Here is a 72,089-nt window from a genome sequence, read left to right as displayed (position 1 = left end):
AATATATGAATGTGTTTATGCATCATAAATATATGCTACCTCATTAGATGCAAGTTGGGAATGTGCTTGGGCCACACTGAAACAGTTGCTTAATCATCATCATCATCATCATCATCATCATCATCATCATCATCATCATCATCATTTATTTGTTATTGCAACTTTTTCACATTCCACTGAAATGTGTCCCCTGGCTTTAACCCATTCCTTTACGGAGCAGTGGGCCGCCACTATGCGGCACCTAGAGAGCAATCCCGAGTGAAGGGTCTTGCTCAGGGACCCAGAGAGGCAGTCGGTGGGATTTTGAACTTGAAGCCTTCCCAGAATGCAAGCACCATGCTCTAACCACTAGGCCAACACGCCCCATAAACATTAACTAGTAAATTAGTAAAGTTTATTTGTTTACCACATTTTGCAGGAATAAAATTACATCATGCTTAAGATAAACATTGTAAAGACGATTAACATCACTTATCTGGGATTGGCTTGTGTGAGTAGTAGCTCTAGGAGGGAAACCCAGACATCCCAGAATATATGTAGGAATATCTGCATAGATATGTGTTGGACATGCATGCATATTTTTATTTTAACGTAAAACAAAGAGCTGTGGTGATGGTATTCAGTGGCACACCAAAGGGCCTGGCTTTGAGTTCATGTCTTAGAAGCTGACTGCCACAAATCTTGGTATTAAAATGGACGATAGATTTATGTTGGACAGCGGCTGTCGCCAAGTCCATCCGACAAACATGTCATGATCCACTGGTGTTACGTTTTGTTTTTCATCTATGTTTTCATTTTGATATCCTTCTTGTTAGACTTTGCCTTATTTAGTTCTCTTCTGTGTTCAAACTGCTGTGCCGATTTCGGCCAGCCTTTAACTCCGATGTCATTACGTGACGGAAACGCACATGGATGACGCTAGTCAAATCCGGACCTACAGCCTTCTGAAAATGACCTACAAAGTGTGCGCTCTCATCTCTCTGAACATTTTTGTTAATTTCCGTGAGGTGGGCTGTGCTTATGCGTCATGTTACGCAAAAGATTGTGGGATTCCTTATAGCTCCTTAGTGCCAGTAAGGGACATCGCAAGGTTCCTAAGCTAAAGTAGCTGACGCACTTCCCCTTTGGCTAAAGAGTTCTTACCCAAAATAAGTATTTGGATAGAGCCTTGGAGACAGTAGTCTCCATGCCTTTGTGACAGCACGGTTGGAATGACAAGTTTCAGCAAATTTTGCCAGTTCTGAGTTCACTTCAAGGGCTGCCCATGCATTCAACGATCCGTTTTAACAATCTTTTTGTGTGTGTTTAAGTCTTTAAATGACTTTGCCCTGCTCTACATTGCTTACCTTTTACAACCCTATAGGAGCCACCTCATTCTCTTGGGTTGGGCCCACATTTTGCTCTCGTCAGTTCTGAAAACCAAGCGCCAGCTCAGACGGGGCCGGGCCTTGTCTGTAGCAGGTCCTAAATCCTGGAATTATCTGCCTCCGTACATAAGACAGTCATCCTCCATGGTCGTTTTTAAATCTCTTTAAAAAAAACAGATCTTTTCTCTTGGGCTTTTAATAGCAGGGCGTTGCTTTTATGTTATGTCAATTGGAAATCCATGTAATGTCTTATATTATTAGCTTTGAATTTCACTGGTTCTTTGATGATATTTATATATTACTTTTATCTGTACAGCACTTGTTTGCAGGTGTGTAAACAGAAGGCCATGGGATTTCAAATTAGTAATCTGTGATATTTCAATTCCCTTAAACATGTCATGAAATGGAGGTCAATTTCTTTTATCCACTGGCCTCTAGAGTGGACAAGGACCTAAATGTATCTTATCATCAGCCATGGTAAGCAGAGTGGTCAAGATGAATAAAATCTCTGATGCATACTTTCAGGGAACAGCGACAAAAAGGGGCACCTTGTTGTCACCAAGTCTTCATAACAACATGAAAGAAAACAAAAAGCTATATTTTTGCAGACTACCATCACAAACATAAGGAAAACAGTGCTCAGGTTTTTGACAACACTCTGGATGAGTCTTGTGTGAACAATAACTAATATTTGACAAAATACCTCATGTGCACTTTTAAGTAAGGCGGCGGGTGTGTGATAGTGTGGGCCTGTTTATGTTCCAAAAGTCTTTGAAACCTTGTAAGAATAACACAGCCGAACTGCTAAATGGGCTCCATATGCTGTACACCGGAGAATATTTAGAAGTTCACAGTGACTGAAAAGCCAGAACAGACTTGGTCTAATGGTGAGCTCCAGAAATCTCTTCCTTTTTATGATCTGAAAAACATGAGGATAGTCAAAATATTAGCTATTGAAGTCAAGTGGACTCTTAAACTTTGATATACATCTTCATGAAAAAGCCTTTCCTTTTTCCAAATTACTATTGACCGAGTGCAACAAAACTTTAGGTTCTTCCGCTCGATTCTTTTCCCATTTCCTAAGGAGAGGAAAAAACTGTTACTTTTGCTTGTCTGTTAGCATCAAATGTGATGGTTTTGAGGGTTTATATCTGAGAAAAATCCCTGTGTACCACACATAGCTCTTTGTTACAACGACATAAGAGAAAGCTAATTTAATTAATTAATTTTTTTGCACCTTCTGGTTTAAGCAGATGTTGCTTCGCACCTGTTCCTGGTTCTAAATTACTCACTTCAGTTTACACAAGGGTTTTCAAAGTACTCCCCAAAGTATTTATTTTTATCTTTTGAGCTGATAACATCTGGACCAGATTTTGACATGGATTTACCAGGACAGTGGCCCATAACCCAGATATTTCAGGGCCCGAAAAAGGTGATGTAATGAATTGATATTTTTCCACTCATAACTGTATTATTTACTTTTTTTTGTATCCCGTGGGGTTTCAAGCCAACTTAAATTTGTAAAAACTGTACCAAACTTCTGATGAAATATGTGGTAAGAAGGGTGAGAAGTTCAGTTTTAAAGAGAGACAAGTTCAAATGCTGATCAGTCAAATCTGGCAAGTCATTCACATTAGGCAAACAACTTCCAGCTTAAAAAAAGGAGAAATGAAAAGGGCAGATGACTTGTCAAAACCTGGCGTTGCGAGACAGCCTTACTTCTTTGTGGCATAAGGGCACAGTTAGATCAGGCCAGACTCAGAATATGAGGCATATGATGTGTTTATCGTGCACACAAAAGCTTATTGTTGCCGCGATTATCCATTTACAGCCCGAGGCCAAATGGGTCGCAAGCATGTCTCCGTCAGCCGCAGCTGCAGTGTGAAAAGTTCAGATCTAAAGCTGGTATTTAAACAATTTCCAGCCTATCTTTGGCTCAATTCAATTTACAAATTAAAACCAATCTACAATAAGTAAAACGCTAAATTCCTTATGATTAAAACACATCTTTCAGTTCGGCCAGGGGCCTCGACGTTTCCCGTTGGCTTCCTTCACGCCAAGTGTAAATGATGCTATATAAGGCCGTTGGGAGCCGGCCATGTCCATTGTTATGCTTGGCAAGAAACTAGAGAGGTCCGGTTGTGGTTGGTGTTTGTGTGTCAGAGGACGCTGAACAGAGAAGTCAGTCAGAGAGGCTCAGGAACCATGTGAAGAGCAACTGATGTACACTTGAACCAGAGGCGTTCTCATGCTGAACTGTCACACACTCTCATGACACAGCGCGACTCACAACATCATGGGTGTAGGACTGCAACCGGTAAACACACTCACTCTGCATTTTTGAATTAAAAACGGTTTAATCGACATATTTATCAAACAACTTTTAAAAACACGTCGGACCCATTCACTTTTGGGATTTCGCTGAACTCTCGCCCACCGAATCGCACACATCGGTGCTCCTCGTTTATTTCCATAACTCGAGTTGCGACTGCACATTCCCTTACTTTGCAATGAAAACGTATATTTACAGGATAACGTTCTTATCTGTGGTAGGGTTTTAGAGCAGACCTCCAGCGATGTCGAAACAGAAGACAATCTTGCATCATACAGTCATATGTCAGTGTTTCATGCAACTGTGATGTTCACATTTCCCCCCCCCCCGTTCCAGTGAGTAATAGATTTATAAAACAAACACCTATCGTTTTTTTTTTTTTTCACCGTATCGTTTTTCAGTATTAGCTGGATATTGTTTCCAGCGACTGCCGACTTTCTTGTCATAAACAATAACCTAATGCATGTCTGCTTAAATAATGTATGTTTAAGTAGTTAGGAATAGTCAGTATCTTACTGGCAGCTGACAGCAGGCAGACTGTAGAACTGAAAACAAACCATGTTGCAGTTTATTTAACAGCTACTCAGAACCGACCTATTTAAGGATGGAGTTTCAGCCGTCTAAACCGGCAGTTTTGGTCAGATCCCAGTTTTTTTTAAGCATATTTATGCTCTAATTAGAGATTAAAAAACTGTTGATTTTGTCTTTGTTGTAATTGTGTCCCCGTTTAACTGACTTGGGAGAGATGTATGTAAACCCAACTACTGCATAATTTTCCTCCACCGTTAAACTGTGGCTCTGAAGCTGAAAGATTTTGGGAACCACACCCGGTAAGATGGCCGGTCGTTGTTGCATCCCTTTCCCGTTTTGTACTTCTGCTGCTTTGCACTCGACTTTTTCAGCTGTCTACCAATGGATGCTTGGTCACAACTAAGTGTCAGTTCTCACCTGCTTTGACAACTAATGATTTAAAGTAACTTTCAGTAATAAAATTAGGTTTCTTGATGCTCATAAATGTTATCTGCCATTAGAAGGTCAGGTTGGTTTGATCAGATTTCATAATTTCCCATATTTCACATACATCACCCAAAATCAAATGAAAACAAGATGACAAACTTTTCTGAAAGTAATAAACTGTTAATTAAACCATATATTAAATCTTATTTTTCAAAACGTTTGACTAGCCAGAGAAAGAAACTGATGAGTCAATGGTCAGCTACACTGATAAGTGACGTTTTGTCCATGGGAACGAAATGGAACAAGAAAGGGACGAAACAGAAACACACAGGTATCAAATGGAGCTGTGATTTGGCGATGAGTGGACCAGGAGCCCGGTAAGACAGCCCCAGACAATCCCAACTAAACAAAACAAACTTCCTGGATGTTTTAAGGATGCAAATGTTAAAACGCTGAGCAACGGGTAAAGCTCGCCGGATGTGCTACAGGTGTGTTCCCCTTTCTGGCGCCACATCATGCCCGAGTTGCAGTGCGACGCCTTTTCCTCGTTGGGCCCTGCCGGTCCTTCCGTTTCCAGCGGTCCAGTCACATATCCACAAACACCATAAAGCACCAGCCGAGCCCCCCCACCAGAAACATGGTGATGTGCATGCTGTAGATGATCAGGTCGTTGAGCACGCTAAAGTCCAGCCGCCGGTGGCCCAGCAGCAGAAGGATGACGGAGAGCTTGTACTGCAGCCGGAGGAGGACGCGCACGCTGACGTACTGCAGGAAGAAGAGGGCCGAGAGCAGCACCCAGAGCAGGGAGGTCAGCAGACTGCAGCCGAAGTAGAGGAGGAAGCGCAGGAAGCTGTACATGCAGCGGGAGCGCAGGTAGAGGTCAAAGTTGTTGTACTTGGTGCGCACCAGCTTGTTGGTGTGCGCCGAGCCGCAAGCAGAGTGCATGCAGGTGGTGTGGGGGCCATGGAAGCTGCGCACCCGCCGTGGGATGGGGATCACAGGCATGGGTGGGCTCCTGGAGCCCAGGACGGTTGCACAGGAGTGGCAGGCGGGATACACACGCACACTGGCTGTTTGCAGAATACAGGAGCTGAGGAATGGGATTTTCAGATTTCCTTCATAATATGCAGGGATAGTCTGCAAAACAACAACAACAACAAAAGAAAAGCACATTATCACATACTCCTGTTATTATTAGAGGCTCTACGTGGTTCTGCAAGCGCAAAAACATCACAACGTGCAAAACTTTTTACGCAAAAAGGCAAATGTATGCGAGCAACGCATATACCTAGGTGCCGGTTACTTTGTCAAAACAAATCACAGCTGCGACAGCTCTGCGCACCGAGCGCAAAAGATGCTAGAATGCACACAGGGTCGTACATGGAAGCGGCGCGTCTTCATCCACAGCAGGGCTCTTGCTCCGCCGCTCGTCTGGAGGGCTGCGTCACGATTTGAGGAGCCGAGCGGAACCCTGGCCGAACGTGCATGATGTCGGCTGCTTTTCACACCGTGATTCAGTTTTTTTTTTCTGCTTCTGTTTATGGATGCGGGCTTAGGCCAGCGAAAAATTTTGAGCCGGTGCGGTCGCAAAATAAACGAGTCATCGTGCTGTGACGTCAGCGGGGCAGTTAAAGGGACAGTGCACAATATCGACGCGCTGTTGATGCGCTCGAAACGAGCAAACGACCAAGTCAACTGCATGACGGGATAAATGAACGAATGCATACAAAAAAAAAATGTTGGTTATCCACAAAAACACATGAGGCTCACCTCCTGCACCACCAGTCACCACCATCCGCATACATCTCTCTCAATCTGTCTATTTCCATCTTATAACTATCTAGATATCTTATAAAATGTATGTATGTATGTATGTATGTATGTATGTATGTATGTATGTATGTATGTATGTATGTATGTATGTATGTATGTATGTATGTATGTATGTATGTATGCAATAAATGTATGTATGAAATGAATACATGCATGCGCTTATCACACATAAATACATCCAGATGTTTTATTAGATGTAAGCCAGGACTCTGGTTGGGTTGGACTCTGCACATAAATGATTAAAGTTTACTTTCATAGCAACTTTCACAGAGAAAAATCACAATGTGCTTGAGAAAGGTAGCATAAACATTAAAACATAATTAATAACTGTGCATCTCTCTGTCTGTCTGTCTGTCTGTCTGTCTGTCTGTCTGTCTGTCTGTCTGTCTGTCTGTCTGTCTGTCGGAGATGAGGGCTTTACAGTGAATGGGACTGTGTGACTTTCAGTTTCGACTTTAGGAACAGAGAAATAAAAGATAAATCATCTGAGTTTAGAGCTGTTCTTGGGGCCATTGTCGTAGGCTTCAGTAACTGAAAACTATATTTCAGTTCTACAGCTTGATAGTTTTCATTTACTTGCTTCTTTATTATGCCTCAATAACTATATATATAACTAACAAGGGAGATTTGCAATTTAGATAAAGGATAAATTGGATGTGCAATGTCACAAAACGTACAGTGCAACAGAAAGTTACATCAATGTATTTCCCCCTCCTTGTAGGCATTTAGGGCAATCCAAAGTCTTAAGGACCGCCTGACTGGTCTTGACCAAAATTAATTTAGATTTTTTAATGTAGATCATTGTCTTGTTGGAACATCCAACTGTGTCCAAGTTTTAACCATCTAGACGCTGATTAGAGATGAGGTGAAATAAATTGAACCGGTCCCTATTCTTATTTGATTTAGTTTGTGCATGGCAGAACTGCCACCAGCAACTAATCAGCCCATCAGTGAGATGCTTGCCAGTTGGTAATGTGTTGTTCAGGTTGAAAGCCTGGTCTCAGCTCCTTCAAGCATTCTCATTTTCATTGAGGCCAAACAGCTACATTTTTATCTGGTCTGACCACAATATGTTTGTCCTGAAGGCATTCCATTTGTTTATATGGACAGCTGCTAGTTTCAGTAGAGCCCTCCATCTTGGAGTGGGTACTTCTTTTTTTTTGGGTAAGCATCTTCTCAGTCTATGAAAATGTGGGACTTACTTTACTGTGAACAGGGATTCTAGTTTTCCAGTTCATGGCAGGCTTAGGCCACGAGGGTTTCTGGACCATCTCCGGTCATTCTTACTGATTTTCTTACATCTGAAAACTTGGATGCAATTGGATGCTATAGCAGGGATTGGATCAGGGATTTGTTTTTATGCCCAGTTTTTGTTTTTAAATTCATTCAAGTTTTCTTTCTTGTGTGATCCTTTTAAACTGGAAAAAAAAAAGAGTGGCTCAAATAAAGGAAAAAAAAAACAACAACCCAGAATCACAGCCATGATTAGTGTATGTAAATTATTGACAGTCACTACACATGCATACTTGTTGAGGTCTGAGATAAGCAAATGCAAGTTCCTTGTCAAGATTTAGAGGTTAACACACAGCAAAGATATTACCTCAATTATGTACATCTTTAGACTTCACGTGTTGTAAAAAAAAAAACATTATTTAAAGTGGTACATATACAGATGGACGGCCATTTCATAAATGATCCGTGCCGTGGTGCTTAACCCTGTTACATTAGGCAGTGTCTTCTTCTTTTTTTAACCCGCTTCAACTGAAATAAATAGGGGTGACAAAATAAAACACACTCCAGTGCAATAAAAGGACTCATTGCAGCACTGCTTTGATTTAAGTGAACCAGTAAAACGGAGTCCTGCGACCATGCTTGCAGCCACTTCCAAAGAGAAGACGTTGCAGAGGGCATGCGTGAATCAGTATCCGTGTGTCTGTAAACCGAACACAAGGTTGCACAAAAGTGTGGACTCGTGCACGCCCTCATACTGTTAGTGTGCTTCAGTCTGTATATCACGTAACCTCCACTGGACCGATTTATGAGCTGGAAGAAGGATTACATCTCCGCTGGCTGTCAGCGAGCCCAGATGGCAGCAGGTGACCATAAGTCAAAGTAAATGCACACACTAAAAAAAAAAAGAAAAAAAAAAAAGAAAAAAAGTTTATTGCGGTTGTTAATAGTGTGCTGGGTCACATTGGCGAGAATTTAAAGGTGTATTATGCAAAATTAGAAAAACAAACCTCTGAATGTTTAATCAAACACGCATAAAGGTGTCACTGAGGCTGCACACATTAATCCATGTTTGCTTCATTAATGTAATTTGCTCCATGATAATTTGAGTCAAGTCAGCTCGGATCATTCAATTCGGATAGCCGTATTTATTAGGATTAGGTATTTTATAATGTTATTTTATTATTTATTTTTTTTACTGAACTCATGTCCAAGAGCTGCAGTTTCTTTCTGAAATTGAATGCATTAAAAACGTAAATGAACAGTACATTTTTTAAATTCTCCAACGAGGATACAGGGTTCACAGTTTCATACAGATAAATCTGTAAACACCCATTCATACATTGCTCACTCTTGAATCAACACTTGAAACATTAACCACCCTGGAAATTTGATTTTCCTGCTTGTCTGCTTGTGCATGTGTGTTTTCAACCAGAACTGCTGTGTATCGTATTACATCTCGTGTAATACGATACACCTGGGGCCTTTAAACTTCATTAGCACCTCCAGATCTAGATCCAATGTTGTAATGCAGATCTTAAGAATAAACATCCTCTTTGAGTGTGTATTCTTCTTTTTTCAAACACAACTTTGTGTTTGTTAGTTCTGTCCATTACCAAGAAAACCAAACGATATATTGTTACCAGGTCACGGGTTCAGATGTGGGTCCATACTCAGTTGATAGCTTCACCTCCCACACCCACAAAGCAAATCACCTGTCCCATCACAATCCAAAAGTACTCTGTTGGATCGAGATCTGGTAACCGCCGAGGTTACTGGAGCAGTCTGAACTCATTTACATGTTCAAGAAACCAGTTTGATATGATTTCATTTTTGCGACATTTTGCGTTATCTTGCTGGAAGTAGTTATCAAAATGAATACTTTGTGGCCATAAAGGGTCGGACATGGTCAACAACAATGTGCAGGTAGGCTGTGGCATTTAAGTGATGCTTAGTTTGGGAAAGTATCAGGAAAATATTCCACACACCCTTACTCCACCAGTGGTCTAAATTTTTAATAAAGGGCAGGCCTGATCCATTCTTTGTTTGTTGTTTGTGTTGAATTATGATTCTACCATCTGAATATTGCAGAAGATAAATAAACGTCTTTCCAATCTCTCATCGTCCAATTTTGGCGAGCCTTTGTGAACTGGTGCCTCAGTTCTCTGTTCTTGGTTGACAGGAGGGACACCTAAGCGTGGCGTTCTGCAGCTGTAGCCAGTGTGCTTCAAGGTTTGATGTGTTTTCAAAGACGGTTGGGTAAACCTCGGTTGCAATAAGGGGTTATTGTCTCTATTTTTTTTTTTTTGTATCTTCTTTTTTGTCCATTTCTCCACTTATCTCTGAAATCCGAAAAGGGTTTCATCCACAAAACTGCTGCTCACTGGATACTTTCTCTTTTGGGACCACTCTCTGTAAGCCCAAGAGATGAGTCCTGAAAAACTCAAGCCAGCCTGTTTGATGCCAATTGGCCATCTTCACAACCTTTAGACTCCTAAATGCCCAGAGTTACTGTTAGGTTATTTGAGGTAACAAGCAATGGTTTACAAATAACAAAGTACAAGATGCTTGTCCCTTTGTCATTAAGTTTGAGTGTATAGTTTTTCAGTGTTGGCTGGATATTGTTGGCTGGATATTGGATATTGATCTGTTCTAATCTTGACATAAAGCATGAAAAAAAAAACATTCTGAGGCTGAAAATTTGCATTGTTTAACTTGAGTTTGACTTCATACAGAGCTTAAAATGCACTTTTGAATGTAATATTTTAGAAAATGTTGCTTGCTCAAAGTTAATCTGATCTTTAGATAAAGAAGTTACTGAATGCTTGTTCAGAAAACTTAGACTGAGACAGAACTAAGCACATGGTGGTGACTGGTGGTGCAGGAGGTGACTGGCGAAGTTACAAGGTCACTTTAAATCTTCTGTCAGGATTTCTGTCTATTCTTGTGAAATAATATTTATATTTTTCCTGAAACATTGATTATTTTCATGAACATTTCCACCAATGTGCTTGTTTATTGGGGTAAAGGCTGTCCTCCTCTGTCTAGAGTAGAAACACGTGTAGAAATTTTTTTTTTAAACACTAGAGGGAGCTGTTTGTTCAGGTTTAACTACAGACAGCAGCACTCTTTTTATCCAGTGAAGAGCAACTCATCCAAGAGCAAGGAACCAAGTGTTATATATAGGCACCTTTGAACAAACTTCAGCTTCCACATCATTTCCCACTTTGAAATATGAACAGATTCGGCGCCATAACTGCTGCAAATGGCCCTAAATGGTGCCAAAATCTGCTCAGCAGCATCCCCACCCTGCATCAGGTTAATAACTGCTTTAAAGCTGAGGAAGCTCCTCTTGTCTGCTGCCATTACTGAGAAAAACGATGTCAATAAAGTGGATGCTGGTGATTTAGGCTTGATTTAGATCTTATAAAAGATGTTTACAGGTTATAATCACGCATCATCCCCACAGAATTTCATCGTATTTTTCTCTTGCACAACAGAACATAAAAAAAAGCTGCTTTAAGTTCTTCGAGCTAGATTATATTATTCTTTGTCAAGTTTTATTTTTATTTTTTTCAGCCAGCATAGCCCAATGAGTTTTCTAGAGTGAGCAAGATTAAAAAGGCAACAAGTCAAAGTCCTCTTTCACGCCTTCAGATGTACTTGGGCTCAATCAATTATTTCATTAACTAAGTAGAGGTAACAGCCAATAGTTGAGCTCAAACAAATTAAATCAATTAGTCGGGCTAATAAGATGAGGGGGGCTTTAATTAGTTAAAGTTTAATCAAAGCTGTGTCACTAAGCAGATCGGTGGAGCTCCCACACAAAGTTAAGTTGGGATTGCCAGACTAAACTTTCAACACAAATACACTTTGCAAACGTAGGTGTGCAGCAAGCTTGATGTGCTAATATGTGACATTTATTTGTGCAAAAGGAATCCTTGTTTCTGGAGAATGCTTATTTTTTTTTTCTGTTAAAACGATTGTTTAGGTTAAAACAAATTAAAGACTTAGGTGAACAAAAGCTGAAGTCTAAGACAAAAGAAAACAGGTATCTAATTAAACTAATTGTGTTTAACTTCAAGTTTCTTTTATGCTCTCTATTTGCACATTCACCAATTTGGGAAAGAGCCACAGACCCATTCAAGTGCTGTCGCCCTTCTTCAGTGCTTTTCTCCTCTCCCTTTCATCATCTCTTGTGCTTATGTGTCCCTTGGGTGCACACATCTGTGTGTCTGTTTCATAATCCCGTCAGCCATCTGCTGTCATTAAAACCCAGCTACTGTTTCACAGCAGTAGATTTATCGCTCCAGATGTTGCTTTGAACTATTGTATCTCAAAGTTTTGGCTGGATGCTTTGTGAGGCCTCTGCAATTTGCCAAACATGTTAAATGCGAGCTAGAAAAACAAGATGGGGTAGGATAGCGTTTTTTTCCCCCCCTAAAATAAGAAAAAAAACTACATTTACGAAATTTGATTATTTAAGTAGATTGCAAGCTACTTTTCAAGTTCAAATTAATTAATGAAAGAGTTTTGATGCCTTAAAACTTTCGTTTTGACTTGTGTGGGTCTGCTTGTTCTCCTCTGTACCCAATTGGGCCTGGCTGTTAATTCCTGGCATAAGGAACCAAGGGTGGATTATGGGCTCATAGGGAAACATCTGTATGGGAAAGGGAGAGCTATGAACCCTGGACCTAGGAAAGGACAACGGCTTATCGGGGACCAGCAGCAGAGGTGATGTTGCTGGATAACAGATGGGGTTTTCCTCATGTTTTTTTTAATATGAAATAACAGAAATATCAGATACAACGTATGCATGACAGCAAATGCACAGTTACCGATGTAAATTTCCAAGATTGCGGAATATAATTAATCGTGTTTCATTATTAGTTTTTCTTAACTTATTCCAAACAATCCAAAATGCAAATAGTATATCATGTATTAAAGTAGTCGTTTACTCAACTTTACTGACCTATCTATTTCTAACTTTGTCTACGAAACAACTGAGGGATAAGCCCTAGGTTTTGTGTTTTGCATGTTTTGCATATTGATCTGTTTCTGGCTGGTGGCGATGCATGGGACATTAATATGCACATGATTTAGAGGGCAGGGGAGATGAAGTGTGAGGGTGTGTGTGCGCGGGGAGGGCGGGATTAGGTTTGCTTCAGGAAGGAGGAGGTTTTACATCAACAATCCCTGATTTACGTTGGCGAACAGATGGCAGGGAAATTGCTCTGTTTGAAAAAGAAGCGCAGTTTATTTCTGTTGATTTTTTTTCTCTCTCTTGAAATTAACAGAAAGAAGCAATAAAATACTGCAGAAGGATCCATGACCATGGTGATGTTAACGTGGAATTAAGGGTAGGGTGGACAACAATGTTGTATCGTGAAAACAGAAATGGGTTGGAGCTTTATTACATGAGAGGTGCAGCCACATTGCTGACAGATGGTTCAGTAATACAGAAGCAAATATTTGTGATCTTTAAGCCCTGTAGGCAGAGCTGAAAAAAAAAATCCCGTTATTGGCTCAGAAACCTTTCTGAAATCCATTATTACATTATTTACAATGGTGCCGCGTCCTTAAACAAGAGGGAAAATTCTGTAACATGAGGAAGTTGTAAACAGCAAAAAGTGTGCCACCTCCTGTCTAACCTAAAGCGATTAAACTTCTCAGTTGCACAGATCTTATTAAGGCTGGATCCTTTTTCATCCCTTGACCCTCATTCTTCCCTTTAACTATATGGCGCTCGGCGGAGTTGGGGAAGAGTATTACCAGATCTTAAAATAAGCGCCCTTTAAAACTAAAAGTTAGTAATTGTGCTTGATAATACAATAAATTCACATTGACATATTTTTGATGATAGTTTCTGGTATTTGTTCAAAGTGTTACATTATATTGTTCTTGGTATGTCTATCAATTATTACCAGCATATAATACCAAATCAATATCAAATTTATTGATTAAAATATTTAATGTCACTGCAGCAATTATAACATGCTAGTAATTGGTTGTTTGATATTATTTGTGAAAAGCAACAAAACAAAAACAGAAAGAGAGAAAAAAGAAATAAAAAGAAATAAAGAAAAATCGAAAGGAAACAGTGAGTAAAATAGGAATGAAAAAATTAACAGCACTCCTCTGTTTAACATGCCTTGTATTTGATGTGTTCTGGATGTTTTGTTGAATTAGCAAAACCAAAAACTACTTTAATGTCAAGTTTGATGGATTACATTTCATAGCAAGAAATTAAAGTATGAAAAGGTAACAAAGTGAAAAATTATTAAAACAAAATGTTGATGCAACATGATCCACAGGCCTTTGATTGACACTTTGGTTCCGTATTTGAATCATTTTTGATTATTTTTTGGTTTCTTTCTCTCCCAGTGTTCCATACATAGTTTTGAAATACGTTGTTATTTTTTTGTGTTTAGTTTTTTTCCCCTGTGGATTGTTAAGTCAGGATTACATTTATGGGTAAGTTAGATCTATACCTGCATGCACCTGTGTTCATTCCTGTGTTTAATCAGTCATTTTCCCTCAGCTCCTCTGCTCAGGTCTCGACCCTGCTGCTCTGCATTGTGCTGATCAGTCTCACCTGGTTATCATGTCATTGATCACTTCCGAAACAATTAAAAGTCAGTCAGCTTGTCAGTTTCATTTGTTGTTTGTTGCCAGCCAAGGTCTTTTGTTTATCTTCCTGGTGCTTTTGTTTTTTTGTTTGATCCTAGCAGATGTTCTCCAGTTCCTCTTGTGCCTGTTCCTATAAAATAAATAGCCGTACAATGAGAACAGCACATGGACAGAATAATAGGCAGTCAAAAGAATCCAGATCAGAACAACGGAACATTGGGCACAGCAATGGAGAGCATAAAAACGATGGTAGAAACCAGTAATAAGTGATGAAAACCAGTGAGCTTAAATACAGAGGGGCGTGTGGAGAGAGGTGAGGCAATCAGGTGGAGGCTGGGAACATTTTATTCTAATAAAGACAGACGAGCTGAGGGGATGAGTATAATGAACAGGAACTGAACAGAGAAAAACACATTTAAGAAATCTAACAGAAATAATATAAAATTTACAAAGAACACAAGAATGAACTAAGAACCTAATTGACAAATGTAGTAACTAAAATGGCAGCAACCAGAAAACAGAAAACCTATGACGAAACAGAAACAAAAAGAAACCCTAAACTCAAACACCTAATGATCACGACAGCCTATGTTTTATAATATTAAACTGTGTAATTGATCATAGTCAAATTGCAGAGTGATTTTTAGCATTTTTAGTCAATTTCTTAAGCTCTTCTGGTCAAACAGTAGACATTCATCTTTTTTTGCTAATATGTGAGGGGATTCAAATATAAAACCTAGCAGACTCCAGTTAAAGTAAGTGATACAAACTAGTTTAGAGCTAAATCACATATACTGGTTCAGTTATTTTTCTTATCTTTAGTTTTGAGGCAATACTTTAAATGTTTAAATGAAGTACAGGTCTGAAAACAGCTCAAGTTAAAGTTTATTAACCTATAGTACACATTTATTTTGCCTTGTTCTGCAAGTCTCCTTTGAACAATTCATGTTTTGCTGGAGAACATGTGATGTGATATTTGTCATGCATTTCTTCTTTGCATATTGAGTCTTAAGGAAGACATTTTCATGTCAACATTTCAGTACAGCAGACAAAACTAGCCAGTTGATTAAAGAGATAATTTTTTTTTACACATTTGGGCATGACCCAGATGTGTCAACTATATTTAACACAGCTGCCAAGGAACAGCTGACTGTATGGAATACCAGCCCTTATGTAAACTCGTGTCAATTAGGAATCCATATACTATCATTATATTGAACAATTGGAAACATGATACAGTGACCACTCACTGGATCAGATCAATGCTGCTGCCACTTCCAGTAAATGCTCATAGCCACACCCAGTTCAACATTTTTACTATACAATTGATTTATGGAGATTTGGGCTGCACAGACATATTGATTCAAATCGTGCAGCTTGGACGGAATATGGTGATTCTGCATTTTTTGTGATTTGTATGTACACGTGGACCTGAATGCAGACAGTGCATTTTATACAAATCCGAGAATTACCAATGGAAAGAAAGACACACACTTAACCCTTTTTAAAACGAAGAAAGATAACGGTCAAGACTAATGAGAGTTCGGCAGTTATGAGGCTGCCAATAAGGAGACATTTACATTGGTTAGAAACTTGGGTAGTGTCTGTTTGCGAATGACTTTATGAACACAGAGTGGTGTAATTGAAAGGATCCTAGCAAAAATAAAGCTCAGGCCACCGACAGGCATTAGCCTGATTGGCCTGAGAGGTCAGCAGAGGTCAATTGATGGGTCGGTCATGTTGTCGATTTGATGACCTAACCACGCTGGCTTGGCCATCAGAGGGCTGGATGCTGGACACACTCATTCTCCCTCCCTTCAGATGAGTTATTGTGCATGCCAAGAATACGATACATTAACACAGAAAAATCTATCAGATCACTTACACTGATTTACGTCTGGACTGCACTGCCCCGTCAAACCCTCTTGACCAGCCCATGTGAACATTTTAATGCCAGAAGATTTATGCTGCAAATGACTTCTGTGTGGTAAAATATGACGGCGTGCTGAATAATTCAAAATTTCCAACTCAACTCAGTCTCTAGGTTTTCCCTGTGACCTTTTCTGTTACTTTATTTAAAACAAATGATCCTTGCTCCATACTGTTGTGTTTACTTCTCCCCTTGTGTTGAAAAGACAGACCTACTTGTGAGTTGAACCAAAATTATGTCGTCCATAGAAAGGTTGAGATAAAGGCATTGGTTTTCTGGACCAGTCACCTAATTCTGTAACAAAGAGCCCGATGAGCTGTGTATTCTTACCTGAGTCCCATTAATGATACATAAAATACAAATCTACCCCTGCTCCCATTTGAGTCATCTAAAGAGAGATACCACCACATTTTTGATAGGATCCCAGCATCAAAAGGGGAAGAGGTCAGTTGTCTTCGTGTACAGTGAGGAGGGTGGTAAAGGCGGCAGAACAATCTCCAAAGCTCACCGCACAAAGACTTGCACCTTGGGATTTGTTGATGATTCACCTGACTCCATCACTGACAAAAATACGTACACGCCTTGTTGATGCCGCCGCCATATTGGAAGCCGAATATGGTGGAGTGATTCAGAGAAGATGCCTCATTCAAGTGCAGCATGGATTTGTGCCAACCAATTCACAGTACAAATAAGATCTAATGTTATCACCTTTCACAGGTAAGAATGAAGATATACTTGTATACTTGTATATAGATATATATATACTTGTATCTATTCATTATACATCATTATAACATCGTATAAACGTATCTGGGCTCCATTGCCTTTACTTGGTTTCTTTTTGCGTGCACGCGCATTATCATACTTCCCGTCACGTGGTCTTGTTGTGGTAAATATACAAAAAAGCACTTTGTTTACTAATAAATAGAGAAAACACAAAGTGTAAAACACAGAAATAAAATATAATGACCTAACAAGGCACAATAACTTAATCAGAAAACCTTTATATGCAATCATAGTGAGCTACTGCCATACAAATTCACAAAGTCATATTACTTGACTTGGCCCCTTTAGGAAATTTGATTCAGGAAGGACACATTTTAAAGACATCTTAAAGACTGCAGTTAGAGACCTAAAGGGTAAGCCAAAGAGTGGAGAGCATTAAAATGTTCAAACTTAAAATTGTTGAATGATCAGGAATCCTGGAGACAGGAGATTACTGCTGTTGATTGGTGTTTATAGGATTTCCAACATGTCTAGCTTTCATAGACCTTAAAGGTAGAGTATTCATTTGATTTTAACTCCATTTGCAATATTTTACATTTCCCCCTGACTCGTTGCCATGAAAGATAAACAGCAGTGCTTGCTTCCAAACAGGAAAACACAAACAAGAGGATCCAGTGAAACAAAAATCAGGTTGAGGATATCAGTCTTCTTGGTTTTTACAATAGGTGTGTGGATCAAATGTCCAGCTTCACACTCTACGTCAGCCCACCCCCTTAGGTTTGCAGGTTTGCGGTTACCTCAGACTCCTCCAATATTAAACACAGACATCTTTTATTTGCTACTGGTTCCTATCTTACATACAAGCAAACACACACTTCTGTTTACGGGTGTGGCGTGCATGTGTGGATGTGCATGAGCTAAAGAAATGGAGCAGAGCATACATCACAGCTGCTTTGACATTTTCCACTCATGTTTCTGTGCTCACTAGTACAGAGACCACCATTGTCAAGGTTCAATGACATCTATATAAATGCAGATTGTGGAAGAACCACAGTACTGGTACTACATAAAACAGACCTCCATTCTATTACAGTGCCTAGAAAACTGGGTTTGCCTTTGTTATACAGCACTTGACCGGTTTAAATCACAAGAAATCACATGTGGGGTTCCCCAAGAGTCTATCTTGGGGCCCTTTCTATTCAATATCTACATGCTCCCTCTAGCTCAGATCATTAACAAAAAACAGCAGTTACCATAACTATACAGACGACACACAGCTCTACATCACAATGACATCAGGTGACTATGCTTGTAAATGCTTACAAGAAATGTAACACATGCATGAATGTGTGAAAATTGTCTTCAGTTGACTGAAAATAAAACTGAAGTAACAATTTCTGGACCAATAGAGGAGTGATCAAAAGTTAGCACACAGCTTATGTGGGTGGTTACTAGTTGATTCAGCTAAAAACCACCAATCAGCTCCGAAATCTGGGTGTAGTAATGGACTCAGACCTGAACCTCCAAAAGCATCTAAAGACAGTTACAAGGTTGGCTTTCCATCACCTGTAGAACATTTCCAGGATTAAAGGACTAATGTCTCAGCATGATCTTGGAAAACTAATCCATGCATTTATATTTAGTCAAATTGATTACTGCAACGGTGTTTTCACAGGTCTGCCTAAAAAGTGGATCAGACAGCTGCAGCTGATCCAGAACGCTGCTGCCCGCGTCCTCACTAAGACTAAGAAAGTAGAGCACATAACCCCAGTTCTAAAGTCATTACACTGGCTCCCTGTATCTCAGAGAATAGATTTTAAAATACTTCTGTTAGTTTATAAATCCCTAAATGGCTTAGCACCTAAATACATCACAGACTTGTTATCAGTGTATCAACCCTCCAGACCCCTAAGGTCTCCTGGCTCTACATACCCAAAACTAGAACCAAACACAGAGAAGTCAACTCAAGTCAAGTTTATTTGTATAGCACATTTCAGCAGCAAGGTGGTTCAAAGTGATCATAAAAACAAAAACAGAAAAGGCACAAACACATTGAAACATGCACTGGCTGTGAGACCAGTAACAAACATTAAATTGTATTCAGTGAGAACATTTAAACACATCAAATATGTTGGTCAATGGTCCTGTTATTATGGGCCCAAAGCAACTCTGAACAGGTGGGTTTCCAGTCTTGATTTAAAGAAGCAGCATTTAGTTTTTAGGCTCCATTTATCTGGAACAAACTCCAAGAAGACTGCAAAAGTGCCGAAACCACGAGTTCCTTTAAAACAAGGGTAAAAACCTATTTGTTTAGTTCCTCTGCGATGTACTTTCCTCGGTATGTTTTCTTTTCTCATGTTCCGTTCATGTACAGCAGTATGAATGGTCTCGTTACTGAAATGTGCCATATAGACAAACTTGCTTTGCCTTGCCATACAAAGTGTCTAGACTGTATATACAGCTGCAAGTCTGTTGAGGTTTGTCTCTAACAAGATTTGCCCTCTTTATGGGGTGACAGTTTACATCATTTTTCAGTAACAGACTCAAATTGTATTACGCAGGTCTTTGGCTTTGACTGGGTCAATGAACACTTAAAAATGTTTTGTTTCCAACACTTTCTCGTTGTACGTTTAGGGTCATTGTCATGCTGCAAAGTGAATCTCGTTAGCCTCAAGTTTTTTTGCAGCCCTCATATGTTTTTTTTTTAACAGGATTGCCCTGTATTTACGCAGCTTTCAATATGTCTCAAACGCCGGATTTTGGAGCTGAGAGGGATGACACACCTGACATGAGATGCTGGAATATGCTAAATAGCTAGAGCTAGCTATTTTCATGGCATTCTGTGTGTCCGGCAGCCTTATTAGATCAGGAGCTTCAGCTCCCCTGGTGGGAATACCGACTTCATGGGGCGATCATGTTGATTTTCTTACTGGGAATAATCTTTCTTCAGAGCACAAAAAGAATAGACCATCCATCTTCTATCAACTATGGTTAGCTTTTTTATCCCTGCTGAAGAAATGCCTTCTCACTGCATGATACTGCCACCATCATGTTTCACAGTGGTTACGGTCTGTTTAGGGTTTAGCAGTGTCAGTCCACCACAAAGAGTGTCTTGCGCGTAGGCCGAAAAGTTGAAATTTTGTCTGATCTGACCAGAGCACCTTTTATTTATTTATTTTTTGTCCCCTATATGACTTGTGGCAAATGGGACGTCTTATTGGCTTATTTGCTAGTCATTCTTGCATCAATGCCAGATTCGTGGAGTGCATGACTTAAAAGTTTTAATGGATTTTAAAGACGATTGGGATCTTTGAAGCTCCTTTTCATGCCCGGGCTAGTCGTTTAGGTGGATGTTTCGGTAGGCTTCCTCATGTGCTCTGCAATATCCATTTTTGGATGATAGATTGAACAGTGCTGTGCGTGACATGTTGATCAGTCTGATGTGTTCCTTGGTCACGGTGCTGGTTATTTTTTAATGCTCTCTAACAATCCTTTTATGTATAGTTTGATTCTATTTACTCTTATTAAATTGGCTCCACTGGGCTTTAATTACAGATGACAGATTAAAAGGGGGGCTACAAAACACTTTGAACACTATTCCTATTTTTATGTGCATTACATTCTATAAAAAGATTTACTTCTGTTTCATAATTGAGCACGACTTTGTGTTAGTGTATCATCTAGAATCCCACATAAAATACATGCTATGCCATCACACACTATGGAAATTGAAAATATTTTTTGAGGTACAAAATTGTTGCTTTTGATACACATAGTTGTTATTCATTCTTTGTACTATGAGAGGTAAAACAGTTGAATATATTACTGAGAATTTTCTTGTTTGGAAACTGCTTGCCACATTCACCATCATATTCTGCTTCCATGTTGCAATGGTTTTTATCATTCAGTACGTATTGATGAGTACAATTTCAACACTCGTGGCTCAAACAGGTGATAAAATATGGGTTTGTCATTCAAGACATGATGGTCACCAGCATGACATTTTGTAAGGATATGATTCCCTGTGAGCTGCTGCACTGTTTGCGGTAGCTTTTCTTCCCCAGGTGGGGTTTTGTCTCAGTCAGCTTGGTACAAAGAGCGTTTAGCCTCCTCCTGAATAATCCAGTGAGAGCTGTCCGAGCAGATGGGGACCCAGGGTTCGAAACCTGAGAGTGACATCTGACACAGCCCCACACAGAGAGCGGACTTTAGGACTCGGTGACTTCAGCTAGCTGGTGGTGGTGATGATGTGGCATCTGGGCATGTCTTCTAACCCCCCGCTCTCTTTCCTCTCATCCTGTGATCTTTCGTTGAGGCTTAAATATGGTGGGGTGATTAGTGGCCGGAGAGGACATTTGCCCTCGCCATGCTTTAAAAGTAGAGTCCAATAGCTTTTGGTGTTGGTTCGGATTTGCTCCAGTTGCTCTATTACAGTATTTTGCAAAAGTATTCATATCCCTTCCACTTTGATGTATCTTTTGTTACATTAACGTGAGAGACCCACATAAAGTAGCAAGTAAATTATGAGCGTTTTTTTTAATTTTTATTTTTACACATAAACATCTTAACTGTGCAGCACAAAACGTGAAAATGGAAAAAGGTTGGCAAGATGACAAACCCTCCAAAACAGTGGCACCAATGGATGAACCATACAAACAAAAGAAGTCTCATTTGCTGCTTTCCACAAGATAGACACAGTACAAAGCAGACATGCAGAAAAACGTGCTCAGATAAGACCAAAATAAAAAAAATTCAGCTTGCAGGTAAATCACTATTTGTGTAAGAACTCTGTGGCCAACGCTAAAATAAACAGCCTCACAGTAAGATATAGTCGTGGGGGCATAATGTTGTGACTATGGCTATCTTCATCAGGCACAGGGAAACTGGTTGGAGCTGGTGTGACGTTCAATGCACCTTGATACAACGCAATCCTGAAAGAAAACCTCTTACACTTGCAAAAACAACTGAGATCCTAAACATACAGCCAGAGCTACATCTGAAATGTTTCAGTCAAAGCTAATTCATATGTTGAAATGACCTAGTCAAAGTTCAGAGAGAAATCTGATTAAGAATCTGTTCCATAAGTTGAAATGTGCGGTTCAAATACTAAAATCCTTCTGAACTTGAGCTATTTTGAAAAGATGGTTTGGCAATGTTTAGGAACGTGTAAAGCTGGTAGAATTATTGCTACTCCAAAATACTTGCAGGTATAATAACACTGAAAGGTCACTCGAAAAAGTATACTTAGAGGGTAAGAACGTATGTGCACAGTACCGTTCAATACAGTTTAATATTTTTTTTAAATGATAAATACACATACCATATTCTTACCCTCCCTCATCAGTTTTCTTTTTCCGTTTAACTTTTTGTTCTTTCAGGGAAAATCCCAATAAAATCCATTGAAGCTTGTGGTTGTAATACAAAGAAACAGTGACTGAGAAAAGTATTCATATCCCTTTTTGTTAAAAATAAGTTTTTAAAACACATTCTAGCAAAGCTTTATTATCATAAAGTGATTAACAAAGATCTTGTAGCTTACCAAAGGCCCCCCCCATCAGAAGTAGACTACAATTTTTTCCCGCACGCCAGCAGTCAAGCCTTTGCTGTCACCGTACTGTATATATGCCGGTAACCTCTGCGAGTCGCCCTGAATGTGGTGCTCAGTAACTTATTGCCCTGTCCCTAACCTTTCTGGGTAGAGAGAGCATCCATCATGGTAAAGTGCGATCCATTGCGGCCCACCTTCAGGGCTGAGCCAGCATGTGTGTTTGTGTGTGCGTGCTGGCAGGACTTATGAGCTGTCAACACTAAGTGCAGAGCCTTGCTGGAAGCCGACTACCGCCGGATGACTGACAGGGACGCTGCGCCGTAATGTTCTCTGCGCGTGTGTCTATGCGTTTGTGTGCTCCTCGTGCGTAATTGTGCACATTACACTTTCCCACAGCATACCTGCGATTGCAATGATGGAGTCGTTTTTATGTTTTCGCATGCCGCTCTTCACGTGGACGTGGTTACTATTTGTCATTATGATGATGATCACTGTCACCTGCCGCTGTGACTGTTGCATATTAAACACGCCCTCTTTGCCTTAATGATGGCTCTGTGCATCACTTCTTCTCTTTACATTTTAACAGGCTTCTGTATTTTCTCATATCTTATACCCATAAGCACACGAATATCCTATACTTGGCAACATCAAAGGCCACAAAGAAATGCTATTTTGATGTTAGGAAATCGCCTCAGTGATGTTCTTATTTTTAACAAGGCTCCTCCTCCTTTATTTACCAGATTTCCTTCAGTTTTTACTCACCTTCAGATATTCTCATCTCTCATCAGCCACCCCCCCCCCACCCCCCAAAGCACCATCACTTTAGCGCCAACCCTCTCCATCCCTGCCACCCCTCCTTTTTCCCATCAGCACCCGGGAACTGATGAATGCGTGGCCTCCTATTGATCGCGATGGGTGATGGATGATGGCTGGGAGATGAGTGATGGGGTGCAGGCAAAGGTGCCAATAAGGGGGCAGCCGGAGGGTGGGGTCTCCCCTACTGGTGCTAATGGGAGAAGACTAGGAGAGACGGCCGCTGTGGCAGCCGCCAGACCCCGCCTGCTCAACCCCAACCGTTTGAGCTGCACTGTTTAAGCCCTGCTTTGCATTTTCTTTCCATTCACACTTGCGCACTTGATAGTCCAGGTCGCCCCTTTTCTGTTCTTATTTTTTTTTGTAGGGGGGGGGGGGGGGGCTCTTGGATTTCATCTGTCTGCATTTCACGCAACCGTAAGAGGTTGCAGTGGTTGCTGTAAGGGGAGGAAAAGAAAAGGAAAAATTTAAGGCCTAAGGTTTGCATGTGTGTGGGTGGATGGAGGGTGGGAGGGAGGCGGGGAGGAGAGCGCAAGTGGTGGTTAGCACGAAAAGATGATGGATGATGGGGCAGGAGGAGAAGACTGCTTCTTAGCTCCAAATTGATATCCCGGCAAATGTTTTTGTCTGCTGTGAAAAATGGTGCCGCAAAACTCTCATCTCGGCTACTCCCCGGTCCTCCCCTCCGCCTTCCCCTTCTCTCGTCCCCTCTTCCAGCTCCTCTCTCTGCCCCAGAATCGTGCTCTGCAATCCATTTCCTGCACCGCAACCTTTTCCTTCTCGCACCCCCCCAGTTCTCTGACAGGACCTGATCACGACTTCATCCTCCTGGCTCTCTGCTCACTTTGAACGGGCTACCTGACTTTCACAGTTTCCATAGAAACCTCCTCTGGATTACAGCTCGACCGTTGCTCATCCTTCATCGCATTCTTTGCCTTCGCTTCTCCTGGCAAAGCATTTAGAGAAAACCACCCATCAGAGTCAGACTATCAATTGCGGGCGGTTGGTGTTGCAGCTCGGGGAGGAATGAATGAAAAAGTGAAGGTCCTCCTGGGAGAGGGAGGCCGGGCCTCTAATTGAGTGGGATGATGTGGAAGTTTGTGAAAAAGGACACGATTTAGAAAAGCTGTTTCTTTGTTCAAAGGCAATCTTTTAAAGGAAAATCAATTTTTTTTAGAACAGCTTCATACTCTAAATCTAGAGAGAAAAAAATTAAAGCAGAACGTCATATTGTGAAACTCGCTTTGTTTTCATCTGCCTATGCAGCTCTTCCTATCCATTTTCTATACCTCCTTTACAAAGGTCATGGGGGCATGACTCTTTGTTGCACAAATTATGTTAACAGGTTGCCAGTCCACGATGGGACAGGGGCAGAAATGGGAGTACCCACTGAGAACCCCAGACGTGCACAGGGAGAACACATGAGCGTCACACAGAAAAGGCATATTTTTTGGCTAATTCTTCTGGGATTAATACAGGCCTCCCACAAACAACATTCTCATAAAACACAAACTGTACATTTCAATGTTTAGCAAAGGAATTGTTTAGTTTAAAAAAAACTAAAAATGTCCGCAAAAAATATCAACAATTTTACATATTATAGATTAAAAGTGTTCACTCTCCTGAATTTAATAAATGAAACATGTCTGTTGAAATCTTTTTTTATATATATTTTGATCTAATTCTGTTAGGCTTTTATTTTTATGTTTCATAGTAGTTCCTGTCATTAAAGTTCTGGATATGTAATCAGTGCAGCTATCGAGAACATAGCCCTCGACTTCCGTTTTACTTGTTAAGCAATCCTGTCAACCTGTCCTTTATTAAGAGCAATTTGAATTTTCTCATCTTCTCTCTTTCCCCCTGATTTGTATCCGCTTTAGGTTTCTCATCGTTTACTGTTGTGCTTGTTTTATATAATCATAGCTTTTAATGGTTACTGGAAGTTATTTTAAAGCAGGTATTTCTTTTGAAAAGCAAGGCAAAATATTCAGCTTTTGCAATGAAATGGCTTGTGTAATGCTACGTTATTTATGAGCTCCAGCTCCAGACTTTATACACTTAAATGTATAAGTACATTTTTAATCACTAATGTTTTATCCCTGCAGGGTCAGATATTATCTTTATCTGGTCATTTAATTTGCTCCTTTTTCATATTTAACTTGAAATATTTGCATCCAGTTGGATTTTTGTTGGAACTGTTGGTTACAACAGTTGTAAAGCAAATGTCTCCTTCCTTGCTAAAGGCATTTTTTTTCTTCTCATTTTATGTTTACAGATTTTTTTTTTTCTAGGGTGCTACAGTAATTCATCAAATTATTGAAAACCGATTACCAAAAACGAGAATAGTAACAGAACCCTAATTATCACTTACAATCTGCTCCCTTTTCTTTTTATATTTTCTTTTCGTATTTTGTGTGGCTGGAGCCCGCGTCCAGCGGTCTTTAGGGGAGAGATTGGGTACACCCTGGTCCATCACGGCAATTTAAATATACTACGTTAAGTAGAAATGAAGCTGAAGGCGCAAGTTCAATTGAAGAAACTCATCGCCTGCCTCCATTCAATCAGAGTCCGATACGCCTCTGATGTGAGCCAATCAGCTACGAACCGCACCTCCATGAAGCCAATCAGCATCCCGCGCTCATCTTAAAAGCAACTTCAAATCCACGTCTCAGCCTGCTAACCAGCAAGCGCAAACGGATTGCATGTTGGATTTCGAATCAGATGTCCGATTCAACCCACCCCCAACCCCTTCTCCACCATCATAGCTGAGTTCATCTAGCTTCCATGACGTTCCTCCATCCTCAACCCATCAGAGTGTTTTCTCCCTTCAGTCTTCAGCACTCCCTATCGCCTGTTATTGGTCCGGCAGAAGACCACCATGTTGGGCCCGGTTCTGCCAGAGGTTTCTTCCCAAAGGGGAGTTTTTCCTCTCCACAGTCGCTTCAAGCTTGCTCATCATGGACAGTTCATGCAAACCTGTGTTTATCAAGTTGGACATCTATCTTAAACAGATCACCATATGGACTGAACAAACTTCTTCTATCTCCACTCCACCACCAGTTTCAGACCTGGGGGGGAACATCCCTGTTCTCATACATCTACTTATGCATATTAAAGTATAATTCAGCATTAATGTTCCTGCCGAGGTCTGAGCGCCAAAGACTTAAAATATTGTATCAATAAAATCCTTCTAATTGCCATTTCTTTCTCTGTGAGTTTTTCAGATTGAAGTGTCTATTTTGGTAGCAAGTTTTCAATTTTTATGTCTAAGCTTCATAATTATCTGTGATGTTAAATTAATATCCTAAATGCTCATTTAGATTCACATTCATAAAAAAAAAAATTAAATAAAAAAAGTTCCCAATCTGGGTTCTAGAAGAGATTCATTATTTGAAGGGGGGCCTCTAAGGAGAAAATGATGGGATTGTTGAGGGACAACAGGGAGAATACCAGGAGAGATAGAGGGAGTGCTTAAGGAAAGAATCCCCTGCAAGAGAGATTGTGTCTCAGATTAGGAGTGAGGCAACGCTCCAGCGGAGAGGATTAGGACGGCAAAAACAGAGGCAACACTTGCAGAGGACAATCCAACAACATAGAAAAAGCACATGCACACCCAGAAATACACATACAGGCAAAGGACAGAGGGGAGAGAGAGAGGAAGGACAGAAATCTAAAAACAAAAACAAGGGTTCAATCCATGTGAGCTGTTTATGTCAGATTTCCAAATCACAAATCTGGTAATGCACAAATAGAAATCATCTGCGGAGACATGATAAATATTAAAATCATTGTGGTCTGTGTCAGAAATGCCTTTGTTGCTAAAAAAAAAAAGGAGGCTTTGTATTTGGAAAGTCTGCAGTAAAAAGGCATCTGCTGCGTCTGGAGGCATTTTTCTGATGATCTTGTTCCATTTAATGCTATGTTTGAGTTGCTCTCCAAATCATACAAAAAACAACAACACCTGAATAGTAGCTAAACGCAGCGATTTCCTGTATCATCCTCGTCATAAAGAGTAGTTAAACAACAGCAGTCTTAACATGACTTAGAACTGAGGTGGAGTTCCTGCTGTCCTTAACTCTATAACCCTCCTTCTCTGACTGGGCTGCTCAGCATACGGGCCAAGAGTCTTACTCCCATAAGACCAATCTCTCTGACATCTGGGCCACTGCCTTTCTGTGGACTCTAGACAGATGTTGGGATGAATGTTAAGCTCTCAGGGTTCTTAAGAGGCAGGAAGTGAGATTTGCTCTTCGCATGACAGCATTCGCAGAACAGCTCATGAAAGCGTGACGTAGGCTTTGTACGAATATGGTTCTTTTCAGCAGTGTCAAGTCCAATGGTACTTGAGTCATCCAGTCCACTAATATCACTTAGTTTCCAACAGCTTTTTCTTTTGTTGAGCTGAGAGAGTCCATTCAATTCCATGTTTTTACAGATCTTTCTGAGGCCAAAACACTGACCATTGTTGGCAGAAGATCGAAGAAGACAGTGGTTCCACACATTCACTAATACTTGGTTCTGCTAGGATTCGCTGATCAGTTTATTTAACATAAGCACATGATTTAAAAATGATGACCTGACTAAGTCTAACTTTGAGTTAAGTCTAGCCCTGAAGCAGCTGATCACAGTGCTGCGAGAAAGTATTTGCTCCCATCTCCTCTGGTCTGAGTAAATCCGAAATGCAGTTTACAAATGATGATTAAATTTATTAAGAGCTAGACTAAACCAGATTGTTCCAATGTGGAAAAAGTAGTCGTCCAGAAACATAATTACCGTTTGCGCTTTCCTTAGAAGCTTAAGCTGCTAAGTATTTTTGGATAATTGGCGATAGGTCTTTTCTACTGCTGCGGATGAATTTTTGCCAGTTGTTTAAACTGTTGCATTGACACAACCAGATTGGAGGATTTGGAATAGCCACGGCGTTTTAACAGGTTTTAACGTAAACTCGCTAAAACGACTTAAAGTCCTAAAATGAGTGGTGGGTCTCCTAGCTAACAATGATGAGACCCACTATAGAGAAGACGTCCACAATCTGACATAACCTCATCCTGAACACCAGCAAGGCCAAGGAGGTCATGGTGGACTACGGGAGGTCCAGGTAGACTGAACGCGCTCCTTTCTGCGTACAGGGTGGTGGACCATGTGGACGGCATAAAGTTCCTGGGCCTTCACATTTCCTTTGACCTCCTTTGTCTCAGCGTCACAGTGTGGTATGGGAGCAGCACGACTCAGGAGAGGAATGATCAAGCATGGGTGGTGAAGTCAGCCCAGGGGATTGTAGGATGCTATCTACAAAATCTAGGCATTGTTTATGCTGCACAAGTCCCCAAAAGGGCCAGATGTATATTGCCAGAGAGCCCACCCACCCAGACAATGCACTGTTTGCTTAACTTCCATCAGGGAAATGATTTAGAAAAGTTAAATCAAAAACTAATAGACTTAAAAACAGCTGACTTCCCAAAGTCAATAAAGATTCTTGATTGTTGATTCTTGATGATAGCTGGACATTCTACTTGAAATTATTTTCTCTCTCCAGTCCACACCATATTTTTTTCCCCTAAACACAAGTTGAATGCTATAGATTACTCAGTGTTTCACATTTTTTCTGAATATAATCTTTCATCTGTTATATTGTGTTCTCTACATATCAACGTTTCATAGACTTCACATTCCCTGTATTACACACGTTGGTATTTGTGTCTTCGATTTTTACTATAGCCCACCTTTTCCCCCTGTTTTTGTTTAGTTCAAAACTAAAGCCAATCTAAAGACTTTTTACTTCCTTTCCTCACCTCATTCGTAGATCAAAGGTCTACTACTCAATTCAGCCTTTTTTCGTTGGATTTCGCTCTACATCGAATGTTATCAAATGTTGTTTTTTTCAATGTGACTGCAACAACACAGTCGAGGCAGGTAACAGTTCTACATCCTCAATGTGAAATGTTAGTGCTCTGAGCCCAACCCTTTCACCCAATAATGTCCAGTTGTCTCCATATAATGATTATGATGTAGTTTGATTGGTGGATTAAACACTTATCCCTCCCCTCTGCCCACCTTATTGATTTTTCTCTCCCCCCCTCCCCACAACCTCTCGCCAGCTTTCCCCCCCTTAAAGGTGAGGTGGATTCATAGCCTGATAAATAGCAGAGGATTGATTCGTATTTAATTAACAATTTGCTGGAGACTCTCTCTCTCTCTCTTTCACCACTCTACTCCCCATTCCACCCCTCTCTTCTTCCCTCTATAAGGTCTCAGACGGCTTGTGAGACAAGCAATGAGCTGGGGCGAGGTGATGCATGGATAATTTATAGTCTGATCGATAAGTCCTGGCCTAACATCCACAATGGCCGAATATGAGGGCTGGGAGGAATGTCAGGGTTCACAAACAGGGAAGAAGGTAAGCAGCAAAGAAGACAACGTTGACGAAAAACAGCAAGACCGATCGAGGCAGGCGGACAGGGAGCAACCAGCCAGAAAAAAAAGAGTTCAGAAATGCAACGAAAATGCAAAATGCAAAGTCTGTCTAGACCCACTTGACATTTTCAGTGTATACATGTAGAATAATTGTAAGAAGAAATATAAAAACAACTAGGTAAGAAGAATGAGAGCTTTGTGGTGGTTTGTCATTGTTTCCAGAGCGTTTGGGGCCTTGATGTCAGAATCAGAATTCCTTTATTGTCATTGTACAAAAAAACACAATGGCATTTAAAAGCAGCAGCTCTTGAAGATGGTGCAAGAAAAGTGCAATTCAACAATAAAACACACATTTAATATCTATCTATCTATCTATCTATCTATCTATCTATCTATCTATCTATCTATCTATCTATCTATCTATCTATCTATCTATCTATCTATCTATCTATCTATCTATCTATCTATCTATCTATCTATCTATCTATCTATCTATCTATCTATCTATCTATCTATCTATCTGTCTATCTATCTATCTATCTATCTATCTGCATATGCATATACATACACACATACAATATATATATATATATATATATATATATATATATATATATATATATATATATATATATATATATATATATATATATATATATATATATATATATATATATTATAAACACAAAATAAGGACCGGGATGTTATGTTCATTTCATGTTATGTTCAATAATGGTTGTTCAGGGTTTCGATTAATTTGCAGCAATCAGGGTAACAATAGGTTTTGGATAGATTTTTTTAGTCTGTGCACATGAACATGGGCATGAACAGGTTCCCATGTTCATGTGCTTTTTTTCAGTCAGCTGTGCCACAGTCTTTAACTTGGGGGTCTACTTTTACAATCCAATACACAGAGAATCAATAAAACTGTTCTCCACGTCCTTGTTGAAAATAAACTATAAAATGTTGTATTTAACTCAAGAACGATGACACATATTTTACATTTTTGTTGTCTTCGCATGTTAAATGTGGAAACAACAGTCGTTACATCTAAAAAGTCCCATTGCTGTTTTATTTAATGGCCTGTTGCAGTCACCACAGTTTTTGAGTATCTTCAACGGCAATTTATGAGTGAGATTTTCATACTGTGTTAATGATGTAGAGAGTTTTCCATCCATCTGTTACTAGTCGCTTATCTATAAAGGGTTGATGCCTTTTCCTAGGGGTCGTTGAGAAAGAGGCAGGTTACACCCTGGACCAGTCGCCAGTTTGTCACATGGCAACACAGGGATACACAGGATGAAAGAACCAGGCACGCACACACACTTTAGGCAGTTTAGCGTGACCAACTAACCTAGCTGTCATGTTTGAAATTGTGGTAGGAAGCCTTAGAGAACCCACACATGCACAGGGAGAACATGCAAACTTAATGAAGAAAGACCTATTCATACTGAGCCTGGTTCTACTGGAGGTTTTTCCTTCCCGTTCTTGGGGAGTTTTTCTTTCCACTGTCGCTTCATGCTTGCTCGGTATGAGGGATTGCTGCAAAGCCATGGACAATGCAGACGACTCCCCCTGTGGCTCTACGCTTCTTCAGGAGTGAATGCTGCTTGTCAGGACTTTGATGCAATCAACTGGGTTCCCTTATATAGGAATTATTTTGACCAATCTGTATAATCTGATTGAATTTGACTTTGGAAAGTGCCTTGAGATGACATGTTTCATGAATTGGCACTATATAAATAAATTTGAATTGAATTGAATTGAATTAAAAAAGCCAGGGCTGCAGTTAAAATATGTTTTGAATTTTTTTCACAATGATTTCTATTTTATTGATGTGCTTTTTTCCCCTATATTGCCCAGTCCTAATCTTTATTCAATTTTCATGGTTTATACCTCATTTCTTCTGAAAAGGGAGCGCAGTGATCCAAAAAGAAGTGGTTTGAGGTCTTCAGGATGAACAGAAGGGATTTAAAGAGGTCTCAAAAGAATTAGAAACTGGCCACAACCTCCACCTGCAGATGAAAAGTAGCCCACAAGTCGAGGACATTTGAAACAGCTGCCAACTAGCTCCGGTCTGGCCACCTAAGCAAGTTCACCCACATGATATCAAACGAAGTCTCCAAAACCCTAAAATGAAATCAAGTCACCTTCAGCAGAGACTTGCTGTTTATCTGAGACTGCATGCCAGTATAAACAGAAAGTCAATTAAAGTGATCAAACCAAAGTCAAGAAGGAGACTGTTCAAGTTTAGTCAGAGAGAATATAATCAAAGATCAAAAGTTGTGGAATAATGATCTTTAAAAAATGAGTCCAAACCTGAATTATTTAGAAACCAGATCAGAATACATGTTTAATGTAAACTAAGCAATGCAAGAAAATGACCTCAAACCAGATTTGAAGAACTGGAAGTGTCATGGTTTAGGGATTCTTTACCTCAGCAGGACTTGGTCAGCTCACCAACTTGTGGAAAATGTGAGACTATCTGTAAAAAAAAAATTAACCGTGATTCTGGACAATGACCCGAAACTTACCTGTAAATAATCTGAACAAAAGCCCAGATCATGAGCTCGCTGACAAGCTGTGGGGTGATTGGAAACAGTCTGAGCTGCTGAAAGTGAGCAATAACTTTCTGAATCTCACTGAAGTCAAGTCAGCTGAAAGGGGGTCATACTAACTTTGGGGGGCGGTATGTTCCAATTTTTGCCCAAGTTAGAAAACTGTTGTTGATATATTTAACAAGTAAAACTAGGTTCATTTTAGGTGTTTATCTGTAATTAAATCCCTGTTTTTTAATTAACAAAATAAGATTAGATATCAACATGTGAACATTTCTTTTAAAATAAATTATTTTCAATGTGGCATCCTTTTTTTTCTCTTACAATCATAGTTCAAGTTCTAGCTCTTCTTCCAGCGCTTCTTGTCAAACATTTGATCATGTTATGTGACTTTTTGGCCGCATTCGGAATATTTTTGTGCTAATTCTTTAAGATGTCTTGATATATTTTGCTTTAAAAATAATAAATTTGGAGTTTCTGGAGCATAGTATATGACTTCCAAGTCTGCTTTAGCCGCTCGGATAGTTTGCAGAATGTTTGGCAGCCTGTTTTTGGTTCTGCTGTCGGGCTTACTTGTAGAAAATATTTTGCTGAGGATTAGAAAATCAAACTGCATTTTGATTTTCCAACAGCCTGAGGAGTAAATATTGTTTTTCTGCAACACAGCCATTAGAGGGCGACGCTGAGACCATGTCCCCCTCACTCAGTGCTCCATGAGAAGCCCTGTGAAGACAGACATGGCATGCCTTCCATCAAGCCTGCTGATAAACACCCATTGTAATGATAAAACCTACAATGCAATCAAATGCCTCAACAGACAACTAACAGACACATAAAACTGAGGGTCTTCGAACAAGTACTTATTGTTTCCCAGCTTTTGCTTGACTTGAACGAGGGCAAGAAATAATTTGCCAAAGGCAAAGCAGCACCAAGGTGAAAACAAAGACAATTAGTAGGAGCTGCTGCCCCCAACTTGGGATCAGAGGACTCCAACCTCTCTCCTCATTCTCTCTCTCTCTCTCTCACACACACACACACACACACACACACACACACACACACACACACACACACACACACACACACACACACACACACACACACACAGATGAAATGGGCTGCTGAGGGGGCACCATGTGCGATGAGACTGCGGCGTTAACAGCCTTCCCCATAAAAGTGTTTTATCACGTATCTTGTAATGCGACACATTAAGGGTTGCTGTTGTTATTTCCAGCAAGGTCATTTTTTTCCCCCCACCACGCTTCCCCGTCGGTGCAAGGCTTGCTTCCTACCCGTGCATCGCCACCTCCCTCACGCTCTGCCCCCTCGCCGCTGGCAGCAGAGCGATATTGCGACATGATGGTGTTATCATACTCGTAAAAATGTGAGCATTGTGGAAACCTGGGCGTATTTAACGAAAAGGCTTGCAGGAGCTGGCCCACTTTCACCAACGCTGGAGGTTGTTTCATATCTGGGTTTGCGCGTCGGAGCCATCTTTACCCCTCTAGGCCCATGTGCACATTTTCTTTGTTCAAGGGCTTACAACTTCTGCACTGTGTGTAATAAACGGTGTTTACGTTCCCCTAGTCTGTGCTGTCGGTGAACTGCTTTTGAGCTTATCTCAGGATTATGAGCGTGTTGAACCTACTTTTATCTTTTATCTGCATTTCAGGCCTATCTTTGAATCCATTCAGCCATCATCTTAATGAACACGTAGATGTATTATTATTATTATTTTTTTATTATTCCTCTCTTCATATTTAAGTCCCCGAGCTTTTCCAGTAATCTCATCAGTTTGGCCTTACTCCCCCCCCCCAACCCTGCACCCCCCCACCCCCAACCCCATGCAACTCTCAGGCAGCTTCAGCAGTAATAAAAGAAATGCATAATCCAGTATTTAGAAATATGAGATTTGCTTGTGGGAAGCTGGCGAGCCCTGCTGGATTAGGAGCGGCCTTGCCTGGCCCAGGAGGAGGTAGCTCTGTGCCCCCCTGGTGATCAAGGCTCTGGATGGAAAGAAGAAAAAAAATATTTTTCCACCTTTAGTTGTGATTATTTCTTTGGAAATCAACTGCCAAAATATTTCTTCCCATTTCTTTTCCTGGACAAGGCTCTGATTGTGTGTGACCGGGTCTTACGCATGTGGGGAAGGTGGTGGTGGTGGTGGGGTGGCTTTCTAAAGGGGGTTTGATAGAGAAAAACAGGGTGTGTGTTCTAGTTATTTATGGCATCCACTATTTGAGATGATAGAACACAAAATTGGGCCCGCTTTTTTTCTTTTTCGCTATCCCATTTCACCGCACCCCCGCTCATTTATTTAATAACCTCTAAAATGCAAATCCGTATGCACACATGCATCGCGGACAATGCTGTCGATGTGGATTTTATGTAAAACGTGCCCATAACTCTAGTCGTACGATGTAACACATGAGTTCATGTGGTTTCATTACTTAAAAGGGTTTTTCGTTTGTTTGGGATTCGTATGCATATGTGTGGATGTGTGCTCGCGTGTGCGGTAATGCCAGTGTTTGCACATGAGCATATGCATGTGGCTGGGGGTTAAGTAGATGGAAGGAATGGTTTTTAGTGAAGCCGTGTGCTTGTTTGTGTCACGCCGGCACACGGCTGACTTCAGGATTGCGGGAAATGCTAAGTAGGAAGAGGCATTAAATAATAAGATAGCCTTTCATTGACATTAGAGTAATCCAAATATTGTTTTTTTTTTATTCTTGTTTGTTGGGGTTTCTCTCTATCAAACAGAATCAAAAATGTCAAATGATTTCTAATAGAATGAGAAAAATAAATGTTTTACATGACCTCCACGCCGATGTTTGCCTTCAAAATTATTTTGATTATGCATAGCTGTATTTTCAGTCATTTCTTGTTTTTTTTTGTTTTTTTTTAAAGACACATGTTTAGTGTGTCAGAGCAAACATATATCACTGACTACAGCTCAAAAAAGCAGACAACAACAACAAAAAGCATACTCCCAAGGTTTCTGCATCCGACCAGCCCAAAAATAAAGAATGTTGTGCATCTCAGCTCCAAGTTTTACAAACTGTTTTTAGGATAAGCCAGTGGTGAAGGATGTTCTTAAATCTACAAGGTATAAGGCGTATTACAACAGAGGTGAGCCAACCGAGTCCTGCACAAAGTTCAGTCAGGTGTTAGTACAGGATGTGGAACCGTTTTGGTTCCACATCCTGTTTTAGTCTTTTTGTACATTTGCGATTATTTTAATTGATTTTATCTGTATATTTATTTTATTGTTTCTTTTTTCTCATTTACTTATTTTTTTGTATGGCTGTTAAATGGACCGATATGTGTTGACAATGACAATGATGAAGAAGAAGAAGAAGAAGAGGATGATGATGATGATATAAGATTTAGTTAAACTTTATTATAATGCAAATTCACAAGACCATCCTCGTAATGTCCAGAAATGTACACAGCTCCTCTTCCTACATGCAACACTACTCTTATGGGTCCACTATCAGAATAAGTAAACTATCAAAGGGACAGAATAATAAGTAACAAGCTTTTCTTGTATATATGCTGAGCAAAAAAAAAAAAAAAAAAAAAAAAAAAAACACAACCCAATATTTCTGCAGTTTAAGCTTTTGTAATGTTTTAGAAAAATTATTTGTTGAAGGAAAAAAAAAATGGATTGCAATATTATGCAGGTGCTGAAACCAGGTTTTTCCCATTTTTCATCTTTACACCCTCAATGCTGCTATATAAATGTACACATGTAAGTATGTTCCCATATGTAGAGTAAGTGTGTTTATGTATGCACATATATAGGCATGAACATGTGTAGATCTGTAATATATGTGTGTATATCTTTATTTTTGTTTGTATGAATATATATATATATATATATATATATATATATATATATATATATATATATATATATATATATATATGCATAATAGTTTTTTTGTTTTTTTCTTGTTTATATACTGCTGAGTCTCTAGATTTGTGGACTGAATACAGTAGGCAAATATAAGCCTCGGCTTCAGCCTTTTACTTTTTTGGTAAATGATTTGTTTATAGAATTGTTCTCCATCTTTTTTTTGCACTGTTTCAAATTTACCAAAAATAAATCAAATCAGATCAATAATCATGCAAACAACATGGATCATACACACACAAAACAACTTCAAATTTTCTTGTAATAATGTAGAAATAATAATTATACTAATTATATAGCGCCTTGCAAAGGTTTTCATACTCCTTGAACTTTTACAAATTTTAGTAAGCAAGCAGAAGCATCAAACAGTTTATGTATTTATTTTTTGGAGCGTACCTGTGAAGAGAAGGTAAACGGACACATGGATTTCAGAACCTCTCACAAATAGTAATTGGAAAAAGATGCGAGGTGCATTTGTATTAAGCCCTCTTTATTCTGCTACCCCTGAATAAAATCAATCTTCTTTCAAAGTCACCTATTAATAAAACACATCGCTGGTGTGTGGAGGCCTCAGAGGATTGTTAAACAGCATTATTGAACAAACAGCATCATGAACACCAAGGTAAAGGTCAGGCATACAGTTGCGGTTTAAAGCAGGGCAAGGTTTTAAAACAAAATCCCACACGCAATATATGTGTGTGTGTGTATGGGGTACGTGTGCCTTCGTACTCTTTTGCTTGTCTAGTCTGTATCAGACACTTGAGTCTATTGGATTGAGATTCATTCGCTATTTAAGGGTCAGGGTTCGGGCCACGTGACGGTTGAATGCTTCACTGATCAATACCTCCGCCACACATCCTGCCTGACCCCGACATTTCGTCACCGTAAATTCCCAAGTTACCTTTTTTCTCTCCACGCTTTCCACCCCCGTCTCCTCATTCTTCTTCCTCTTATTTTCCTTCTCAAGTCATTTAAGGAAGTGATGGAGTCAAGGGGGAGCACTTTGTTAGATCTAAATGCATCTAATGCAGCCAGGGACGGGGGTTTGATGGCTAATGCTTGGAAATTCAATGAAATGGTTTTGTCTTGGGAGAGATATCCCACAGCTGAGGAAGGGGCTTTTGGTCTCTCACCTTTTTAGGATCAGATTTGTTCGAGTTGCTGATATAAAACAGGGGTTTGGGAGTTAGAGTCATTGCTGCATAACTATTCCTCGCAAAAGCCTTTTATACTACTGTTCTCATATTTTGCCACATTAAAATCCTAAATCAACCACAAATTATTTTATTTTACTGGGATTTTTCCCCCCAACCTTTCATCACTTCAGAAAGGTCAGAGACAAAGTCGTTGATGTTACAAAATGTTGCCTTAGGAGAAGAAAGGCAAGAAGAAAGTTGCTGGTGAAAGAAAGTCCTAAGAAGCAGTACTGTTTGATGTTTGCCACAAGTGGGGGGTGAAAAAGCACTCATCAAGGAAAAGGCGTTTTTGAAAGATGAGACCAAAATGAATCTGTGAGTGTGGTGGAAAACTAGCACTGCATATCACAATGAACACACCGTTCCTATGGTGAAACAGTGGTGGCAGCACCATGCTGTGGGGCGACTCTTCTTTTCTAGCTTGAACCTCTATAGTAGTCAGAGTTAATGATGAAGATGACTGGAGGCAAAGGGAATAAACCTGTTAGATGCTGCAAAAGACTTGAGGATAGTGACTCTGGAAAACTGCAATGAAATCGTTTAGGTTGAAGCATACTCAGGTGTCAGAATGGCTTAGTCAAAGTACAGACCAAAATCGAATTGAGAAAAGTCTTTTAAAGAGAAGAAGTCTTGAAAACTGATGTCCAAAACCACTTTTAATTTAATCTAACTGAGCATGAGATATTTGGATCTGAATACAAAACGTATTCCACACTTTTCAGATTTTTATTTGGGAAAAATTTCTAAATCCATTAATTATTATTTTTTCACGTCATACGTTGTGTTGATCTAGCACATAAAATCTGAATAAAATGTATGTGATTTTTTTGGACTGACTCTTTTAATTCCTGGACTGTGCCCTCTTTAAAGGTGTCATGTTAAATGCTTATCAAAAAAAGACCAAAAAAAAATTGAATTATGATAAAATAAGGTTATATACACCAAGCCTCCATCTTGATAGTGTCATTTTTGAGGTTAGATAAGGATCCAGCGCTGGGCGCGATGAGCAGATATAAATAGAAGTGGTGCCATCTACTGACAGTATCGCAGAACTATCATAATGCTGGTTTGCTTAATTAATAAATCGCTTGCAAATAATGCCAAACTGAGCCTGACCCTCTACAATGCCTCACGGTAATGCAGCAGCTCGGCATGATCAAAGACCAACCATTATTAATTAAATACATGGATCTACAGCAACTTTAAGAGCCTCATATCAGAAAACGTTCTCACGTCAACTCTGCAGTCACGTCTGAACAATCTGCAGCATTAGTTTCCGGTTCAGTGAACACCAACGTTCATACTGTATTTCCAGCAAAATTATCTTTTAGCGTTTTTTTCCCCCACTAGATCTTGGACCGTCATTTTTTTTCGCTGCAAAGATGCTAATAGCCGTTAGCTGCTTCCCTGTTTTATCCCCTGGTACTCATGCACAGTGTTGTACTTTCTCTGTTATTAAAAATAAAACTGAAAGGCTTTATTTACTAACAAGCTGAGCAAAAATAAAGCATAAAACACCAAAATAACAACCAATATACGAGCAGGATGTGATAATCTTTCATAAAAACTTTGTATGCGACCAGAGGGAGCTACTGACATATAGATTTTAAAAAGTCAAAGGACGTGGCTATGCACCTTTAAGTTATTATTCTTTGAAGTTTTTCTTTTGCTCTTGTCAACTACTTAGTGATTTCTGCCCTTAGTTTAGGCTATTATACTGGACGATACTGTACGTATGGTTACATTTCTGTGTTTCCTTGCTGTCTACCCAGTCTGTTATTCACCTTTCCCCCTGCTCTATACCTTCATTACTCTCAGCTGTTTTCCATAATCATTCGATTACCTCCACCTGCTCGCCATGCTTTCTCTCCCACTCCTCCCCAGTATGTAAACAGCCTATTTCTCATGTTATTCTACTTCCGGTTTGTTTCCCTGTCTGTGCGCTGTGCCCTGCTTTTCCCGTGCTCTGTTTTTTGTGAGTTTTTGATTCCTCATTAAAGATTCACTTCTGGTCACTTTGATGTTCTGCATTTGGGTCCTCCTTCCACCAAACCTGACAATGTAATCGTAAAATACCAGATGTAAAATATATTAAGAAGTTCAAAATGTGTGAATACTTTACATATATATATATATATATATACTATATCAGAACATTTAAATCCAAATACAATACTTGCTTAGTACATTTAAGGTGGTTTATTGAAATAAATTGAAACATTTAGTCCCAGCCAGGATTCCAATGTAGCTCAGCACATCTGCATGTCCTTTGTGCCCTTCTCACATCCTTCATCTTCATCTTCATCCCATGAAAATTACAAACCAGCTACTCCTTCATCTCCTAACATGTCTGCTCCACATACCCCGCTCCCTCCTTTCCTCCACCTTTTCGTTTCTTCCATTCGTCTTTTCCGACCATCCTGAGTCGTTCTGTGCTGCATGTCACGCTGTTCAGACATCTGCCTGCCTGACTGTTTTGATATAGTAGCATAGGGTGGTGCCTGATGACAAAGGTCAGGGACAAACAGTCTATTCAATCCACTCATCATTATTAGGGGTATCAATAAATTTGGATGGAAGACAACACCTTGAACTCTGAGCCTTTAACCTCAGCCTAAATTTATCTCTTTTTATCCTTTTTCACCCCCTGTTGCTTGGTGACAAAAGGTGTCTCTTCCTCAGCGTCTTCATCTCGCGGTCTCCTGCGTCTGCTCTGAGAGCGCAACAGCTCCATTAGCTGAATGAGGTTAAACGCTTCCTCTCTACATATGCAAGACTCTGAAATGCAGAGCGTTATATGAATAATGACCCGAGTATCTTGTTGCACTGTGGTGTGTTTTTCAAGAAAACAGAGAGCTGCTCTGCTTGGATACACAAAAGTCCTAACCTGTGCAGCAATATTAATAAAAAACAGACATGGAGAAGATTAAAAAAAGCTGAAAAAGACTCAATTAAATCAATATATACTGTCCTATGTTTGGTCACAGCATGTCAACTGAGAGATTCAAGTAAAGACTGACCAACAGCGAAAAGATGTGAGAATCTGCTTGGCCTTTTGTAAATATAGCTTTCCAAAAGTTGTGCACCACCCTGTACCGTGCTCCTGTATGAACAATAGTTCAGCTTCTCCCTCTTGTCTTTGTCCCTGATCTCTCTCTCCCCACCCTCCCCACCCCCAGAAACCAAATTATAAAATCATCGAGAGCATGATGAGATTGCTGCTCCGTTATTAATCTTCAATAAATACATCTTGACCCAGGGATTAAGTGTATGCCCTCTCCACCCCCTTGTCCTCTCCATCCGCAGTCACCCCCTCCTACCCCGGCAGACACAGCACCACTCATCTCTCCAGAAATCCTGTGACATGAATTATGATAAAAATGGGGGAAAGAAAACAACAGCCAAGTGTTGCGGGAGAGAAAAAGAGCGAGAGAGAGAGAAAAAGAGCGAGAGAGAGAGAGAGAGAGAGAGAGAGAGAGAGAGAGAGAGAGAGAGAGAGAGAGAGAGAGAGAGAGAGAGAGAGAGAGAGCAGCTGGAACAAATGTTCCAACCCGGATTGAGAGATGCCACCGCTGATGACACCAGCTTTGGCTCTGGTAGTTAGGCCATTAGGTTGGATGGAAATGTCTTTTTTTTTTCCTCTGGAAAAGATACACAGGACAGCGGAAACAGGGTAAAATCTAAACATGAGTACTGATTTCTACTACTTTCATGCAAAATGGGTTGGCTAAAGTAAATATTCGATAACATTACGATACATATGCAGTACATATTCTGACACAGAGCGGCTGTGAAAACAACCTGCAGCAAACAGCTCCAAAAAATAATAACAGTAATAATTAATAAATAAATAAATAAATAAACATTCAATATAGATGATATTAAGTTGGTTTGCTTTTCCCAAACCGATTGCCTGTTTTTACAGCTGGAGAGAAACTCTAGAGGGAAATGAGCCCTCAATTAGATATAGAGACAGAAAGCATGAATAATGAAATAAAATTTTTTATAAAGCTCTTCTGGGAACTATTTCAAAAAGCAGACTGTGGCACATATTTTTGCTTTAAAAGTATCAATAACTTTGCATTTGACACAAAAAAGACTGATGTAAAAAAATGTATAAAAATGTTGTCTCTCGACTTGCAAAATGTATTTTACTGTTGTTTTTGAATAAAAAAAAAAACACATTTAAAATACAATTTGTATTGTTATGGACTCTGTCTGAATGTAGGAGTTTTTAATTTTTTTTCATCTAAATATTTTATTGCATAACCATATTAAATTAAGAAAAAAAAATAGCCAGATAAGGTTAAAAAAAGACGTAATAAAAAAAAAAAAAATCTAATGAAGAATCAAATGTGTCTCTTCGGGTCCATGCTAACAATTATTATTTTTTGGTCAAAAGAAGTAGTATTTTGGCACTCTTTATCATGTTGTAGGATTAGAAACCAGCTATTTAGAGAAAACATTACTTAACTAGTACTACTCAGCATCAGTTGTCTGGTTCCACCAACAAGTGTTTTGGTTTTGTGACATTTTTGAATTCAATATTTCTCTGAGCTAGATATACCTATAAATGCTTTTCTATTCATAAAAAAAACACTAACAAGACCCTATCAAGACTTGTCCTCCTTGTTTCTTTCCCCTCTCTTCTCCAACAAAAGCTTCCCTTCAGCTCGACACTTGAAAAGCTGCCTTCAATGAGAGCAATTACAGTGAGTGATTTATCGCCTCCTTCGGCTAAAGATCACAGGAGACCCTGCAACAGGAGGGCCCTCTTTGATAACAACATGCATGCGGGGAGCTGCTTTGCTCTTGTGCCGTATGGACCCAGGTTGTGGATGCAGGAATGTTTTTCCTCCAACATCCCACTCCTCTCCCTGCGTTTGCTGCGCCGTTGACAGTTGAGCAATGGCTGCAGCGATAATTGAAAAGTGTGGTGGCTGGCTGCCGGTGCAGAGACCATCTGTGAGTCTGAGTGGTTTGGCGAGTGCGTTGCGTTCGTGGGCGGGGGAGGTCGAAGGTTATGTGAGAGCCAGACAGCCTTCCCCGGGGAGCTGTTAACACCTCATAGATGCCAAAAAGCCCCAAGACGACCCTTTGCTTGGCCAAAGTTGCTAATGAGACGGAGGGTGATTATCCCAGTGTGAGGCAAATATGAACATGTGTTTATATGTTATCCCGGCGGTAGGTGGTAAGTGGGTAAAGGCAGCAGCAATGCCATTGTTTAAAATTAAATATTAAAAACAAAAACCAAATGTCTTATGTGATCACTGAGCACCTTTCAGACTTTGATTGTCATAGAAACAATAATGAGATTAAATATGATTTACCACTGAGCAGAGCAAGCCCAAAGCATAAGCAACCTAAGCAGCAGCTTTGGCTCCCCAAACCAAACAGCATGACCTGTCGTAGAGGTCGCGCTTACACATGTCCTTTTTTTTTTGTATGAGGGATTGTTCAGTGGAGATAACGTAAAATAAAACTTAACATTGAGAGTTAAGACCTACAATCATTTCTTTTTGACTTCTGAGAAACCGATATGCTCCTGGTAAATGTACGTCACGTACGTTAGAAGTGCCGTTTTCAGTTCTCTCTGCTAGTGCCACGTATTTATTTTACAACAATACTTTTAAGTAAGTATTGTTTGGTTGGAAACAAATTCCCTGCCTGAATTCAGTTCATTCCAGCTTTTGTCAGGCTTTGCATTTTCAATTAGGTTGGCAAATTCTGGTTTTGAATAAATTCTGAATTAATCTAAAGTAATCTCAACATAAATTATCATTTTAGTCTCCTGGTAAGTAGCCAGCTTAATTTTTTTTAATGTTATGAGAAAAAGTGATTTCTAAACATTAAAAAACGCAGTTTTTTATAAATCCAATGCAGTTTTACCTCCACTGCAGACGCTAAGGCTAAGGAAAAATCCTGTGAACTAAACATGTGACAGCCTGGAAGAAAAGGCAACAAATGATTTACTGATTGAAGCACTTAAACAATTAAAAACAGTTCCATTTGAAGCTTGGCACTCTAAATCTCGTGCTTTATGCCAACAAGTGTCGCACTCAGTAAAGAAAATTGGACAGTTTGAAAGTATTTTGGGTGTCCCTTAGAATAGAAGTTTTGTACAAAAACATGCACTGATTGATCTATTTAGTTACATTATAGAAGCAAAACCCCAAACATGCACTCTCTGCTTAAGAGTAGAGCTAACATTTCTGAATAAGACCCGAATTGTCATTGTAGATGCCCAAATTGGATGATTTATAACATCACTGCGAATGGAAACACACATTACTCATGAAATCAATTAGTGTTGAGATGCAGCCTCACATCTGGTCCACTGAAAGCAAATTAAATCTGCACAAAATTAATAAATACTTGCTTTTTTTTTTTTAAATAAGCTACATTTTATTATTAGCAGTAAAGTACTTATTTGTATACAAATTAAGTGAACATATAATTTTATCATTCTGCAGGTTTCACGAGACAATCATAAAGTTCAGCTAGAATCTATAATATTACACAAATGGAGCTGCTGCTGCGTTAACGGACAAGCCACGGGAAAATCAGTACGTCTCATACTCCGTGGTTAATGACCGTGGAGTATCAAGTCCTTCAATGTTTTCATTAAGAATGACAAACACCCGGGCGCCGGCGGTGTAAGGAAGAGCTGAGTGATACATTAGCCAATACGTTTCTAATATGAATGTTGCTGAATGCATTTCAGTCAGCCATTGCAGACAGATTACTGAGCATTGCATTCCTGTCCGAGGACGAAATGAAGAAATAATTATGCAGCTTGCGGGAAGTAATGGGAAGGTGGAGCTGTGATGGATTTGATTAAAGTTGTCAGTGAAAACAGGCGCTAATGACCGTGTTGATTAGTTAGATTGCTCTAATGCGGCTGCAGGTGCCATTAATCTGCTTCAAACAAATAAAATAAAATAAAAAATACTCCTGTGCTCGCCCGTGCTGTGCTTGCCCTCTGTCTTTGCACAATGGCCATCTTTTTCAATTATGCTTAGCATTCGCACGTGGATTTTAAAGATGATGCTTTTTCATTAAAAGTGTACAAAGTGGACTTTCTTAGAGATAAAAAAAATTCAAACAAACAAACAAAAAACAACAGCAACTCTGCGGGTTTTTTACGAGCATCACCTTCCACATTTCCATTGTTTGGACAACACAAGTATTCTCACTCAGGATGTTATTCAATTAACGCCTCCCCTTGACTGATTGAATCCTGCACCACAGATAATCCACTGCAGTCCTCCTCCTCTCGTCGGCCCCCCTCCTTCAGGGATTCCAAAATTGAAAAAAAAAAAAAAGTGCGCTCCCTCTTCCATGCATACGTTTGCACGGACCGGAATGCCCCAAAACACACAAGCTAAGCAGTCCCCTCCCCAGCCTCCTTTGCTGCTCCATTAGGTCTGAATTGTAGCTGTGATGTGTAGGACCCATGGGAGGTGTTATTGTCAGAGCTGATTTACTCAGCACCAGCTGACATGACGCTGGAGAGTGTGGACGTGTGTGTGTGTGTGTAGGTGTGTGTGGATGCGTGTGTGTGTGTGTGAGCCCTCTGTTTGAGAGACAGCAGGCATCCTGCCAGTCTTAGACTCTTTTACAGAAAGGAGAGTTAAAAGCAACAGTTTACCAGTTGCTGCTGGGCCCAAGGCAACCTCAGCTGCCTCAGCTTTCAGCAGGGCTTTTAATTTACATGTCTGCTCTCTGAAAAATGTCCTTGGATATTTGTGCTTTCATTTAAATATGTTTAATACCCTCCTTCTTGATGTATATTTTGAAATGTCTTCTTCTTGTTGTGCCTTTTTATTTTTATTTTCATATATACAGTCCAAGAGCAAGTTGTGTTTGAGAAAAAAAAAAAAACATGCTTTTCACAAAATATGCTGAAATCTGAAGAGCAAAAGCTTGAGGACAAACACTCAGTGAGAAGCAAAGAGATTAATAAATGAAGGCAGTTGATAACGTTAGCTCTTATTGTTAAGCTGCTGATTCTGTGGTATTATGGGCATGGGGTTGGTGCCTAGATGAAGAGGAGAACGGTGCAGAAGTGTAGTCCCGCAAAAACCTACATTATGCTTGATTTTTGGCCTGTGTGGGGAAGATTGATCAAATGTGATTTATGCGCAATGCAGAGAACATCCTTGGGTCTTTCTTGGTCGTCACATGTAACTTGTAATTTTTAATATTTCAGGGTCCACGATATGTTGGGGACAAGGCTTTCCCTGATTCTATGTTTCCTTTAAGATATATATATATATATATATATATATATATATATATATATATATGTATATATTTTTTTTGGCAGAATCACAGCCTTAAATTCAGTTTCGTATAGGATGTCACCAGTGTACAGTAATCCCAACCCCTTCAAACGGTGTTAATGGACAACTGTTTGGACTGCTTCTTATTAAAACGAGGAAATGAGAACGACAAGAGAGAATGTGGTAAAAACGTAATGATTAACCTTTGGAAACACGCATTAGGGCAAAGCGGTGACCCCCTTGATTGCGCTGACCCTGAAAGTATTTGAGTATACAGTATTTACCAATCCTTCCTCAGTGCATTTATTCTCAGCCTCATTACGAATGGTTTCTGTACAACAAAGCTGTTAACAACCAGGAGCATGGACCCTGCAGCTTCTTTCAGCAACACGTATTCCTATAAATAGAAATCAGGAGATCATCATATACTGCAATTCAGTCTCCAGCATTTTCTACCTAGGGCACATTATTTAAGATGAATAAGTAAATATGTTTAAAATATGATATTTTATGCAATCAAATAATGTTTTAGTTATCCTGACATACATAAATAAAATGTTTTGTTTTTCTTATTATTGTTTTAATTTTTAGTTATTATTGTTGTGGTTTTTCTCACTTTTAATCCAAATACCAGTGCATGGCAATAAAGAGTTTAAAGTTTTCAAACACGAGCAACATTTTTTTTTCATGTCTGACTTAAAAATAACAAACATGTTCTTGTTTTAAATAAGATGTTTTTTTCAATAAATCATTTAAAGTTGTATTTTTCTCACTAAATTGAAGTCATTTGACCTTTGCTCTCATTTGAATTCACTTCCCCGAAAATCTCTGGTACCAGACTTTTCTTCGATTTTTATCCGGCCAAATGAAATTGTACTGAACAAACTACGTTAGCTTTCCCTTCGATTCCTCCATTTTTTCTCACACCAGCTTCCCACCGCTGACACAATAAGTAGGATTGAGTCAGTTAACCAACCATGTCCAACTCATCTAACAAATTGCATACCTAACCTAATCTAATTCTTTTCCCCAGAAAATTGTGGATTTTAAAGTCAATCTAAAAGATTGGGTCAAGATAATCCTTTTCTGTTGTGGTTGAGTTGACTCTGTCCTTAAATGAAGATCTCACGGCTACTGTGTGTTTCGGGGCTTTTCATTTGACAACATCGTTTATTTGGTTGATACATTTAGAAAACAAAGATTTTAACCATCAAGAAAACTCAGACATTGAAACAAAGTGCTTCATGTCCATAGCAAATTCTTTTTTCTAATCTCAATTAAAACCTGCCTCCACACTTACCAAAGTGGTTGGTACAGAAGATTAATGACCCCTCACTCTCACCTCCTTCCAGTTTTGATCAAAGCCCGTCGGGCTCAGGTTACACACCTGTTGCTTCTGGCAAGGCAACAACGATACCTGCTATTATCCCTCCTCAGCTGGAAGGAGTCTATTGAATATCCTTTTCTTGTTGCGGTAACCTGAGGAGGAAGTTTGAGGTTGCACTCCAAAACAAAGGACACAAGGACGGCTGGATCTTGCTTTTGTAAATATGTTGCGTTTCATGGATGACAAGTTTGTGCAATTTTTACTATATGCACTACAAAATGTCCAGGTACAAATTAGTATTATTTTTTTTTAAAATACTGTTGTAAAATCCTAAAAATCTGGTCACAATTGAAAGGATTTTGTCAACAGTTTGCCCATCTTGTACGGATATGGCGTCAATTGAAACATTGTGACGTGTGGCAAAGCAGAAGGCTAGGATGCCATTTTAAATTTGATTAAAGACGTAAGGTGCCACCAAGTAACCGACCTGTACACCAACAACTAGATTCCCAGGAAAGACATTTTAGTTCAACAAAAATACGCCCCCACCCAAAAAATAAAAATTAAAAAATAAAATAAAAAATTTGGTAAATGACCTTTACTTGTATAGTGCTATATAAAGTCCTGAAAACACAGATATGCTTTACACTACATTCAGTCATTCACACCTTGACGGTGGTAAGCTTAATTGTAGCCACAGCTGCCCTGGGACAGAAGAAAGAAATCTTTTTTTGTCATTGCAATTGCAAATATCAACAAAATTTGTCTTCTGCATTTAACCCATCCCTTAGGGAGCAGTGGGCAGCTATTAAAGCTTCCCAGGGAGCAATCTGGGGCTGAGGGTCTTGCTCAGGGAGCCACAGTGGCAGTCTGTGGGGATCGAGCCGGGTACTTACAACCTCCTCAGAGTGCCAACACTCCCCATGAGGGACTCTCCACTCCTCCCCTGCTCTGACCCCTACGGTAGGCAAAGCGTTGTGTTCTTGTGCAAAACACATGCCACTGAGACGGTCGTAACAGTGGAAGTTTAAAAAAATCTTTTTAATAATGTCAGACTGAAACACAGAATACATAAAAAAATCCATGGCCCCAAATCTGAAAAAAAAAGATAGTTTGGGACATTTGCACATTTTGAACATGCAGCTGACCTTATTGGCAAGTTAATATGTTCAAGACCTCTCTCTTCACCTGTAACTAAAACATCACTTTCTCTGCTACATTTATATAGAGGCCATTCCTATTCTGAGTTAATGGGAATCTTTGGCTCCATGGTGTTCCAGTTCACGGCAGCGGGTAAGATCAGCAGTTTTACTTCCTCATCTGGATGAAATAAGTATATAATATTGTTCCTTGTGTTTGTCGTGTTTTAAAATGCATACTTTTTCTTTTAATGACGCCCCCACCGTTTGTTCTGTGCCACAGGCAATAAAACCGTCATCTGGCGGTTCTACTTTGAAGAGTACAAGTTAAGGTTAGGTCTTACCCACATGGTTTGCCACAACGCCATAATCCAGTTTTGATGTTGGTCAGCCGACCACCAATGTCTGCATTTTATTGTGTTGAAAACTAGCATATATCTGCCACCCCTGATGTAAAAAAATATAGCATATTATTGAACTGCCTAAAAAATGCCTTGATAAGAGTGATCCATAATCCAGCTGGACATTGTTGGTTTCTCTGCAAGAAAGCTAAACTATATAAAACTACAGGAACTGGGTCCCTCTTTTTTTTTTTTTTTTTTTTTTTTTTTTTACCAAAAATGCAATCATTGAGCAAATAACTCTTCAAAACAACAGGGAACATGACAAAACCAGTAAAACACACAAAAAGAACAAATTCATCACACGCAAACCACTTTAGGATTAAAACAGTCTGTGAGTTGCTGGGCTCTCTGCGGATAACAGCCATTGTTGTGTGTACAGTCTGTGTCTCTTGTCATTTTGTGTAATTCCAGATTGGTTGGTAACAGAGGCCAAGACTTAAGGATCATACGACACTGGCCTTTTTCTATAGTGGACTTTTACCATCGTAATATATCTCAGATCTCCAAAAAAAAAAAAAGTATAACAATTTCTTCAGGCTGCCATCCTGTTTGTATTTGTTATTGACAGAATTCTGTGAAGGTAGGAGGGGGTACCATTGCCCTTCTTGAGTAAAAGCTTTACTGAGGAGGGAGCAATTAAAGGATTTCTAGTTAATAAAACTAATATATAGCTGTGTATCAATAAAAGTAGTGTTCACTTACAATTGATATAAGATCCCCCCCCCCCCCGCATTATTTTTATTCTACAAGAAAAGCATTGGTGGTACCCTGTTCTACCTCATTCTTGTGTGTAAACAATTTAATGTTTCTCAATAAATGTCTACTGTTATCGTAGATCACTTCTTTAAACAAAACTTTTAAGATTTGACCCACTAATCAGATGCTAATGGAGTTCTCTTTTGCAAGTGGGTAAATGCTGGTATCACTCTTGGAGGGGGTCAAACTTCCCACGATTACTAACTACTTACCTCCAAGGTGTGCTCTATTAATCATAATCAAAGATCAGGTCTGTAAAATCCCTGATAATCAATTTGTTGGTGAAATAAAGTCAATGAAGAAAGAAGCAATATAGCAATGAGAAAACATATTTGAGGTTCTATCATGCTTTGTTGTGTCTTTACTGTGAGTGCTACTGGAGACACTAATGGCGTCAAAGCACAGCAGAGATCAGAAAAACAATTATTTTAAGACAAAATGTTTTGCATTTGATTTATTGGTGTTTCTTGTTTTGATCACTTTTTTACTTGCTGTAGTGTTTCATTAACGCTGTCTAAATGCTTTTGGGGTCGAGATTTCCTGTTTAAGTTCAGTTTGATTTCAGTTTGGCCTTAAAAATACTTCTTATAAAATATATTCAAAAAATAAAAACAGCAAATTTCCTTGTTTTTATAACACATTCAAGTTTTTTCCTCTCTATTAAAAAGTTTAACAACACATGGAACTCATTACCTATGTAAGAAATAATCTATCTATCTATCTATCTATCTATCTATCTATCTATCTATCTATCTATCTATCTATCTATCTATCTATCTATCTATCTATCTATCTATCTATCTATCTATCTATCTATCTATCTATCTATATGTGTATGTATGCATATATATTTGTATGTATGGGCATGTGCATATGCATATATATATATATATATATATATATATATATATATATATATATATATATATATATATATATATGTATATATACAGAATGAACCCTGACTATACATAAAAAGGAAATGAATAAATAAACATGCAAACACATACCCCTTTAGTAGCACTGGCCACTCAAGTAAACACAGTGATGCAGAAATTTACTGTTTAATCTATTTAATTGAACCCGACTTTGAATAACTAAACAAATGAGGTAATTCACGAGGGGTACTCGATCCCTTCTTGGATAATGGATTGGAGATTCCTTTCCCATCAGGGCATTTGGGCAAACAGGGCCCAGTAATCTCTGAATTGATGAGTTGAATGCATCAAATTTCTCCACTAAAGAGTTGTTGAACCCCTGATACAGTGCTGGTAGAAAGCCAGATACTCAATTTGCAGACATAGGCACAACTGCAGGCTTTCTCTGGTTTCACTGAGCAGTGGTGAACTGTGGATGCTTAAAGATAAACAGGACACCCCCTACTTGGTGAGACATTCGGTTTTACAGGACAACAGCAAAGAACTAAACTCCACGTTCAGTAAGGTGAGAAATTTATTAAAGTCCTGCTGTTTATTTATGAATCAAAGTCATTACCGTCGGGAATAAATAATACATAAAACATTTTTCACATAAACAAACATATACATCAAAGCCCCACCGATCTCAGTCTCTACAGTTCATCTTTGAGGTGGTTTCCAGTACAAAGAAACAAACAAGACACATCTGAGAGCACACAAATGCATAGAAGTGATTGGACCTCTAGGTACCATTTTGAGATGACATCCACATTTTTATTTTATTTTTTTTGCCTAAATCCCTGTTCACGAATGTACAAAGTCCTCATGCCTGGCTTCTTTTTTTCCATGTCCATGAACGGGGTTGTATAAAAATATAGTCTCTACATTGATAAACCATATGTATATATATATATATATTTATTTATTTATTTAGATATAGACATTTGGCAACAACCAGACATTTAAAGATGCTATGCATTGAACTGGATCTTTCACCTGATCATGCTGAAGTTAAATAAGAGAAGTGGGATGATATCTGAGCAAAAGAAGAAGAAAAAAAAACAAACAAAAACAAACAACGACCATAAAACACGTTTAATATCTAAACCTTGTCTAGTAAGATCTATTTAGCTTTAAAACAGCTCAGTGTGTTATCTAAAAAGTATCGATTTCGTCACAGATCGGTGATTTGCAAACAGTCTGACGACAGATAAGACCCAAGGCTTTAAATGAAGGACAACTTTTTTTTTCCTTTTCTCCTTCGTAATAAATTACTCTGGCAAATGTTACTGAGATCCCCCCCTCCCAGCCCCCCCACAGTTGCTCTGCCACTTTACACAAACGTCGCCCTGCATCCTGCATTTCTTCAATCCAGCAGAACACACAAAACATAAGCCAACGAAAAAAAAAAAAAAAAAAAAAGAGTCAAGCTTATTGGTGACAAACTCAAAACTGGCCGTGGTCCACATCGTCTAGCCACGACGCGGGACTTGCAGGAAAATCCGGGTACCCGCCGCTGCTGCCAGTGGAGAGGTCCGAGCTGGGGCCGTTGGCTGCCCCCATGGAAACCCTCACCGAGGGGTTGATGCCCGGCCCGCCGCTCTGGGTCATGATGGAAAGGCCTGAATCGGGGTAAACGAGGCTGGTGATGAGAGGCTGGTGCCTCGGCAGGGCGTGCAGGGACCCTGGCGACTGGGGGAGACCGTAGGGGCTGCTGGACCGGATGTCGTGGAACTGGTCCTGCGAGGGAAGCGAGCCGTGGTCCAGAGGGAAGGCGCCGTGGTTGTTGCCAGCTTGGCGTCCCCCCACGGCCGGAGAGGACTCACTCAGGCTGCTGTAGATGCTGTTGGTGTGGCCGAGCTCTGACATGGGAGGTTCATCTGAGCAAAGAGATTGAACAAAGAAGTGTTTGGGAGGTGGATTTTACCGCGTTTTAAGTTACTTTCCTCAATGACTACCATCAGCTTCTTCTTCCTCTCTATGTCTCTACTACACTGTAGTGTAGGCAAACTCGTTTCTTTTACTCAGTTAACCTCATCAATTTAGTTCAATCACAGCGTTAACTACATCTGTACAAATGAGTGTAAAGTCAATAAATACGCTTGCAAACATTAGGCACACCCAAACATAAACTCATTAATTTTTTTTCTTGTAAATTCACAACAAGATGGTAAAATATTTGACTACTGTAGCAACGATTTTTACATGTTTCTGTACGGCTAAAGTAGACCTATTACCGATTCCCTACATTTGGCTATCATTAATTATTTACCAAGCGCAAGACTCCCATGCGACTATCTTCTCTAACTGGCATATAATATTTCCAAGCACGGAACGGAAAAAAATGGAGATTTTGAAGGGGACACAGTAAACAAAATTACCGTGTAAGGTCATTCATCACATGATAGATGAATATATGCATTGTTATGTATAAAGTGAAGATTTGGCATATATACTTTGTTTTATTTAAAATGCATAATGGTTAAAGTTTGCTAGCTAAAATATTTATCAGAGGTATTTAATATTTATAATTTCAATCTGCCTGTAATTCTGACTTCTGCATGTTCTTTTTTTGTCCAAAAACGTGTTGAATGTATTTTTCTTCTTATATGTGCTGTTTAAAAACTTCTCTGTATCCCAGCAACATAACAGCATGTTTAAACTGGCTTTGAGACACATTCATATTTTACTGACAAGGTTTTGAACATTGAAACAAACGGTACTGCAAGGTCCTTCAATGTTTATAGTTACTATTTCATTTATAACTCTTTTTTTAACCCACTTTAGACCACAAACACAAATCTGGATGTCTGTGAATCGTAACCGGGGCTGCAAACTATTTTAAATTATCTTTCATCTTTAATACAGATTTCTAAATGTAAGGTAAAAAGGTAAGGTAAAAGTGTTACTTTTTTCAGTCATAAAACAGCAGATATATTATCATTTTATAGAAAAAAAAGAACAGACTTGAATATTGAAAGTATGTATTGATATGTTGCATCACTGGCAGTACTACAAAACTTGAATGTAAAGGAGGGAGGAGCATTTTTTTGTCAAATCTGCTGCTTTGTTTCCATGGCAAGCTGACGTGTCTGCACCTTCTCTTTACATTTACCTGTGAAAGACACCTCCGCGTCGCTATCCATGCCCTCCTCCTGGATGCTGTCTTTGTCGGACTTGGAGCTTCCCCGTGACCTCTTCATGTTGCGGAAGTACTGGCCCCACCTTTGCCGTCCAGCATCCTTCTTCAGGCGTTTTTCTTTCGCTCGTCTGTTCTGAAACCAGACCTGGACGGGGGAAGTGAACCAGATGACAGTCACATAAAAGGTTAGGCTCGTTCATCCACAAACCTCAGCTGGATTTTTATCTAAGTTAACTAACAAAAAGCATAATTGTATATTTAGAAATATGACTTGGTTTTCAGGTTATTAGGTAAAAAAATACAAATCAATTAGAGTGCATCCATTGTCAATTTACTTAATTTTGCAATAAAAACCCTTTGATCTGGAGTTCCTCACTGTTTATCCTCTTTTCATTTTTTTTCAATAATAAGGTGAAACTGATGTTTTAAGGACTTGTCTGGGCATCACTTCACTCTTTTAGGTTTCCCCTAACTCAGATTTATGAGACGTTCAGTTCCCTTCAAAACGTCTCCAACTTGGCTCACCTGTGAGAGCAGACAGATCAGCCTCCAGATTCCTCATATTATTAAAACATGTTTTCTGCATCTTTGATCTGAACTCAGCTGTGCTCGCACTGTGAGGTGCAGATTTAAACGGCCTCCTCAAGCTTGCACTTAGGAGGGATCCATTTAGGTGACTTGCACACAAAGCGTGCAACTCAACGCTCTTCTTAATGATATTCCACCCTGTGTGAACCCTCTTCACCCCGTCGCTCTTACTGAATAATGAGGGGCATTTTAGTGGCTTCTGTCGCCAGTTTTGTCCTTGCAAATAAAACAATATATACGACTAAAACCTACAGCAACTGGCGCGAGGCTCCTCAGTAGCGGGCAATATGCGAGGGGCCCTCTCAGAATCGTTAATGACACTGCACTTAAACAACGCCGACTTTCATGCCAACTTCATTTTACTACAGCGGGCCATAAATCCCCCCCTCATAGGTTTATGCGCTCACTTGTTCGTACAGTGTGCCTGTTACAGATCAGCCGCAATTGTCTCTTGATAATGAAGCCACGACACTAATGGAGTAGCTCTTAATGGAGAATAATGTACTGTACCTGGACCACTCGCATGTCCAGGCCGGTCTCGGATGATAGCTGCTCCCGGACGTGGCGGGCTGGTTTTGGGGAGTTGTTGTAGGCGTTCTTCAGCGTCTCCAGTTGTTTAGCAGTGATGGTGGTGCGGGGCCTTTTTGCAGTGGAGTCTGCTTCTGTAAGAAAGACAGGCAACGTTGCAGTGACCCTTTCTTTCATGATTTCTGGCCGCAGGTTGAAATGAGTGGAAATAAATGTAATAACGAACAAGAGGAAAAAAAGAACCAAGGTACAAAGTAAAGCATTTGCCAATGTTGTATGAGTTTAGATTTTTAGTGTTTAATCAATTTGCTGTCATAGTAACGCAGAAACCGGCATTAAAGGTGATACTACAAATTCTACATAAGCACCCTAAATGTGAAGCATACATATATATATATATATATATATATATATATATATATATATATATATATATATATATATATATATATATATATATATATATATGAAAGCAAATATTCACAAATGCAGCAAAGTGCCTAGGAAAATATGAAAAATACAACTTTGAATAAAAAAAAAAGATTAAATGGCCTGTGTATGAACTCCAATCTTGCAATGCATACGTTGCTTCTTGTTTGACTATCTGTTAGGAAGCAGGCAAAGTGCAAAAACCATCATCTTAAGTGAGTTATTGCACCATGTCATTAGTAAAATAAACATGTGTATTTTTGGAAGAGAAAAAAAAAAAACTTGTGTTAACTCCCAGCATAAATCAGCAAGGTAAATTACCAACAAACAGATGGAGAGATAAAACCCTGACCATGCTCAGCATCCCCAGGCATGGGATGAGCCTGTTGGGATTCACAAATGTGTGAGCTACGGCAGGCCACTGAAATGAAAAAAAAAAGGGGGGGATCCACTGATTGTAAACCTGCTCCATCTCTTGTCATGTTGAATGCAGCATTGGTCAGAGCCAGTCCCAGGTTATGACATGTTCACAATTAACCACCGGAAAGAAAAGCTCGTCCGTACGCTACTGGTGTCTGATTACAGAGTGCATGAATTGTTTTTTTCTAGTTGCAGTAATAATGCAGCAGTACGTGTAAAATTAACTTTAAATTGGGACTCTGTTGATAAAACTTCAAAACTATGAAGGTTTTTCTTAGCTGGTGCATTTGTTAACTTCTCCTGTGAATGCATCTTTTCTTAGGGGCATTCAGGCCAGTATTTGTCCCTTAGCAGTTGTCAAGTCCCGGCCCATAAACCCTTAAAACTATAGTTTAACATTTGGAAATGTTCTTGGTGCTACATTTTTGTTAAACCTGATTTGTGTCTATCAATAATTAGAACAATGTCTGAGCCATCACAATGTGTATTGTGACTGTTGAGGAGACACATTTATTGTGGAAAAAAAAGAGCGTTGTCGTTCTGAAGCTTTTTGTGGACACTGTTTTTTAAATCACCTCCAAATGTTTTTTTCCCCCTGATTAATCTGCAAACAGTTTGAAGCTGAATAAAATGTTTTGACAACTAAGACATAAGCAAAAGGAAAGATTCAGTTAGCTTGAAAGTAAGGCTCTATTAACATAACTTTCAAACTACAAAACTGTTCTTCAACTGTGTTCAGCTGGTGTATTTGGAAACATGCTCTGTATAAATCCGGTTTATCCAGGCCCCCAGGAAATCAGGGGGCCCCAAACGGTTGCAAAGTCTGCTTGTAAGTTGGACCAGCCTTGCAAAAAATGCATGAGCTAACATTTTCCCCAACACAGATCATCCAGGCTATACTTTCCACCCCCTCACGATCTCGTTTGGAGTAACAAGAGTTCTTGGAAGTTAATCCTTACGTTGCTGAGCGCAGGTGTACAAACCCGCCCTTTTCTGGACCTCTTCCTGCTTAATCTCGATTGCTTGGTGATAAAATGATGCAATTAATGCTGATGGATCACTCTGCGACAGATGACCTCACCCTCGTAGAAAACACACAACAGCAGCTCCACGTACATAGTTTACCAAGCACGCAGCAGAATATGTCGACAGTACAACATGCACACAATTGCGCATCCATGGCACTTCCAGAATCGCTCGGCTCACCTCTCTGCTTCGCGGTCTCATAGTCGCCCTTGCAGACCAGCCTGCTGTCCTCCATCAGGTAGTATTCGTCACCTGTGGCAAGCTGCCTCTTGCACACGATGCAGGCAAAACAGTGCAAATGGTAGACGAAGTCCTGCGCTCTCCTCACTACCTGGGTGGGCGGGATCCCCTGCTGGCAGGCCGCGCATTTGGTGCCGAATCTCCTTTTGGAGATGAGAGGCTTGACGTTAATAAATAATAATAATAATAATAATAATAATAATAATAATAATAATAATAATAATAATAATAATAATAATAATAATAATTTGTGAAAGGGGAACTCACTTAAAGAAATCGTCTTTGCAGTAGACGTTGTCGCCCCTGCTGAAGCACTTGTCCGCCAGCTGCGCCTGACAGTCGCTGCATTTCAGGCACTTGCTGTGCCAGTGGCGGTCCAGCACCTTCAGGATAAAACGGTCCACAATGTGCTGGTTGCAGCCTGCGCACACGGGGATTTCTGTCAGAGACGAGGCAAGACGGGAATCACAGGATGTCAGATGAAAACGGCAGGATATGTCACGCATGCTCATGAAATCAAAGTTAGTAATAATTGAAAAAGAAAAGTCCGTTTTATAGATGTAATTTCTTTATGAAACTCTCCCATGGAGGATATATGCTCTATGGTTAAAGTAACAATCAACAACAGAAAAAAGGAAAGAAAAATCAGGCTACGTCTGGGCTGAACACGTGTCATAGCCTTTCACGGTGAAACGTGACTTTTTTTTTTAAAGCATACCCACACCCTATGTCTATTAAGGATTTTGTCGCACAGTGTAAGTCCAGTTAAAATCGTATAACTTGTGGGTTCATGTGCGGACATTAGACTCACAATTAAATAAGAAATAAACAAATAAAATATAAATATATATCTTGAAGCTGTCCTAACGAGTTTTTGTTGTGTTTCGTGATTAAGCAAATTTTATTTGATTATTGGTCAGGCTTAGCTATTTTCGAGGATTTTCCTTTTTTTGTCCCCTAAGGAAAAAAAATGCAAAATTACAATATTTCAGTTTACACTTCCGATGATCTCTTAGTTGTTGTTTTGGTGTGAAATTGGAATTATTCAGCTAGAATTTACCACACAAATTAGGGTGATATCAACTCATGTATTTTAATAATAATAATAATAATAATAATAATAATAATAATAATAATAATAATAATAATAATAATAATAATAATAATAATAATAATAATAATAATGTAAAGTTAAAGGACTACATAGTTTCATAACTTAAATGTATTTAAAAACATTTTAATGTGACTAAAAATGTAATATGAACATTTTCACAGTTAAACAAAACTCCTGTTTATAATTACTGCCTTTAGGAATAAGTCATTTTCTAAGGTTCGGTTTTGCGTAAGTGCGCAAACAAGAAATAGACAACCACCCAGTTGTTTTACAAATCCACACCAAACCAGCTGGAGTCAAAAGACGTTAAATGCCAGGCAATGTGTTGTTCGGCCTTTATTTTTTATTATTATTATTATTATTTTTTTACTAATTAAAAGAAGCTCAAGCACTTCGTGCAGCCCCTGCAAGGAATCGCGCCGCTATTGTTATGCGGGAGGACAGCTCATGAAACATTGAGGAGCCATTTCTTCTTGCAACAGCAGCAGCAGCATTAGCAGCGGCAGCAAGCCGCTTCAAAAACAGGTGTATCCAGGTCATCAATAATTCAGCGCAGCTCAGTAAAACTAGAAAGCTGCAGGCCTGTGGTCTCACTGCTCACACCTGTACCGGAGACCCAAGCTTTACTTCACCCTGGCAACACCCAAAAAAGGACACTGAACCAATAAAATTAAATGTGTTTTTTTTTAATCTAATGCTTCCGTCTTAAACTGTTTAGAACTGTCGGAAGAATGATTGTTGCAATCATCAACATCGTTTTCGTTCAGATAAATTGTGCATTTGTCACTTACTTGTGAGATTAAGCATATACAGTAATATAGCTACACTTATTGCGCAAAAATAAATCCGTAAAACCACCCAGATTCAAACTGTGAGCACACAGGATTCGTCCATCTGAACAATCGTTCACTGAGATCAAAGGTTAAAAGTTGATCCTATAAATTTGCTACCCCGGTGTGCGAAAATAGCACGTACCCTCTACCATGTAAGCTTTATAACTGGTCCTCCAGGAAATAAGTTCTTACACTGAAAGTCTGTGCAGCATGAAAAATGTACACAACAGATTGATAATCTTCCTAAAACTCATCTCGCCGGCCTTATTTCAGCAGTGTACCAGATGAAGTCATACTTTACGCACAGACCATAAAGAGTATTAGAAGGAATAAGGTGCAGTAAATGCGCCTTGTCTTTACCTTTCCGTAACTCTTCACTGTGCGACAGCAGAGCCAGGAGCATCTCCGTGTTACTTGCCTCTTTCGGACAATTGCGCTCACCATGCCCTTCCATGGCTCATGATTTACGCCTACATTAAAGTAAGCCTGACTCGTGCACACGCACGACCTCAGCAAAGAGTCCCGGAGCGATCACACCTAAGCGCGCCGGGGCGCAGCGCAGTTCGCTTTTTTATGCTTCGCTGTCTTTGAGTCTTTGCGGGATTACGCCGCCTGCGCCGTTTCCTGGGCGACAGGCTGATAGATCCACATCAGCCAGCGAGTACCTCACCCGGAAGAGGAACGGCCAGGAGGCGAGGGGGAGAAGAAGCCAATGAAGTTTCAGCTCCCAGAAAGGCGTTAAAGCGACGCTGCCGACCGCCTCATCGAAGAGAACAGAATGGACCAGTTTTTCTTTCTTACTTTTACATTTCCTTTTGATTCATTTGCGTAACAAATAAGTGTATCAATGACAATCTATTTATCTTCAACTTGTAGAGGATATACCTATCGGGTTACTTTAATTAATTATCATCCATTACTACTGTGTGAAAGAAAGCGACTTCTAAGTTTTTACCAGATCCAGGGAAAGTAAAGAAAGAAGACTCATCCAGGCTTTTTTAAAAATAGCTTTTAGCAATAAACGAGTTACAAACAAGCAACAACTTGCCTTTTTACTTTAAAGGTGTTTCTTTCTGACACTAATAAAGAAAAAAAAATATAGCGGATAAAATGAACCGACGCATGCCAACAAAACCATTCAGACTATAAATGAAAAAAGGGGGAAAAAGTAACCAAGAGTTTAACAATTATTAATTATTCTAAAATTTTTTATGAGATAAAATAATAAAATCCCTATTCTTGTGAAAGTTTTTTTTAACACAAACTTGCTTGAACGCTTTAGTTTAGAAGGAATTATTGCAAATTTCCTACAGAGCTTGGTTTGTGTAAACGTTTAACATATTGTAAATAGTTTATTACTATTATTATTAACAACAATGATTTTGAAATGAAGGAGTATAGAATATATACATTAATATACCTTATCAGGCCCAGAAGGGATAGTAAAATTGGCACATGCATGGGTACAAACAGCCTTAAAATAAATAACTTATAATGGAATATAATAATAATAATAATAATAATAATAATAATAATAATAATAATAATAATAATAATAATAATAATAATAATAATAATAATAATAATAATAATAATAATAATAATAATAATCATGATCATCATCATCCCGGATTTGCCTACTTGCGCACGCAGGTGCACAGAGCATTCAGAGAAGTGTTTGTTTAGGGGGAGATTGGCTGTTCAATAACATGTTGATCGGGCCAGCACCCCAATGAATTTTATTGACACTGATCTTTGGCACAAAGGAGCGCCTTGGGAAATCACGGGTAGAGCCACAAACCGGCCGGGCCCGCTGATGAATCTAAAATCAATGCCCCATTTGCCTGCATTTCCGAAGTATATGAAAAGCGTTTTGGAGAAAGATGTAGGGTTCATGGGTGCCCTCAGTTACTTTTCAGCTTTGTGATAAGATATTTCTTATGTCATATTGATCGTTCACTATTGAAGGAGGGGGTGAGTCACCAGTAATGTGACAACAAAGCCATAAAATGGCCATCAGAGCAATGGAGCGTCAGTTAGGGAAAGTTGCGAGGATGATTAAATAATTCCGTTTTATTATTATTTAGGGTAATTCAACCCGATTAAAAAAGAGAAAATCTTTAAAGCTGCCCAAAAGTCAGGATATCTTCCCTTCTTTTCGTATTCCTTTATTTATTTTGTCCAAAAACAAAAGCGTGACAGGTCGAATAACCAGCGTCAAACTAACAACACTGATGAGAAGACGCACGGAGGCACAAATAATGTAGATCTTTCCCCTTTCGTCTCTGCAGACCTCAGGTGTCCCACCTGTCAGACCAGAAACGGGACACCTGTTGAACATGCGGCGTGGCTGCTGTGCGGATGGCTTTTTGCGTCTGCTCGCTGTCTGTCGCTTACCCAGTCCTGCATGGGGCCGTCTGCGTTTAACCGCCACGTTTCTCCCTGCGCAGCCGTGGCGACTACAGGCCGCGGTGTGAAATGACAGCCGCGGCGCATGGCATCTGCTCGTTCCATTCCCCAACAATGAGTGCTCATTATGGATTCATAATGTCTACAGAGAAAAATATACACAGAACCACCTCTCCGCATTTTTAGGAGCTTCTCTATAACTGATCTGTTTTCAATCTTGGTCTCTGTGTACACAACGAACCGTAGTGCCCGTTGAAGTGTATGGCCCTGACGTGCATGCGTGATTTGCTGCATTATACACTTGTTCACACTCGCTTAAAGCCGCCAGAAGACCCTAATAAAAACAGGCAAGCTCATATAACCCTTGTTTCTACTTAAGTCTAAAACTACTCAATGATAAAGTAGAGACGTGTCTTACCTTGACCCGAACTGTATCGGGAGAAATTTCCAGTATTTTGACAGCTTGACCCTGGGTGTTCAAGCAGCATTTTTGAAGAAGTGAAGAAAAGTCACGAATTTGTTATTTTTTGCTAATAGTAATAATAATAATTAAAAACAAAATCTAATCTGCTGTAGTGGATCGACAACCACGCTTTCTTTCCAATGTATCCTCTTGATATTGAGTTAAAGTTTGTTCACGTTTAGGCAGAATAAAATTAAAGTAAAAAAAAGAAAGAGAAGAACAAAAAAAAAGTTGGTCTTTTTTTTCCCCTTTCGCCGCCCAGAGCGAGATTTGTCGATATACATCAAGTAACTCGTTGATGCCCTGTTGCTAAACCCCGGATGATGGCTGGGTTGGCGTTGAAAAGTGTCTGACCATGAGGGACGTCAGCTGACCCGACTGTGAGCCTGCGCTTCTCCACTTCCAGTAAAAACCTCCGGTGGCCGGCTCTTCCTCTGTCCAAGGTGCTGAAGGGGAAGTTCCTCCAACCGGGCTGCGGGGGTGTGTGTGCTGCTCCATCACCCCCCGTAGCTATCTTTAAAGCTCGCTCGCATACAAAACACTCTGCTCTCTCTCTCTCTCTCTCTCTCTCTCTCTCTCTCTCTCTCTCTCTCTCTCTCTCTCTCTCTCTCTCTCTCTCTCTTCTCTCTCTTCATCTGTTTTGTTGCACGTGTCAGTCCTTCAGGATACACAATGCGGACGCTCGCTTGTGTGCCTTGCTTACGCTCTCTTTTGTTTGGTTTTAAAAAGGCCTACATGACTTTAACGATATGGGTGAATGGTGTGGACATGCAGTTGTCTTGGCCATAATGGCCTGACTAATAAACTGTAGCACTATCAAAACTCGTTAAAACATATTTAGGCATTATATTTTAGAAATAATTGTAATGTTTGTCTCATATCTTGAGCAGAATAAATTAGAGGTATTCTCTCAGAACTGGTAAGAGAAATTAGAATTTAAGCCATGCTTAAGACCTCCAAGCAAGCAGAGAGGCCCCAAGAAACCCATGAGTACTTTGCAGAGTTTATAATCTCAGAACTTGCTTTGATCTTGTTTATTTTTGCAGTCCAGTTTAGATCCAGGTTAAGTTGCTCCTATATCATTATATATCAGTATGTTGCCTTTTCCTCTCTTCTTACTCTCATTTCCCAAGAGAAAATCCAAGAAACTGTCCATTTTGCGTAGGTTCTTGAAAGCATAACTAATTCTCCCCAAGACTTCTGAATCTATATTGAAACATTTTACATTGGACCTGACTGCAAATGAGTAAGTCACAAACATCACACAATGTGCTTCCAGCACTTTATATTAAATAAATATGTACAAATTGAGTGACGTGATTGTCAGAAACCATTTAAGAAATGCATTGTTCCTTTACTAGTTATGGTAACTCTAAGACGTGTTGCATCAACTTTACAATACAAACAAACTTGAGGGTGTTTCTGTTTAAGTCATATATATAAATGTGCTCCCAAATCAAGTTTTGCTCAGGGTTCCATTCAACCTTGGACAGGCCCTGGCTACAGTAAACAAACACACGCTCACTCACAGGCGCCTAGTTGGCTGTGTGCCACGTTTCACTCATTTGCCAATTAGGATGGAAAGACTGCTTCTGATGTACAGCTTTGATTCAATTTTACTCGCCCAGCACCCCATCCCGCCAGTGGTGTAAGCCAATTATAGAAGTACTATGCTGTTCATTAGTCCACTCAAAGCAATTAGGGCACCAGTCCTACAAAACATGAAGAAACTTCACTCTCTGTCATCAGTGTTTCTTTTTTTTTTTACATGAATGGCACCCTTAGATAGCCCCCCCCCCTTTTCTCCCCCTCACTCCCCACATAAAACTGTGTTGCAAAATTACATAGCGTGAATATGATGCTTTACTCAATCTAAGGTGGTCCTAATAAAAACAATGACTTTGTCACTCCCAGCAACTGGAAATACAAAAAGGTGATTTGTTACTCATTTGAATTGTTTGCACCTTCCCCTTGGTCCCGCTGCCTTGGATGGTGAGCCATTTAACAAACCACCACTGTCTGCCATCATGTATTATATTGTTGCTGTGGAGCTCGCTGACACTTCCTCATGACATCTGCAAGGTAATTGTGTTTTTTCTTTAGAAAGAATGTGTGTTTTTTTCAAGAAATGCTAAAACCGAAATTAAACAAGTAAATTGGACATTTGCAGATTAACAATAATAATTAAAAAATATATATATATGTAAGGCGCACTGTTGGCTAATGGAAAAACAAAAGCCAGGGCAATTGGAGAAGCTTAAACTACATGCATGGAAAACAAGGGTGTTATGCTATTTTTCTTCCATTGAACAGGAAAGAAACACTTTCTACTTGCTTTTTGGTAGTGGGCATTCATATATGATAAAAACATAACCACATTGCTGAAGGGGAATTAATATAAATTAAGCTTTGTTCATTGTTTTATTATTCAAGCTCAAGTGTGCTTTAAATATTTGAGAACTTCTGCAGTTGACATGTGCTAATCACCATTATCGAGGTGCATGGCAGTATTAAACTCTTAAAGTTTCAAAACTGCCAACAAACCTTTTCATTAATTTAAAGTACTGTTAATGAAGTGCTAAAGCAGAGTTATCTCACTTGCATGGAGCATAGAGTAAGATATTGATTCCTCCTCTTTACCGTTTGCTGTGCACTGCCAACCAGCTGGCGGAAAAAAAGCTACTACACTTTCCCTTATTTACAAGAAAGATTAAATAGGGTTTTTGGAAATATTTCTGGTCGGGTAAAGCATGGGCAGCTTTGGTGTGTCAGCCTAAGGAGCACAACCAGTCACTCCTATGAAGGTAAGGATGTTATAAAACTACAACTGGGCCCGAGTCAGTTATTTAAACATGTCTTTTGTATTACATACTAAATACCAAACCTCAAAAAGGTATAACATCCCAGGCACTAACTATGTGATACCTACTTCTCAGTGTAGTAGGTGTTTATTCTCAGATTTTGTTTCTACTATGTATGTAAAAGAATACTAAGTAAATGTTACATGTAGCATTATTAAAAGTGTAATAAGCAATATGTTATACTATTTTTCAACAGTGGGAATGATTGCTGCTTTCATTTTAAATAAAAGAAACTGGATTCCATTATACATTTATTTTTGTGTAAATACCTTGGAACTGGTATTTTTACTCAAGGTTAAAATACTGCGGTGAAGTCATTGGCAGCATTGGCTGCTGCTTTTACACTGCAACTTTCCTTTCCCTCCAATTATTTTGTTTTATGGCACTGTTGACTTCATGGCAGCAAAATGATGACGATGAACCTCTCCATTAAAACCATACCAAAGCTCTGATCCTTTCTTGTTTTCATACACTGCAGAATTTTTGGAGCATCATCAAAAAAGATTGGCAAAGTGTTAACCCACCTGCGTCCCACTTGAAAACCCAGCTGTCGTGGGGCAATTAATGGCCCTCCATAAGGACTCTTCCTTTTGCACCTCTGAGAACTTGATTTTTGACCCTGATGAGCTGGATCAGTGGCCTCACAAGTGTTGTGCAGACAAGGATCACTTCAAAAGAACAAGCAGCGTGTTTTGAATTGAACCTTTCTTGTATATTTTTAAGAAGAGCCACTTGCCAGGATCAAAATGCGATTGTTTTTATAAATGCAAATATTTGTTAAAATTAGGTGGCTTTCTGAAGTAACGCACATATCAGAAATGGGAATATGTATATACATAAAGCTCATGTCTGAACTAATTTTGATCTAATATATTGCTTGCCATCTTAATTTTATACATTTGTGAATTCATATTTGGTTTTGCAATACTATTATTAAAATAAGTTAGGCTAAAAAGGCTTGACAGGAATAATGAACATAGATTAATTGTTTTAATTATTGGTAAAATATATAAAAAAAGAAATTGACTGTTCATGTCCTTGTTGGAATGCATTGGAAATGTGGATTTTTTCCCAAACAGGAAAATGATTAAACTGTGGCTGTAAAGACAAATAATTTTTACAATTATCTCAATGTTTGCCATTAAGCCTTGAAAATAAGACATTTCTAAAATATTTGTCTTCACATTGTTCTAAAAACAAATATTATTAGTACATAATTTACTATATATTAATTTTATATTTAGATGGTCTTTAAAACACAAGGTCTTACTTTAATGTGTATAAGCTCTCACATTTCCCTACATATACTTAACTGTGTACAAATACCTGATGTGCATGCATGCTGTTGCGTGTGTGTAACCGCTGAAAACCCAACCGGGATTCGGGGAGGAGGGGGGTTGCTGCGGGGGGTCCGTGCGGACCGATGCCACCCCTCTGACACCAGGCAGCCATTGTGCTTCTGTCACGATCAATCATGTCCTCCAAAGAGTGGCCTTGTCCGGGAGGGAGGGGACCAATCACACGCCTCATTACACAGGCTTGGTCACTCTTATGCAGAGTTCAGTCCCCAGACACCTCAGCCTGTTGCTGTTTTGGGGAGAAAAAAACAGGAGCACACATTTGTGTGAAAGGTAAAGAAAACTGATAGAAAATGGAATACTAGTTGCCAGCAATGCTACACTTTGCTTTGTGTTTGTTTTATTTTCATACAAATCACACAAAATAATTGTGAGGAGCTGTACATTTATTTGGCTGGATCAGTTATAGTAGAAGTGCAAGATGGCAAATAAAACTCAGTGCTCCAGCAGGGCTAAATTTGCGTGTTGTAAACACCCGGCTCTCTTTGTCGCCTGAGTAACCAACATCTAGTTTTCAAACACTAGCAAGCAACTCTCATTGTTTTGAAATGGCTCCATCTGGCAAGGTTTCACTGACCAGGCCAGCCGAGGCCCGCAGCACAGAGCAGCTGGCTAAACTGTCCAACCGCTTCTCTGCTTGGCCCTTGCACTAACCGATACTCTGCTGGCTTTGGCCCGCAAACATACACAGACACACACGCCCAACACCACACAAGGCTAACTGTCCACCAGCCTACCCATCTTGGGGGTCAGATGGCCAGAGCAGAGGGGAGGGGATAGTTGGGATGGGTGGTGTGGGGTGGGAAGGGTGAGACCATTGTACGCTTTTGTTCATCATATAAGACAACAGGAAAAAAAATGGGTCAAAGTGTTTTAGGTGTGGAGCAAAATATCTAAAAGGAACTTTGAACGATTGAAGAAAATAATTCCACCAAACCGTGATAAAAAAAAGTTCCTGCACTTTTAGATCACAGAGAATCCTTGCAAACTTTTCATCCACTCAACAGCTGGCCGTAAGCTGAATGGCGAATAAAGGTTTGAGTAGTTGCGCATGAGGTTGTCCTCTCCTCTAAAAAGGCTGCCACTTGTGTCCAGTGTTAACCCCTCTGAATATTGATATGCTAATGATGAACAACACAGGGAACAAAGCTGGACTGCTACCACTGGAGACCACTACAATGGATGCTCAGTGAGTCTTTGACACTTTTACCACCCAACTTGTGCCTTTAGCCGAATGCAAAGACAAAAAGGCGAACAACTGCCGATCGGTTTAGCCATTCACTTCCGATGACCGGTCTAGGGTCCAGGGTCCAGCCTTGTCAACCGGTGATCCACCTTTTTCCTGTATAAATGTCTTGTTGATGTTGATTGGCTGTCAGGTCTTTCCTGTTTGTAGATAGTAGGCTCTTGTCAAGCCACCTACAATGAAAAGGCTACATAAGAATTTAAAATAGCATATCAAATCACACAATAACTTAATTTGTCAAATTGTTTCAAGTAAGATCAGCTTTGAAACGTTGCTGCTTTTGTTAGGATCCATTTCATCAGCTCAAGGAGGTGAACTTTGCTTCTCTGAAATTCAGCCATGGTGCTCTTCCACAAGAATTTATGAAGCAAAGGCTGTACGTCAAGTGGATTTAAACAATTCCAGTACTTATCCAAAGCAGCTTCCAGAGCCATATACTAACATGTTTATCAATTTGGAACAGTAAATGGATCATGTAGGTATCAATTTACCATGTTTATTGGCTAAAACTACCAAATATCACAAGTCTGATGTGTTCAAGTTAGTTCCAGGCTGAAATTAAGTTTAAATAGCCATTTTATTTGCTGCCTTGTGAGAATTTCTTAACCAAATTTAACTGATTTCTTTCATACCACCTACCACCCATTTTTCATGCATACCTCAGTTTTAGAGTTAAGCCCAAAATGACTGCAATCATTAATCAGCTAATTGATCCAAATTAAACCCATTGCAGATTTAAATCTAAAATAATTTTCATTCAGCCTAGAGGTTTGTTACTTAGACCTTGTTTACACCACAACAATCCACTGAAAATGGGATTGTTGTTCCAAGTCTGTAAACATATCTACATGATGCTTTAATGACAAACTGTGTGCACATGACACTAGCAGAAACACCAACAACTTCCTTGCCACACCACTAGCAAGCGGTATGTTCTTTGAAGCTCAACAACATGTTCCATCCATCCATCCATCCATTTTCCATACCGCTTAATCCCTCATGGGGTCGTGGGGGTTGCTGGTGCCTATCTCCAGCGTTCACCGGGCGAGAGGCGGGGTACACCCTGGACAGGTCGCCAGTCTGTCGCAGGGCAACACAGAGAGACAAACAGGACAAACAACCATTCACACCTAAGGACAATTTGGAGAAGCCAATTACTCAACAACATGTTCATATGTACAAATGCTCCATGCTTAAATAGTGCCACCACTAAGTCATATTATGCATGTTCCAGGCTCTCCCCATACAGGAAGATGTTGCTTTCCCTGTGTACACAACAACAAAGTCTACAATGTTTTCAAAAGGATATTCTCTGAAACCCGTTTTCAGATTGTTCTTTTTTCAGGGAAAACCCGTGCTGTTTTGGTGTGGACAAATTTTTTTTCCCTTTTAGCAAAGATAGTTGTGTAAACAAGGCCTTAGTGGAAATGGGAGGTATCTTTAAAAGTATCATAAAACAATGTAAAAGTAGAGAAAGTCTGAAATGAAAAAAATGTTAGATAATGTTCACGAATGAGGCGAAGATGGAGCGGGAGATCGACAGACGGATTGGTGAGGCGTCTGCTGGGAAGCGGACGCTGTACCGGTCCGTTGTGGTGAAGAGAGAGCTGAGCCTTTCGGCTCAGCTCTCTATTTACTGGTCCATCTACGCTCCTACCCTCATCTATGGTCACGAGCTTTGGGTCATGACCGAAAGAACGAGTTCGACGATGCAAGCAGCTGAAATGAGTTTTCTCCGTAGTGTCTCTGGGCTCTCCCTTAGAGATAGGGTGAGGAGCTCAGTCATCCGGGGAGGACTCAGAGTAGAGCCGCTGCTCCTCCATGTCGAGAGGAGCCAGTTGAGGTGGCTCGGGCATCTGGTCAAGATGCCTCCTGGACGCCTACCTGGTGAGGTGTTCCGGGTATGTCCCACTGGGAGGAGGCCCAGGGGAAGACCCAGGACATGCTGGAGGGACTATGTCTCTCAGCTGGCCTGGGAACGCCTTGGGATTCCCCCGGAGGAGCTGGCCCAAGTGGCCGGGGAGAGGGACGTCTGGGCCTCCCTACTGAAGCTGCTACCCCCGCGACCCGACAAGCGGAAGAAAACGTACGGATGTACGGACGGATGTTAGATAATATCGTATTTTATCAAACAAGGGCATGTTGAAAATCAAAAATGTTCGTCTTAAAATGGTAAAATCTTTATTGGCATAAAAGCAAAAGTATTCTTATAATTGCTGATCAAGTTATTAAATTATTCAACTGCCCTTTTTTACAATTAATAATTTGGGATGAGCTCCAAGTTCTTGTGGTCGCAAGAACTTGGGGTTTAGCAACTGGGCATATTTAGCACCTAACACAGATTCTGAATCAGATTCAAGGTTTGACTCTGGCTGGGTCAGCCCAACATGTAATCATAATATTTAGTTGTCACAATCCAGGGGTTTTGTGTATTTTGTCCTTGGACTATTACTCTTTGCCTGATGATCAATCTTCACTCATTTCCTTGTCCTGGATATCCTCTATGACAGACTATCTCTTCATTTCTCCAAGGTAGTCCACTCTCCTTTGGTTCCATGTCAGTCCTGCATGCCTCCTCTCCATTACCCTGTCCTTCCACCTCCAACACCCCTGGGATTTTACCAGCCTTGTCTTCCACAGAAACCCCTTGGACCCTTGAACCGTCCCGTCTTCATCAACTCCACTAACCCATAGGATCCCCTCTTCGCCCTCAGCGCTGTCTTCAGGAGACTGAGGTCTTTTGGAGTGCAGGTGGCAGACCTGATAACCTTCTTTGACTCTGTAGTGGCATCAGCCATCTTCGATGGTGTGATGTGTTCGTGCACTATCTGATCTGTAGCTGTGAGGATGCGGCTGGATAAAGACATCTATCCTGGGATGCCCCTGGACCCAGTGCAGGCTAAACTTACCAGCCTCTGTCTGAGGGTCCTGTTTGGTTTGAAATGTTTTGTGTTTGGAGAAAATCCTCTTGAGTTTTTCAGAGACTCCAGCAACATATGGAATGACAATGTTTTTGTGTTTATTCTTCCCACTATTATGTTCTCCAGTGAGTCTTTTGGATTTTCTTGCTGATTTGACCAACGCCCAGTTAGGGTACCCACATGTTTGGAGGGCATCTTTGATGTGTTTCTGTTCTTTGTGCTTCCCTTCTGTTTTAGTAGGGACATGCTCGGCTTGGTGTTGTAAGGTTCTGATGACAGAAAGTTTGTGCTCCAGTGGGTGGTGTGAGTCTCCAGTCTCTGGAGCATCCCAAGGACAAAACCCCCAAACCTAAGATGAGCGGAGTGGCGTATGCAGTTCAGTGCAATGAGGAATGTTCTGATCTTTATATTGGAGAAACCAAACAACCCCTCCACAGACGCATGGCTCAACACAGGAGAGCTACCTCCTCAGGACAAGACTCTGCTGTCCACCTATACCGTAAGGACAAAGGACACTCTTTTGAGAGTGTCCCCATACTCTTCCTGTATGGGGACCAAACTGTTCACATTTTGGACAAAGAAGAAAGATGGTTTGAAAGGGGTGTGAGGGAAGCCATCTAGGTTAAGAGAGAAAAAACAACCTTAAAAAGAGGAGGAGGACTTAGGTTCCAACTCTCAAAAACTTACAACACAGCTATAGGGTTGATTCCTTCCAATAGGGGGTTTTCACTGACGTCACTGGCCAACTTCCGGTCCGCCATATTGGGTGGCACACTTCCTTATCTCTAGTTGTTGTACACGTATTATCATATCGCGAATGGATAAGTACGCCAGCACGCTAGAGCGACCAGATAAGGACGTATATCTGAGGAAAAGTTCCGTGATCGACCATATGGACCCCTATGCCCTCCACGGTGCCTTGTTTAGCCGTAATCCAGATGACTGGCCAAATGTAGAGCACGGCGACATAGTGCATTACCTGGTGTTCGGTGAAAACCCCTCTGCACACTCTTGAGGAAATGAGAGCTTACAAGGATCTAGAGGCTCACAACCAGTTCACATCTGGTTATGTACATCAAGGAAATCGCCATCATACGTGGACGGGTGAGTTTTAATAAGATGGTAAAAATGTAAACAATCCGACGCAAATGCGGCGCATGCTTCTGCGGTGGCTGACGGCCGGCGGCGGGCGGTGCGCGAAGGCGCTTGGCTGCAGGGCCGATCGACGCCGCTCGCGGCTTTAATTATTTAAGCAGAACAATGACCAGTGAAAAATTAAGTTGTATTTACCATATTGGCGCCGGTAGGAGCTGCAGATCATAAAGCCAGCAAACAGTGGGAACACAGCAACTCGTTCAAAGGTAAGCTGTGCTCAGACGGGCTCTGGCGCATGCTAGTTTAGTAGCTGCTAACCGTTAGCGCTAACAACCACTCACGCATGTAATGTACTTTTAACTAGCTGCTATGTGTTTCAAACGTTTAGAACACACTCATTGACATCGGGATACTGTGGAAAGTTATGTTCGGTCGACTTACAGCCGCGATCCAAGCGAGCCAATGACTCTTTGTTATCTCTGTAACTCGTTCAAAGGTAAGCTGCGCTCAGACGGGCTCTGGCTCATGCTAACCGTTAGCGCTAACAACCACTCACGCATGTAATGTACTTTTAACTAGCTGCTATGTGTTTCAAACGTTTAGAACACACTCTCATTGACATCGGGATACTGTGGAAAGTTATGTTCGGTCGACTTACAGCCGCGATCCAAGCGAGCCGACGACTCTTTGTTATCGCTAACAGTTGTTCTCCGTGGTTGCGCCTCCAGGCAGGAAAGCGGTGGAAAATGTATCTGTTTCTATGTTTTTCCCATGGCGATCATGTGTTGCGCTGTTACAGCCCACAATACAGCAACGGTTTACCATGGTTGAAATCAAGTTAAGGTGAAATTAATCAAATTAAAACACGGCTGAGAGAGGGAGTACAGTACGCGGTAGTAATAGGCAGTAGAGGCGGCGGAGGCAGTCAACACGACAGCCGCGGAAAGTAATAAGTCATAACGCCCAAGCCCTATTATTAATATATTCTTCTTACATGTTTTAAATACTTAACAGTTAATTACCTGTGACAAAGTGAGCACCGCAGACTCTGGCGTATTCCAGCTTAACACCGTCCAAATCGGACCTGGATATCCGTGTCAGCCATAGGTGACGGTGTTGTTCAGACAGCTGTTTTGTT

The 72,089-nt window shown here is 40.0% G+C and overlaps 2 protein-coding genes across 5 annotated transcripts; both read right to left on the bottom strand.

Annotated features, from left to right (window-relative positions):
- Nucleotides 1-3,704: 3,704 nt before the first annotated feature.
- tmem250 (transmembrane protein 250) lies at nucleotides 3,705-6,289 on the bottom strand. Its single transcript, XM_012868941.3, has 2 exons — nucleotides 6,037-6,289; nucleotides 3,705-5,793 (listed from the first exon to the last, which is right to left on the bottom strand). The coding sequence occupies exons 1-2, from the start codon at nucleotides 6,055-6,057 to the stop codon at nucleotides 5,242-5,244; spliced, it is 573 nt and encodes a 190-aa protein (XP_012724395.2). The 5' UTR covers nucleotides 6,058-6,289; the 3' UTR covers nucleotides 3,705-5,241.
- A 44,506-nt stretch (nucleotides 6,290-50,795) lies between these two features.
- On the bottom strand, nucleotides 50,796-61,989 carry lhx3 (LIM homeobox 3). Of its 4 annotated transcripts, none has more exons than XM_036140222.1 (6): nucleotides 61,426-61,989; nucleotides 56,919-57,072; nucleotides 56,592-56,794; nucleotides 54,519-54,670; nucleotides 53,394-53,565; nucleotides 50,796-52,158 (listed from the first exon to the last, which is right to left on the bottom strand). In XM_036140222.1, exons 1-6 carry the CDS (start codon nucleotides 61,493-61,495, stop codon nucleotides 51,725-51,727), a joined length of 1,185 nt encoding a protein of 394 aa, XP_035996115.1. In that variant the 5' UTR covers nucleotides 61,496-61,989; the 3' UTR covers nucleotides 50,796-51,724. The 4 variants fall into 4 exon arrangements, with proteins under 4 accessions (XP_035996115.1, XP_012724400.2, XP_021175349.2 ...); XM_012868946.3 differs by having other exon boundaries at nucleotides 56,919-57,090; nucleotides 61,426-61,988; XM_021319674.2 differs by lacking the exon at nucleotides 61,426-61,989 and adding an exon at nucleotides 58,959-59,702 and having other exon boundaries at nucleotides 56,592-56,791; nucleotides 56,919-57,090.
- Nucleotides 61,990-72,089: the final 10,100 nt, after the last annotated feature.

The sequence above is a fragment of the Fundulus heteroclitus genome, chromosome 8 (assembly GCF_011125445.2).
Source record: "Fundulus heteroclitus isolate FHET01 chromosome 8, MU-UCD_Fhet_4.1, whole genome shotgun sequence".
NCBI lineage: Eukaryota > Metazoa > Chordata > Actinopteri > Cyprinodontiformes > Fundulidae > Fundulus > Fundulus heteroclitus.
This window is presented reverse-complemented; position numbering and strand designations above follow the sequence as displayed.

Coding starts and splice junctions, on each gene's coding strand:
- tmem250 (XM_012868941.3), bottom strand. CDS start 6,057: ATGAAGACGCGCCGCTTCCAT. Junction 5,794..6,036: donor TGAAGACGCGCCGCTTCCAT/GTACGACCCTGT, acceptor GTTGTTTTGCAG/ACTATCCCTGCATATTATGA.
- lhx3 (XM_012868945.3), bottom strand. CDS start 59,052: ATGGAAGGGCATGGTGAGCGCAATTGTCCGAAAGAGGCAAGTAACACG. Junction 56,795..56,918: donor TGCAAAGACGATTTCTTTAA/GTGAGTTCCCCT, acceptor CATCTCCAAAAG/GAGATTCGGCACCAAATGCG. Junction 52,159..53,393: donor CGCGGAGGTGTCTTTCACAG/GTAAATGTAAAG, acceptor CTCTTTGCTCAG/ATGAACCTCCCATGTCAGAG.